Here is a 72,089-nt window from a genome sequence, read left to right as displayed (position 1 = left end):
GTGAATGTGGGAAATCTTTCAACTGGAACTCCCATCTTATTGGACATCAGAGAACTCATACTGGAGAGAAACCTTTTGAGTGTACTGAATGTGGCAAGTCTTTTAGCTGGAGTTCCCATCTTATTGCCCACATGCGGATGCATACTGGAGAGAAACCCTTTAAATGTGATGAATGTGAAAAGGCTTTCAGGGACTATTCAGCCCTTAGTAAACATGAAAGAACGCACTCTGGGGCAAAGCCGTATAAATGCACTGAGTGTGGCAAGTCCTTCAGCTGGAGTTCCCATCTTATTGCTCACCAGAGAACCCACACAGGAGAGAAGCCTTATAACTGTCAAGAATGCGGCAAAGCTTTCAGAGAGCGTTCTGCCCTTACAAAACATGAAATTATTCATTCTGGAATCAAGCCCTATGAATGTAATAAATGTGGGAAATCCTGCAGCCAGATGGCTCACCTTGTCAGGCACCAAAGGACTCACACCGGAGAAAAGCCCTACGAGTGCAGTAAATGTGGAAAGTCCTTCAGTCAGAGCTGTCACCTTGTTGCTCATCGGAGAATTCACACTGGTGAGAAACCCTATAAATGTAATCAATGTGAACGATCCTTTAATTGTAGCTCTCACCTAATTGCACACCGGAGAACCCATACTGGAGAGAAACCGTACCGGTGCAATGAGTGTGGGAAGGCATTTAATGAGAGTTCTTCCCTTATTGTACACTTGAGAAACCATACCGGAGAGAAACCCTACAAATGCAATCATTGTGAAAAAGCTTTCTGTAAGAATTCTTCCCTGATTATTCATCAGAGAATGCACAGTGGAGAGAAACGCTTTATATGCAATCAGTGTGGAAGAGCCTTTAGTGGCCATTCGGCCTTACTTCAACATCAGAAAAATCACAGTGAAGAAAAACTGTAACTGTCAAAGACTTTGGGGTGGGGGACCCTATAAATATAACCAAGAGGGAAATTTTTCACTAAGAATTTAGTTAAACTGTTTTTACTATACAACAGGACATCTCTTTTTAGAAGAAACTTTATGGGTGACATAAATGAAGACTAGAGAAAACCTTTCAGCAGTTATGTAGCTTGTATTCAATGGTAGGAAATTACAGGAAAAAAAGTTCTAAGCTGCTTATGTGGTCCACAAGGAATCCATATTTGAGGAACATGATTAGGTGAATGAAGTATTCTAGCAAAAGCTGTGATTTGTACATCAAAATGTAGAAGTTTGTGCATTATTAAGAGGAAAGTCTTGTGCCAAGAATAGTGTTTTAACTGGAAAGATAGTACCTGGGATACTCAATGGGAAGTTTTACATTAACATTTTGTGCATAATGATAGAGACAAATTTTGCTATTACAAGGGGATGATCTAGGTGCTCTTTAAGAGATAGAATATGGAATATCAAGTCTGCATTCATGAAAAAAACTAATGTAGTACTGAGTGGGATATTTACCGTTGATCAAGGTTAACCTCTTTAGAAAAGATTAGTACAGGAGATCACTGGTGATGGAAGATAGAAAGCCTGTTGCATAGAAATATGAGTCTGAGTTTTGAAACAGAAATCAATACTTAGTAATATACTATAATATACTGTCAGTGTCCATTGGTGCATATCAGTGAATTACTGGGCAGTTATAACTCTTTTAGGCAATCACTATAAATTATAATTGTGTGCACTAGCAATATACATAACTGAAGAAACAACAATAAGAACAGGATTGTATATAAACATCTACTATAACATCATCTACTATAGCATCCATGTCTGTTTAGGTAAAGACCTCTTAGAACCATGGAGAAATTAACACAGTTAATTTAATGGTTTTTGTTTTGTTTTGTTTTAGTTTAGTTTTAGTTTTTGTTTTACAAATACATAAGCACCATGTGCTAGGCCTCCTTTTAAATTTGTTTTTTAAAATATATTAACTTGTTCAATTCCCTTAACTCTATGAAGTAGGCATTGTTACTACCCCCAGGTTTACAAATAGATTAACAGAAGCAGAGGTGTTGAATAACTTTCCCAGGAGACACATCTAATAGGGAGTGCACTTTTAAGATTGTTTGGCTCCAGAGTTTGTGTTTTTAACCGCTGTGTTTTCTCACTTTTGTTCAGTGTTTTTATAATAATATTTGGTAATAAAAATCAAGAATATCCTAACTAATGGAAACCTGGTTACCTAGTTCCTATATCCCGAAGGATTTCTACTAATATGTAAACCACAATCTCTGGAATATGAATAGCTCTGAGAAGGACACAGAAACTACTATGTTTTCTGGGTCCTGGGTTTAAGGGTCACAGACAGCCGGGCAGTATGAACTTGAGCAAGGGTAAGGACTTTTCCATGGGGTTTCAGTTAAAGCGGAGGCAAGGGCGTTTGTCCTTTGACATGTTGGAAACTAGTGCCTATTGGCACACCAGTCCTCAAGGTACCTCTGAGTTCATTATTAACCTCTTATCTTCTCTACATGAAATGATTGCTTGATGGGATGGAGGATTCAGGAAGAGAGTTCTGCCTGAGTTCATCACCAACAGTAAGGAAGTTCCTTTTCAGGAACAAAGGAGCAAAAGGGATCCTTGGACTCAGGCAAGGATTGTTTCTAGATATGCAGATATTGAGAAGAAATTTGGGGCACATAAGATTCACTTAACCTTTTAGGGTCCTGGACTCCCCCATTGTAAGAATTGATGGCATACTTGTGTTAAGATAGTGCATTCACTGCTGACTCTTAGAGCTTCAGGCAACTTAGGATGTAACATTTAGTGCCCTCCTTTGCAGGGTCTAATAGTCACTTAATAAATGTTATGGCAAAAAGTAACTGATGATTTTTTTAATTGTGATTTTTGCAAAGACTTCTGGATATAGTACTAATATGGCCTCTGTAAAAGAGTGCCAAAAATGTATTTAGAATCATTCTGCCAAAATGATATGTATCTTGCATTTTAATATCCCAAACAAGCCCTATTTCTTAGATTTATAGGTTCCTGAGGAATTCCATATATCATATGCAATATTCCATAAATACTCTGGCATCTTATTTTATGGTCTTATTATCAAGCAATAGTATCTCTTAAAAAATGTTTCTAAAAGGGCCTTCCATGGAGTCAAAATAAAGTTCCAGGACTAAGAGCATAGAACAGGATGGAAGGCTTGCTTAGCTTTTATAGGGTACAAGGCCTATATATTCTAATCTCCAGCACCTCCTCCAGAATTCCCAGACTACTGTCCCACCCCTAGAAGGATTCCCTACCACGTCTATGCAGCCGTAGACGGCCCTGAATTGTCACGACTGCTGGTAGTGTGCTCTGCACTCCCAGGATCACTTTTATTATTCTGATTCCAGACTGTGTATGGCTCTGGTCATTGTCCTTGATTCCATCTACTGCTCTTCCCCACTCAGCTCTGCCTAGTCCACCTTCCGTTCAAGGACGTGGACTGATGCTTCAGAGTCCTACCTGACGCTCTCGGCTGTGCCTGTTGTGTCCTGTCCTGTCGTTCCTTTTCCATCTAGTTCTCCCCATCTAGACTGTTCTCTGCCCCTTCTCTCTAAAACACAGGGTTGACACAGGATACCCGTTGTTTCTAGCTTTAGTCCCATATTTTGGGTTCATTTACAAATCTCAATGTGTCCTCCTTCTGACTCTACATCTAAAAGTATCGCCATCATTTCTGACTCTTTAAAAATACTTTGATAAATTTTGTGTTCTAACCTTTAAAGTCCTGTGGCTACCGCTGACATTTTTTGCTCTTCACTGTTTCCCCTCCCCCACAGTCCCAGGAACCCTCTACTATCTGTTAAAGCATCCCTCCCTGCTGCTACTTTGTTTCCAACCCAATTCCCTGGTAAAGGAAATCTCAACTCAATCTCAATACAAGCTATAAGCCTAGATTGGGCAGATCTCCCACTAAACTACTCCGTTCCCATTTATATTATCCATATAACTTGTGGTTTCTCCGGGCCATGAGCTTCTGTCTCTCAGCCTCTCTGTTGATCCCTCATAGCTCCTCCCCCTTCTGGGCGATCCTTTTCTCCTCCCCCAAACTCTCAGCTCCTCCCCCTTCCTCCTGCCCAATCATTGGCCCAAGCCTTTATTTAAAAAGTTAAGATAGGGAGAAGGTTCACAAGGCAACTCCTCCTCATCTTCAGCCCCTCTGAGGAGTGGAATTAGCATCAAAAATACAAGCCCAGGGCTCTCCACAACACCTTCCAGTTTCAATTGACTTGTGTTAGCTACCGATTCCTTTGACAGAATATCCAAGGAAAAGGAAGAAAGGTTTATTTGTACTGATGGTGTTGTTCTGTGATCACTTGAGACTTGAGGTGTCATATGACATAAAAGCTGGGCATTTGACTTAATGTTTAGAGACAGGAAAAGTGGGCTGAGCCTAACAAAAAGAAAGGGACAGAGAGAATGAGATGGCAGGCTTGGGAACAGAAGGAGAAACAAATGGCCAGGAGGGCCGAGTTTTGTCCCAGGCTTGGGGACTTGACCACTTTTGGACACAGTTCCCTGGAGATGATTCCTTGACCGGTTTCGTTCTCCCAGCCTCACCTTTGCAGCATCCCCACTACACTGTTGGTCACCGTTTTCCCTCCATAGTCACTCTAGGTAGACTGAAATACTACAGCAGGAATGCTTCACACGGAAGGTGTGGTTCTCACTGTGGAGGGACAGGGAAGATGTGTTCCTCTCATCCACTCAGCTGAGCCAGAGCACCGACTAGGTGCAGGCATTGTGAGGCATAGGACATAGCTATCGTTAGACACCACACTTACCACTAAAAACTTGGTGAAGGAGATATTAGATGTAAAAGAGTTGAGTGGTGGGCTAGTGGGATGGCTCAGCAGGTGAGGGGCTTGGCCATCAAGCCTGATGACCTGAGTCAATATCTGGGACTGGTCTGGTGAAGGAGAGCATTGACTCACCCAAGATGTCCTCTATTCTTCAAATACATGCAGACAAATTTGTAAGTGAGTTCTCTGAAGAGGCATAAAATGAGCAGTTTATATTAAAGATATACTGCTGGGAGAGGAAAGAAGAAAGAGATTCCGCAGGATGGTTGGTCAGGCTAGAAAGAAGAGGTTGTCAGAGGTGAAGTAGAAGCTGGTATCTTAACCACACATGACACAAAAGACTGGCATCATACATCGGGGCAGAGACTTAGAAAGGGGAGTGCTTCATGTCTTTGAGTTGAAGAATCTTGTGAACACAATATTAACTTTGCCGTTGAGCCCTGAACAGACGTTTCCACAAAACAAAGGGGCTCTGAAACCTCAATATATGAAGATACGTCCCTCTTCATTAAATGCCTTCAAGCTGGTGAAAGACCAACGAGAGAGAGCAATGACTTATAGTTAGATCCCAAATAAGCTGCAAAGAACCACATCGATAAAATCACCTTTGCAAACAGACACATTATAATGACAATGTGTCACTAGCAGGGGACTCCAGGAGTCAGAAGGCAATGGAATTATGTTAAAAGTGCCAAAAGTAAATAGGCCCAATATCACAGGCCTGTAATCTCAGCCACCATTTGAAAAGTTGAGGCAGTAAGGACTAGATATGCTATTAATGAGTTCACAGGCAGTGGGGTTAGCCCAGGAAGTCTGTGTCAAAAAACACAAGAAGGAAAACATACAGAGATGATTCAGTTGGTAAAGTGCTGTACAAATAAGGACCTGAGTTCAGATCACCAGAACCCATGTGAAAAATTGGGTGCAATGGTGTATGACTCTAATCCCAGAATTTGGGATGGAAGCTCCCTGTGGTCTACTTACCAGGAAGTGCAGTCAGATTTGCAACTTTCAGGTTCAGTGAGAGACCCTGGATTATATAATAAGGTGGAGGCTGCAGTTGATACTGTAATTACTGTCCATCCTGATGCCCTGTTGTAATGTACTCAACAAATGTTTGTCTACTGAGAATAAAGTGGAGAGTGCTTGAGGGAAATCCCAGTTGGCTTCTACACTCACACACACACATGTGTACACAAACATACACATGCATATCACATGAACATGCACACTAAAAATGCAAAAAGGTCTCCAGATATCACTCAAAGGCCATACACTGGCTTGTATGAGGCCCTTGGGTTCAATTCCCAGTGTGAGTACTTCCAAAAGAACCACCCACATCCCCACACACCCCCACACCCACACACCCACACACACCCACACACACACCCACACACCCACACCCCTGTGCTGAAAGTAAATGTCATTATTCTTCTGCTAGTGATACATGAAGTTTAAGAATACTGGTTTAAAATATTCATTTAGTTTATCTTTGAATGTATTTTATACATGTGACGGAGAAAGCCAGAAGGTGCCATATCCCGTGGCACTTGGAATCTGGAAGCATGGGTGATTGTAAGCCACCATGTGGGGGCTGGGGACCAAACTCAAGTCCTGTGGAAGAACTCCAGTGACTCTCAAATGTCTTAGCCACCATTGCAGCCCCAACTGATTCTTCTTCACTCACTGGGAGTGTCCCTAAGAGCTCCCAGGTGTACTCATAAGCCTGGTCCACCAGAAGGTTGACACAGAAGCTCAAATGGAGAATTCTGCCTCAAAAAAAGTTCTCTTTTGAAATGAAGATGAAATGTCCATGTGAGTCAACATGGGTCTGCACCAAAATAGAGATGATTCTCTAGGAAGAAGGAATATCCAAGACAGAAACATGAAGTGTGGGAGACAGCAAAGAGCAAATATATACACTTTCACTCTGAGTGATGTGACACTTGGTGGGCCTGGTCATTCCATCTTCTCATTTGGGCCCCAGCTCCTAGATAATTCACCAAACCTCTTTGACCTTCCATCCAATTCACTTTCATCTCATTGCCGTGCTCAAAAACTGCTTTGCAGCAGAAGCCACCATCTAACATACCCTTATTTTTGGTCCTTTATTATTGGTTCTCTTTCTTCCCCAATACCATGAGAGGTTGTGAACTCTATGACAGTCAGAACATTGCTACCAGTGCTAGCCCTGTGCTCCATTGGCCTGTATAGCAGCTATCATGCTACGGGTGTTTGGTGGCATACTGTAGCATAAAGGTGGTTTGGTTTGCCTTTGTGGTTCTAGAGATCAAATCCCAGTTTGCACTGAGTTCTTGATTAGGCATTGTGAGGTCTGACCTCATTAGGTCAAGACTGATGAGTTTACCCCTTGTGCTCCTGATGCCTATGGAGAGGAGACAGTAAGGTTGGGTGTGAAGTGGAGCCACAAGGAGAGGAGGTTGCAATTTTGGATGCTCAAATGTTGGAAGGATTTCCATCTCAATGTTAAATAGTGAAAGTCTCTTCAGAGCAGAAACAAATAAGTCTGACCTTGAAGACGATTAAATGTAGAAGTGAACATACACAATGGTGGTGGTGTGGTGGGGGTGGGGAGTCCCCAGCTGCATGGTCTGCAGTCTATAAGAACTAGAGAACGTGGCTTCTGAAGACTTTTCTCTGGCAACCATCCTCACTTGTGACATCACACAGAGAACAACTGTATCAGGTACAGCAGGCAGTAGTCATTAGAAAGCATCTGAGCTATGAAAGACTGCATTGTTTGCTCACTGACCCTGTGAACTAGGTACTATTTTTTCCTGGCATTTATACATGAGGGAGCTGAAGCTGAGGAGATTTAAGTGAATTCATGAAACTCTAAAACATAGCGTTAGAGTACATTGGGGTGCCTACAGGTAAGGAGGTCATAGGCTTTGGTTAGGAGCCTATTACAATTGTTTTGCTAAATGGACATGTCAAATGTCAAAATCTCTTCTTCTATCCATATGTTTATATCTATATATTATCATGCTCTCAGCCTCTGTCAAAGAAGTTTATCACACAGGCAAGAGTTAATGTGAGACTGTTGGGCTGACTCAAGAGGCAGATAAAGTCTTTGGAAATTTTGTATTCTTTGTATACTTTGTTAAGTTTGTAAACTCTCAAGGCAGGAAAGTGCCCCCTAACCTCCACCCATCCTGAGGACCTCCAGCAGTCGGGCCCCTCTCCCAGATTTTCCTAACTGTCCTAATGGAGTTTCCAGCCTCTGTAACTGTTACAAAGGTCATCTCCAACCCATCAATAGGACCCTTCCCAGATTATGCTAATCTTAGGTGAAAATTCTGAGCAAGATCACACCAATCCCTGAGCTCCATAAGCTCAGGACTTGAAATTCCACCAATCCTCACTGTGGAAATCTTTGCCCTAGGATTTCTTACCCCTAAGAAATTCTATATAAAGCCTATGTCTGCTCAGTTCCTTACTGTTATCTCCTGAGAGTAGAGGCAGCCTACACAGGATTTGTCCCTCCACACCCTAGACCTCTCATTAAATCTCTTTTATGAGATTTTTGTAGCGAGAATCTCTTACAAACATCACGTGTCAATAAAAAACCCAATGTCCAATAAGCTGACGCAGGAAATAGGAGATGCAATGCTGTCAGAAAGAGAGGATTCTGGAAAATAGAGACAGAAGGGGGGGGGGGTGGCGCTAAGAGAGATGAGACGGGAGATGGGAAACAACCAAGGAGACAGATTTTTAACCAGTAGGTAGATGAACTCAAGGAGATGAGCAAAAGAGGCAGGCAGAAACTGAAAGAGAGTTAGTAACTAACTAAATAGTGAACATAGAATAGTCTAATGCTTAAATAAGTTAATCAGGCATGCGTGACAGGAGACTAGCCTGGCTGTCTTCTGAGAGGCTCTACCAACAGCTGACTGAGACAGATGTAGATACCCACAGCCAAGTATTGGACAGAGGTCAGGGACCCCTATGGAATAGTTAGGGGAAGGATTGAAGGAGCTGAAGGGACTGCAACCCCATAGAAAGACCAACAGTGCCAACCTCCCTGGACCTTTGGGAGCTCCCAGAGACTGAGCCACCAACCAAAGAAGGGCCAGGGTCCCCTAGCACACACACAGCCCCCTAGCACACATACAGCCCCCTAGCACACACACAGCCCCCTAGCACACACACAGCAGAGGACTGCCTTGGCTGCCTTCAGTGGTAGGGGATGTGCCCCGAGGTGAGGCTGTGCCTGGGAGCAACGCCTCAGAGTTGAAGGGTAGAGGGCATGAGGGAAAGAACTCTGCAAGGGAAACCTGGAGGGGGCATCGTTTGGGATGTAAGTAAATAAAATAATAAATTTTTTAAAAAGTTAAATAAAAATAAAAGACATGATAAAATATGTGCATCAAATTGTTAGTTTAAAAAGAAAAGGCTAGGCAGGGAATGAGTCAAAGATTATGGCCTGGGCATTTATTAATAAATATTTTGTCTTAGAGTTGTCATTCTGTGAGCAGGACTAGCAAAAGAAAAACGGAGTATTAAAATCCTTTTTACAATGGCATCTACCATTGGGCATAGAATTCAAGTTTAGTAAAGTCCTGAGGGAGAGGCAGTTAAATGTCAGGCAAAAACTTAGAAATCCAAACTTGCACAGAGCAAACAAGGTGCCAAGTGGCTGAGGAGGTAGCACCCAAATGAAAATGAACTCAGAAGAGCAGGAGTGTCTGCTACAGAGGGAGACGGGCGAGGGGAGAGGGCCCTTTTAAAATCAGCCTGCTGACTAGAAAAAAAGGGGTGCTTCTAAGAAGCCCCCAGTTGTGTAGAAAGAGAAACTATAGGCAAGTACTTCCCAAAGCAGTCAGGTGGGAGGCTAAGGGGCGAGAGCTGAGGGGCTCCTGGGGGCTAAAGGGGACAAGGAGGGGCTTGGGGGCAGGGGGAGGACTCTCAGTGACACAGGGAAAGCAAAAAGGCCTCTCCTGGTACGCGAAGTGACAGGGGCAGGTGAGTGACAGACTAAAGTCTAAGCTAAAGAGAGGCTGAGAAAAGGCAAGAAAAAATCCAAAGCAACGAAACTTCAGACCAGGTAAGAAATGTTTAAAGTTATCTTTTAATGTTAAAAAGAAAGGAGACCGAATGTAGAAAAATTATAAATCAGTTAAAAAAGAATTTAAATTAATAAAATTAAAGGGAATAAGATAAATGAGATGAAAAAATCAGTAACAGTTTTTGGTTGTCATATAATGCCATCTTAGAGGGCTCAAAGATAACAGGCGAATGGCCTAACTGAGACTGGCGCATTACCAGTAATGGTGCTAATTAAACTGATATTTATTATCCTAATCTTAACAACCATAAGAAAGATTAGAACAAGAAATGAAAAAATATGAGAAATGAGGACAGGCCATAGAACAAAAAATTGAAAACATTATAAAAATGAAAAAATTAAGATAATAGAAATACAAAAAACAACAAAAGATGTAGACAAGCATTAGAAGAAAATTTAGAAAATTTTATAAATAGAAATGAGAATGCTAAATAAAGATATGAATACAAACAATAGAAGAAAAATTAGAAAATTTTATAATTAAAAATGAAGAAAATACTAAGGTAGAGATATAAGAAAAGAAAAAATATATATGAAAAATAGATATGTGCCTTACAGACTTTAGAGAGAATTTTTAAAATATTAAAATTGAGAATGAAAAAGAAATAAGGTTAAAGCCACTATCATATAATGAAAATCAGGAAAGTCAGCCAAAGGCTGTTAGAAAACCAACTTTAGTTTATCCTGTTAATGTATGGCAAATGCCAGCAAATGCTGGATACCCACAAAAATATAAAGAATTTAAATGGCATCCCATAAAAAAAGAGTAGATTTTAAAAATGATAAGGATGCAACTTTAATTTTAAAAAAAAATCCCTAAAGGTTTTAAGAAAGCCAAAATGCTAAATGTTTTCATTGTGGCAAGCAAGGTCATTTGAAAACTGATTATGGACAAGGCATTCCTAAAACAATGCTTTTTTTAAAGAAAATCCAAAAAGAAGGCCCACCCTTTTGGGATACTCAAAGGCTGATACTAGAGTAGTGAATGTAGGTCCACAGGAGACAAACAAGGTAGCCTCTTGTCAAGAGACGCCCTGAAGAGGTCCCAGTGTCAGATTCAAATTGTCTATCTCAGGTGGAGAAAGTGGTCCTCAGAACAGTTAAACAGCACTGCTCTGGATATAAACATTAATGGCCCAGATATCAAAGCGAGAGCAGCTTCAATAGATAAAACAGAGAATTCAAGAGAGACCAAAGGCTTAATATATACAGGAACAGATATAAGAAAGAGATGTTTAATAAATAAAAAGACATAAGAAATCTCCCAGAGACAGATTTTTATTAGGTTGTTGTGGGAGAAAATATGCTTTTCTATCCACACGAAAACTGTGGGTTCCATCTAAATTAATAAAAATCAGATTTGACTAGGGAAGACTCCTGAAGATCCTTCCTGTACTAGATAGGAAAGAGGATAGAGGAAATGAGAAAGGGTGGGGTGTCTAACCTTTCTAGTTTGTTTCCTGTCTGATCCAAGACCATTACCATTTGTTATCAACCCCCTTAAATTATGACAAATATTCATCACCCATAGAACAACCCCAAACCATCCATTCCACCTCTCAGGAATAGGATGTAGTTCTCTTAAAACTGCTTCCTGATGATCTGGGCATCGTTTTTCATTTGGGGCCCGAAGAAAATTGGGAAAATGGTCATGTCTTAACAAAGCTAGGTGTAAGAGTTATTGTCCCATCCGCATGCTGAGAAAGTTCAGGGTTAAGTGAAGTTCTAACTGGACCAGTCTGAAGGCTGGACAGACTGGGGTCACCTCGAGAAGATAGGGATGAAAAGAAAACGGTGGATAAAGGAATGATATAGAGATAGTAGAAAAGGGGGGTACTGGATCTGCTCTTAAACCAAAGAATATTAACAAGCCAAAAAATTTTTACATTGGTATAGATCTTTTTATATTGATACAAAATTGAGATTATATTTGGTTACAATATACATATCAAGTCTGTTTACAGTATTGTAGCTATGCAATTCTTTAAAATATAATGTTAAATTTTAGTCCATTTGAAATCTGCTATTATAAGCTGTTTAGGATAAGTAAGAAATGTAAGTTAATTAATCAAACTCATAGTCACATTAGATACTAGTCTAGTTTATTACAGAAATACATTTTCGAATTTGAACAGAAATACATTTTCTAATTTTAACATAGGTTAAAAACAATTCAGATATATGATAGACAGACAGATAGATAGATAGATAGATAGATAGATAGATAGATAGATAGATAGATAGATAGTCTTCAGAAACTTCAGAGATCTATAGCATATGGCATTTTAAAATGTTATATTAATTAAAGTTTTTTTTTGACAAGGAGGCAGATCTGCCCCTGGGAGCACCCTCATTCTACCACAAGAAGATGATAAGCACCAAAGAACTTCCTTATGGAATTTCCTTCAAATGTGACAAGGTAGTCAAGCAAATGCCCTTGGCACAATTGCAGACAGAATACTTTCCAAACTGGACAAACAAAACATAGGGAAGTTGACTGCTAAGCTTTTTAAGTACAAGGTAGGCAAGTCCTTTATAATTCCTGCTTCACAAAAGCCTGTCATATTCTGGGCCAGAAGGCTAAGAATGGATGCTCCAACTTTATAGAGACGATTTGTGGGTGCCTCTCCAGGCAGCCAGAAACCTTTGTTATTTCAATAATTTGGGAAGCGCTGCACTTCCTGCATGCTAAAGTACTACTTATTCCTTTTCAGGCCTCTGATGGGGTTGAAGACTAGACAGTCTTACAGGCAAGTTTAAATGGTTTGGAGTTAGAAAAATGTTTTAAGGTCTATATAAGCTATGACAGAAAAGTATTTAAATACAGAACTCTAAGTCACCGAGATAGGATACATAATAGAGTGTTTTTCCAAAGCTGCCAAATACAAATGGGCTAGACATTGTAAATGTAATTCTTAAATGATGGCTTTCATAATTGCTAATATTGAATATAATTTATTGATGTAAGAGAAAGAGCATTTTATTGTACTAAAAGGAGGAAATGTAAAGAGAATCTCTTCTAAACATACTTGTTAATAAAAAAAAAAAAAGCCAATGGCCAATGAGCAAGGCAGGGAATAGGTGGACCGCTGGCATGAAGAGAGAGGATTCTGGGAAATAGTAAGAGAAAACAAGAGACATGGAGAGAGCTGAGAGAGACAAGATGGGCGACATACCGAGGAGACAGACATAAACCAGCAGGGAGATGAACTCAGAAGACAAGAAGGAAGAATCCTGGACTGAAGAAGAGATAACCAAATAGTAGGCACAGAATAGTTTAAATGGTTAAGTAAGTTAAGAGCCATCAGGGAATGAATCAAAGCTATGGCCTAGTTGTTATTAATAAATATTTAATCTCGGAGTCATCATTCCACGAGCAGAACTGGGAAGGAAAAGTGGATTTAGAAAATATATTTATAAGATTTGCTACCTAATCCCCAATCAGAAGAAGCCAAGAAGCAATGAAGAGAAGTGAAGAAGTGGGGCTGAGGCTCCTGCGCTCCTCAGCAGAGCTGGGGACACCCTCCCCTGGGAGCTGCAACACATCTGCTGAAGAGGCTTCCTTGCAGAGCTGTGTGGCTCCTGGGCTCCCATGTCTCAGGAAGCCCTTCGCTTAGGACACTGTCCCACCTCAGAGCTGTGTGATTCCTGTGCTACCAAGTCCCAAGATATCTTTCCATCCAAGCAAGAAGGCCAACAGAGAGACTCATAACTGGTCAAAGTGCTGGGAATCAGAGTTGGTGTAGTGGTCAGTCCTAAATGGAACATCTATAGCACTTCCTGTAAGACTCAGGAAACATAGAAAACCAGCCCAGGAGAAGGAAGTCTGTTCCAGTCAACAAAGATGAAAAGATGTTGGAGATCTGAAGACCACTTTGACATCAGACATGGAGATGCAGAGTTTGGACCTTGTTCAGCTGGTTTTGTAAGAGTCTGTCAGAAGACCCCCACACACACACTCAATAAGGTCACAGAGACCAGAATCGCTGCAATCTGCAAGAGGTTTATTGTTCCAATGCATGTTGGGGTCCCCCAGCACACAGGCAAGAGCTTACAAAGCATACCCTTTTTTTTTATTCGATATAATTTTTTATTTACATTTCAAATGATTTCCCCTTTTCTAGCCCCCCACTCCCCGAAAGTCCCGTAAGTCCCCTTCTCTTCCCCTGTCCTCCCACCCACCCCTTCCCACTTCCCCGTTCTGGTTTTGCCGAATACTGTTTCACTGAGTCTTTCCAGAACCAGGGGCCACTCCTCCTTTCTTCTTGTACCTCATTTGATGTATGGATTATGTTTTGGGTATTCCAGTTTTCTAGGTTAATATCCACTTATTAGTGAGTGCATACCATGATTCACCTTTTGAGTCTGGGTTACCTCACTTAGTATGATGTTCTCTAGCTCCATCCATTTGCCTAAGAATTTCATGAATTCATTGTTTCTAATGGCTGAATAGTACTCCATTGTGTAGATATACCACATTTTTTGCATCCACTCTTCTGTTGAGGGATACCTGGGTTCTTTCCAGCATCTGGAAATTATAAATAGGGCTGCTATGAACATAGTAGAGCATGTATCCTTATTACATGGTGGGGAATCCTCTGGGTATATGCCCAGGAGTGGTATAGCAGGATCTTCTGAAAGTGAGGTGCCCAGTTTTTGGAGGAAGCACCAGACTGATTTCCAGAGTGGTTGTACCAATTTGCAACCCCACCAGCAGTGGAGGAGTGTTCCTCTTTCTCCACACCCTCTCCAACACCTGCTGTCTCCTGAATTTTTAATCTTAGCCATTCTGACTGGTGTAAGATGAAATCTCAGGGTTGTTTTGATTTGCATTTCCCTAATGACTAATGAAGTTGAGCATTTTTTAAGATGCTTCTCCGCCATCCGAAGTTCTTCAGGTGAGAATTCTTTGTTTAACTCTGTACCCCATTTTTTTAATATTTTTTATTCGATATAATTTATTTACATTTCAAATGATTTCCCCTTTTCTAGCCCCTCCCCGACTCCCCGAAAGTCCCGTAAGCCCCCTTCTCTTCCCCTGTCCTCCCACCCACCCCTTCCCACTTCCCCGTTCTGGTTTTGCCGAATACTGTTTCACTGAGTCTTTCCAGAACCAGGGGCCACTCCTCCATTCTTCTTGTACCTCATTTGATGTGTGGATTATGTTTTGGGTATTTCAGTTTTCTAGGTTAATATCCACTTATTAGTGAGTGCATACCATGATTCACCTTTTGAGTCTGGGTTACCTCACTTAGTATGATGTTCTCTAGCTCCATCCATTTGCCTAAGAATTTCATGAATTCATTGTTTCTAATGGCTGAATAGTACTCCATTGTGTAGATATACCACATTTTTTGCATCCACTCTTCTGTTGAGGGATACCTGGGTTCTTTCCAGCATCTGGCAATTATAAATAGGGCTGCTATGAACATAGTAGAGCATGTATCCTTATTACATGGTGGGGAGTCTTCTGGGTATATGCCCAGGAGTGGTATAGCAGGATCTTCTGGAAGTGAGGTGCCCAGTTTTCGGAGGAACCACCAGACTGCTTTCCAGAGTGGTTGTACCAATTTGCAACCCCACCAGCAGTGGAGGAGTGTTCCTCTTTCTCCACACCCTCTCCAACACCTGCTGTCTCCTGAATTTTTAATCTTAGCCATTCTGACTGGTGTAAGATGAAATCTTAGGGTTGTTTTGATTTGCATTTCTCTAATGACTAATGAAGTTGAGCATTTTTTAAGATGCTTCTCCGCCATCCGAAGTTCTTCAGGTGAGAATTCTTTGTTTAACTCTGTACCCCATTTTTAATAGGGTTGTTTGGTTTTCTGGAGTCTAACTTCTTGAGTTCTTTATATATATTGAATATTAGCCCTCTATCTGATGTAGGATTGGTAAAGATCTTTTCCCAATTTGTTGGTAAGCATACCCTTTTTAATGAACATTTTGGTGGGGAGTTCAGTGGTCACCTGAGTTGGACGACTGTGATTGGTTACCCTGAGCAACATTTAAAATTATTGGTCAACTCAAATGGGGTTGTCTCTGTCATTTGGCCCTGTCCTGCCCACCTTGTGGTATTTGTGGTATTTCCTGGCATTGTCTCTCTCTTTTTTTTTTTTTTTTTTTTTTTTTTTTTTTTTTTTTTTTTTTTTTTTTTTTGTCAAGTCTCTTCCCTCTCTGTCCTCACCCTAGGCTGGGTGGTTCTGTTTAGGCCATTTCCTTATCTATCCTTCCCTAGACAGTCCTGGGCAGAATGCAAAGTGTCAGTCAGGCTGTGAACCCCCATCCTTGGTCATGGGGAGCTGGCCTGCTGTTTCTGACGGGGGTTCTCACAGTATCCTGTCTTTTTTTTTTTGAGGGTTACAGTTAAGTGATTGTGATGAATCTCAGAAGAGACCCTGAACTTTGGACTTTTAACACTGTTGAGACTGGTATAAAATATGGGGACTTTGGAAGTGGGACTAAATGTATTTTGCTTTATGGTATGTTTAGGTGTGGCCCCCTTAGACTCATGTGTTGTTTGAACAAGACTATGGGGGCCAGGGAGTAGATTGTGATGATTTGTGTATGCTTGGCCTAGGAAGTGGCACTATTAGGAGGTGTGGCCCTATTGGAGTAGGTGTGTCACTATGGGTGTGGGCCTAAGCCCCTCATCTTAGCTGCCTGGAAGTCAGTCTTCTGCTAGCAGCCTTCAGATCAAGATGTAGAACTCTCAGCTCTGTCTGCATTTTGCCTGCCTAGATGCTGCCCTGTTCCCACTTTGATGATAATAGACTGACCCTCTGAACCTGTAAGCCAACCCAATTAAATATTGTCCTTATAAGACTTGCCTTGGTCATGGTGTCTGTTCACAGCAGTAAAACCCTAAGACATAAGCTATCAGTGTGAGGGTGTAGGGAAGAAAGGGAAGAGGGAAGGGTTATAATTACATTTTTGTCTAAAATGTGTTAAGCTTAAAGAAGAGGGTTGGCAGACGAATTATGATAAAGGTATTTTTATATTTATGTATGTTTTATATGTAACAGATTTCTGTAAGTATAAGAAATTATGAAAGAATAAAAGGTTTAGAATCTAGACTTTAAAAAAATAAAAAATAAAATAAAACTGATCCTGGACTACCATACAACTCTGCTGCTTTATGTAGCCTTCTAGGTTTTATTGTTGTGATTCGTTTGTTTTGAGGCAATCTTTCATGTAGCCCAGGCTGGCCTTGAACTCTAACTTGCTATATAGCTAAGAATGACCTCAAACTGCTCTGCCCCCTAAACGTTGGGATTACAGGTGTGTGATGCCACCGCTGCCTTCTGTCACTTTCTCCTCACACACCACACTGAATCAAGATTCCTGCCTGCCTTCTCCCTAATCTGCATTTTCCCCGAGGGCGGGAACCTGCTCTCACCCTCTGCTGCCTCACAGTAGGACCCCTGGTTTTCTTCCTTCACCTTGCTGGCCTACATTCTGTGAAGGAATTCCAGGGCAGTTAGGGCAAGCTGACCTCACACTGGGGCTTTACCACAGAACCCAAACATTCTACTGCTTCAGCCACTGGACTGTTAGGTAAGTATTTCTTTCTTGTGTAGGGGAAAGAACTGATAATGTTAGAGTGATGCACAAGGTTTGGAGTTCTTCTATGTTTTTATTGGGATGCCTACTTCATGTCTGCTTGCCTTATGCAGATGAGCTTTATACTGTTGAGAATACAACAGACTCATCGGAGCTTCAGCAATAGCCTTTGTTATTTCAGGGAGGACTAAAGTCTTTTTTCAGGAAAATAAAAAGAAGTTAATTACATTTCACTGCTACAAGTTTTCTTTTCAAGGGAGTAGACAGTTAGAAACTTCTAAAACTTCTATGGGACAAGCCAGAGGCTTCCTTTCAATAATTCGACCAACAGAAGCAATACCAAGTAAGTAAGTCTTTGCATAACTTATTGAAGTGAGGATCAGAGCCAGTTGTGAGGTGGTGGCGGGGTGTGTGTAGTATAGTGTTTATATGTGGTGTATTTTGTGTATGTGGTGTATGTATATATGTACATATGTGTTTGTATGGTGGGGTGTGTGTGTATGTATATGCCTTGAGTATTTGTTAGTAGTGAAGTCCATAGAGGAATTAGACAGGCATTTGATAGGAAATTAAATATTCTGTGCTTCAGTGCACTGTGTGCCTCTCATTAAAGGCTACTGGTTTTTCCCACTTCCTTTCTCTTTAATTAATGTGCATAGCCACCTTGGGCCTATCCTGATTCTATGAATGACTTCAGTTGTAATTCTCTGTCTTGGAGGTTGGTCAAGCTCAAGGTCAAGATACAGATGCTTCAAAAATATACTGTGTGTATATAATATATATATACACAATTATTAATTATATATAACTATATATAATATATATAAAATTATTTGTACTTTCTGAGCTTAATACTCAAGATTAAGATTCTCTATGCAGCTTGGGCTGACCTGATTCACAACCCTCTCCTGTCAGCCTCCAGAGTGCTAGAGCTACAGACGTGCCCTTTGTCCCCTGTGTTTTTAAGTTAACGAGGAGAAACCGTGGTGATGGGAATTGTGCTCACTGGCAGAACAGAAGTGTAAAGTCCTAAGTCCCATCCTTAGCTCAGGGGCAGGGTGACAAACAACATTTATCTTTCCAAATCTAAGTTTTTATTTTTTGAAAATTTCCTATGTGTGTACAATGTATCCTGCTCATACTCGTGCCCCTCTCTGTGGCTCTCCCTCAGCACTCAGCACAGGACTCTTGCATCTTTCTTTTATGCTTTTAATCATTTTTAACCTTCTAAATCTAATTAGTGCCCACTGGTGTGGAATCACCCGTGAAGGCCAGGGAACACAATGCTAAAGAAAAGCTTTACACCCCTAACAAACATCAACTTCCAATAAAATCCTCAGCTGGAATGGGACCTGGGAAGCCCTTCTTCCTCGTGTTGGATGTATGCATGACTGTGTGTAGAGAATCGCAATTGCTGTGAGTTTATGTGGAACATCCATGCCCTGTCAAGCGGGTCACACTCAGCCCATGCCTTCCATCTTCAGACTTTCTTCTGCTCTTCTTCCTACGTGGTCCCTAAACCTTGAGGTGTGTATATGGGCAAAGGGTTGACAACAGGCATATATACCATCTATACCCAAGCACCCGTAGGCATTTATTCTTGCACTCTGAACAGTAATGCATTAACCACTGTGTACTGTAGGCATAGATTTTTTTTGCAACCTGCTTTCAATAATGGTTCAGCCTCTCCTCTGGCCCACTGCCCAGCAGAGGTGGTGGAAGAGAAAAGTTATTAGGATATGGGGGAAGTGGAACTGTTCAGCAATGGTTCTTTGGGGGCGAGCTCGATCTTCTTTGGCAGCATTTCAGTCCTATAGCAAACACCAAATACGAGTCAGCTGCTGCAGACCAGTGTTCTAGGCAGGCAGACACCAGGCATGAAGCAGACACCAGGCATGAAGCAACAACTGTAGTTTAAGCCTGAAAAAACCACCAGACTCACCAACCGGCCTAAGGCAAGGCCACTGAGGCTGCAAGCTGCTGTAGGAACCTCACAAGCAGTTCTTGGGCAAGTTTCTCTCAATAACAGTGTTATCACAAGTTGAGCTCAACAACACTGTGTAAGGCAAACCAACACATGCCTGTCGTTAGTGAAGAATAAGGAGGTGGAGCAAATCAAAGCAAGGCGTTGCTTATCTCCCACTCTCTCTGGGGTCATGTTCATACTCCTTCCTCCAGCGTCTTCTCGTGTGCTTGATATAGCCAAACATCCTTTCACCCTTGTCTGCATCAGGAAAACAATCTTTCATATGTTTGCTTTAGCAAGATATCCTTTCACCAGTGTGTCCCAGCAAAACACCATTAGACATAACTAACTTTCCAAAGAACTAGAAGTTTCCACTTCAGTATACTGTGATGATAAGCTTATTTGATCCAAGTTGAGAGCAGCACAAATATATTGATATAAATGTAAGTGCGGGACTGGAGAGATGGCTCAGTGATTACAGGTGATGGCTGCTTTTCAGAGGACACAGGTTTGATTCCCAGGCTCACGTGATAGCTCATAACTCTCTGTAATAGCAGTTCCAGGGGACCTCTTCTGGACTCACTGGGCACAGGGCTTGCATGTAATATACCTACATCTTGCTACTGTTGCGCTACTGTTGCGCTACTGTTGCTTAGAAGATCAGAACTGTAGCATGCGAGGCCCAGTGCTAGATTATTGGTAAGGTCTTTCCTTCCACATCAGTGTACATAGCACCTTCTAGGGCTTCGAAAGCTAGCCAGGGAGAGTTTCTTGTTGAGTTCAAAGTTAATAAAACATTTGGCCAGACTTTGTGGTTCACACTTTAAGACCCCAGCACTCAGGAGACACAGGCAGGTTGATCTCTTTTCAGTTCCAGGCTTATTTAGTAGCACACTGTCTAAAACACACACACACACACACTACAACCAAAAAGATAAGAACTGTTTTCTCTTAATACAGTGGAACTGAGCCTGATGATCCCCTATTCTGGGAGTTTCTCAGCTCCTGAGTCTGCAAAACTAATGTGTTATATTTTTTGAAATCCCAGACAAAAAAATAAAGCACCAGATACAAAGGGAAGACCATGATTTAGTAAACTAACTTAAATTACTGCTATATACTGGGATGGATTTACTAACATTTATCATCTTTGCTATCTGAATACTCTGTTGACTCCTTTGTCTATTACCAAATTATCTCCCTATTCTCCCAACTCTGTCTTAAACCAGTGTCTTCTCTTGAGTCCCCTCTAATGGCCTCCTAGCTAGACCAACTGTGAAGCCATCAGAATTCCATACAAATAAAGGTGATTCATAGTTCAAGGGAGATCCAAGGCTGAAAAAATGTGAGGCTCTGGAGAGCCCCAGTTAGTGTGATCACTAGTCTGGATGCTACTTGGCAAAAACTAGATAAAGCCACTCCCTTTGAATCCCTGGATTTGTGATGGTGCCCCCCTGCTGCTCACTAGAGATTAGCAGAGAGGCTGTAAGCCACAGAGCACAGGCTGAGTTAGAGTTCCACCTCCCTTTGGGCAATGCAGAATATGAAACTAGTCCTCGCTGTCTTGGTGCTGACTTTCTGGGAGCTTCTTTTCACTTGGATTTTCTGCTTAGAGCTTTCCCAAGAAAGCTCTGCTGCAGAGCCCTTTTTAAACAAAAATCAGCTTTCTACATTGCTCTTCTCCCAACCTTAGAAGTTCCTAAATGCTAAACATTTGCTAAATGCCTGTCAAGAGTAGATTCCTCACTCAGCATCCTTGTTTTATATAGCTAAATTTATATTTTTTTTATTTTTGAGACTTTCCTACATGAGTGCATCATTTCCATCCCTCCCTTCTCCAGTTCCTGCCACATTCCACTACCACTACCTAGAAAATGTACTTCTTTTAATTATTAATGTTCACACACACACACACACACACACACACACACCTTACTGAATCCATTCCATGATGCTCGTATGCACATCTGTCTAAGGTTAACCACTTGGGATCGGCTAGCCATTGAGGGGCTGGTTCCTGGAGAAATCAGACTGTGCTCATCTCCACAGTCATTGATTGCCTGCAGCTTTTCATCTCTGGGTTGATGGGTTGGGTTTTGTGAAATTTCTCCATTCTAGGTTGTTCTGTCAACTGGCATTGTCATTATGCGAGGATTGTTTAGGTGACCATATTGTTAAGACGTCTTGGATACGTCCTGCCTGTCCTGTCTAGAAGACACTGTATCTCAGCAACATCCTGGTTCTTTGGTTCATACTATTCTTATGCCCCATCTTCTGAGATTTTATCTGAGTCTTGTGTGTACTTGTGTTATAGATGCGCCATTTCTTACTGGTTTCCCCATAGTCACTTAGCCTTTGTATTTTGACCAGTCATGGATCTCAGTAATAGCCTTCATCTGCTGCAAAATATAAGCTTTTATAGATGAGGGGTGAGAGTTGAGATTGGACTCAGCTATCTTGTTTTACAATGTGCCTGGGATTTAGTTGAATCAGGTATTTCAGGAATGCTGATATGGAAATAAAACAATGAAAAAAAACATAATGTTCATCTCAAAGGGAATAAAAGATAGTTTATTCTAGAGCCAAATATGAATATCCATATCCTGAGAACACAGACTCAGGTTTCCTCAAATTCCATGTTCCAATGTGGTAACAGTCTCGTGAACTTTTTGTAAATACCAAATGAAATTTAGAAGGCAGCAAGAGGGTAAAACTGACTACTATGCACGGAAATGACTGGTGACCCAGGACAAGAACAAGTATAACACGCCCACGTACAGGATGACAGTCCGTGTGACTATGGAGATATCATCTGCCAGATTGCATATGCCCGTATAGAAGGGGATATGATTGTCTGTGCGGCATATGCATATGAACTTCCAAAATACGGTGTGAAAGTTGGCCTGACAAATTATGCTGCAGCCTATTGCCCTGGCCTGCTTCTGGCCCACAGGTTTTTCAATAGGTTTGTCATGGGCAAAATCTATGAAGGCTAAGTGGAGGTGAATGGTGGTGAATACAGCGTGGAAAGCACTGACAGTCAGCCCGGGCCTTCACTTGACATTTGGATGCAGGTCTTGTGCAAACAACAACTGGCAACAAAGTTTTTGGGGCCCTGAAGGGAACTGTAGATGGAGGCCAGTCTATCCCTTATAGTACCAAATGATTCCCTAGTTATGACTCTGAAAGCAAGGAATTCAATGCAGAGGAACATCAGAAGCACATCTTGGGTCAGAAAGGGGCAGACTACGTGCGCTACCTAATGGAGGAAGATGAAGATGCATATAAGAAACACTTCTCTCAGTACATCAAGAACAACATAACTCCAGACATGATGGAGGAGATGTATAAGAAAGCCCATGTTGCTATCTGAGAGAATCCAGTCTATGAGAAGAAGCCCAAGAGAGAAGTGAAGAAGAGGTGGAATCATCCCAAAATGTCCCTTGCCCAGAAGAAAGACTGGGTTGCTCAAAAGAAGGCAAGCTTCCTCAGAGCTCAGGAATGGGCTGCTGAAAGCTAAAGCAATTTTCTATGAATATTTTGTCATAAACACAATAAACATATTGATTAAGCAAAAAGCAAAGGAAAAGAAAGAAGACAGACAAGAAAGAAAGAAAGAAAGAAAGAAAGAAAGAAAGAAAGAAAGAAAGAAAGAAAGAAAGAAAGAAAAAGAAAGAAAGAAAGAGAAGAAAGAGAAGAAAGAAGGAAAGAAAGAAAGAGGAAAGAAGGAAGGAAAGAAAGAGAAGAAAGAAGGAAGGAAAGAAAGAGAGGAAAGAAGGAAAGAAAGAGAGGAAAGAAGGAAGGAAAGAAAGAAGGAAAGAAAGGAGAGAAAGGAAAGAATGAAGGAAGGAAAGAAAGAAAGAAACAAAGGAAAGAAAGACAAAGAAAGAAACAAAGAAACAAAAGAAAGGAAAAAGAAAAAGAAAAGAAAGAAAGAAAGAAAGAAAGAAAGAAAGAAAGAAAGAAAGAAAGAAAGAAAGAAAGAAAGAAAGAAAGAAAGAAAGAAAGAAAGAAAGAGAAAGTTATCCATCAGCCTTTGTCATCTCAGCTTCTTTCCAGGAATTCTTATTCTGACTGATGAAGGAAGAAATTTCTATGTTCACAAATGCTAAGTGGGAGAGGGTGCTTAGTGGAGTATGCCAGGAGGAGCAGGGAGAAGGAATGAGGACATGCAGACAAAAGCTTTTACTTTTATCTTCACAAGCAAAACTAAGGCATGATAAGAAGCCTGACAGTCAAGTAGTTTGAATAATTTCAGTTGGCTCAAGGGCTGTCCTGAGTTTATCCAGTGCTGTGCCCTGGAGTGATACGGGCAACTCAACAGTCATCTGCAGTCTAAAGATGGTTGCTCACTGGGTTGGGTTGGTTTGTCTGCACATAAAGATGAGCTCTCTCATCTTTAAAAATTAACTGGTCCTGGTCTGGTAGTGTATGCAGGATCAGGAAGGCCCTCAAATGCCAAAGAATAAAAGTACATAAAATAGATCGTCAATCCCAAACACACTGCTAGTCTTAAAGCATATCCATGATTGGGTTGCTAGTTCATACGACTACCAGAGCATGACGCTTGGGTTAGAATCAGGATATGAGAAGACCTGTGTTCTCATCTTTTGCCATGAGCCTGTTTTTCAGTTAGTGCTAGTGGTCTGCCGAGGCATGGGCCTCAGCTCTCAGCTGTAGGTTTTATGGTTAAAGGAAGGAAGTAGTTCTCCACCAGAACTGCTCGGAGTCATGAACACTCGGCGCTCTTGACTGTTGTTTGTACGGGAAGATGTGTTACTCATAGAGGAATGTGTTGAAGCATCACAGTGGTTGAATATTTCACTCATAAGGTGGAAAGTGAGCAGGAGTTTAAGAACTGTACTTATGCGTTTGTCCCTAAGGATTCATACATGCTGAACCACGTGCTCTACCACTAAGCTATGTCCTCGACTTTATTGTTACTATTTTTAAGATAGTGCCAGTGTGTTAGGAAACAGGTGACAGAGACATGGCTCCTCACTCTCTCTCATGAACTGTGGAGTTAGTTCCCCTGGAGTTTTAGGGACTCTGACTCAGTTCACAATAATATTTGGACCTTGATGCTACGAACATTTCAGGGACAACTGTTATTTTAAAAAGTGGAGATCTAAATAAAAGTTTTTTAACATAGGCTTAGGAGAAAGAGATGAGCTCAGAAAAAAAGTAAGACATTCCCAAGTGTGGTACAGATACCTCAAGGGAGAGTTGTTGCTCACTGATTCTTACAACAGTCAGATGTAGGGTTTTGGTAGCATTGGAAATTACTATCTTATCGCTAGGGAATTTCTGAGGGAGACCTCACAGTTTACAAATGAGAAGGCTACAGAGTTACAGAGGTATTATAAACCAAGTTTTCCAGACCTTCATGAGGAGGAAGAGCCCTTCTGAAGGTCATATACATTCAGACTGTAAATCCAGGTCATTGCTATTTTAACTTGAAATGTGTATATATGAAAGAATTTTGATGCTGTCTTGGTGGCCTTTACAACAAGTGCTAATTGTACTGGATTTCTTACTTCTCTCTCTGTTGGCCATAGACTTATTCAGAAGCCAGAGTGAGGGCTTCCTTTCCCTTTCATGTCCCATAATTTGTCTTCCTATCATGGCTCAATAGGGTCCCACTTACTCAATTGCCCAAACTGGTCTTGAACTTACAACCCTTTTGCCTTAACCTCCTAAACTGTACTAGCAAGGCTGACAGTATTGTCAAAATCTTGTTTGTAAGCTGGTATGACTGTAATTTCTACAGAAGGTGATTCTTAGAAATATAAAAACAGGACTCGTGAAAAGGTTCTGCAGGGATGAGATGCTCCCTGCCAACCCTTACACCCCAAGTTTGACGCCCTAGACCCACACGTAGAAGAGAATAAGGGACTCCATCAAACTGACCTCTGATTTCCACATGAATTCCACAGAACACACAGAAATATACGTACATGCACAAAGGGAATAAGTACATGAAATAAAAATATGTTTTTAAGGTACAGAAACCGTGTCAATAAGTTTTTAAGGAGGAAGAAGTAAGGACATATATTCAGGAAAGAGGTGCTGAGACAAAGTGCCCTTCAGGGTAAGAGTCCCTAACCGAGCCTCTTAGTTAGCACTCTTCTACTGCTGGGAGAGACACCAGGACCACGGCAACTGATAAAGGCACATAAGTGGGGGTTTGCTTACAATTGCAGGGTTATCATCACAGTATGGAATGTGACTATAGGTAGGTATGGAGCAAAGAGCTCACATCTAATCTGCAAATTACAGTCAGAGAGAAAGGGAGACTACGCCTGGTGTGGGCTTTGGAACCACAAAGTCCACTCTTTTGAGAACATGACATACTTTCTCCAATAAGGCCATACCTTCAAAACGTGTTCTAAAAAGTCCACCGGTCAGGGAACCAAGCATTCGCACATATGAGTCTGTGGGGGTCCATCTCATTCAAACCCCCACAGTGAGTGACTAACGCCACATGGAGTGTGGCACACCTCTGAAAACAGAGCCTCCCACACCTTCCAGATAAAGTGTGGTTCTCCCTCCTAGGCATACTGCTGCCGTGCGATTAGGCTGCCTCAAATTCTGTGTACAGCACAGGGAAGCAGGAGGAACTGAAAGCTCGCAGCCAATGTTCCCAGCCAGTTATAACAATGGCAGTGTTCTCAGTGGGATGTCACTGAAGACCTTTTTCTAACAAATGCTTTGACTTTTTGAATCAAGAATGTTGGAGCACAAATGGTGTTTACTTCTTATTAAATTTATCTTAGGGTTTTTTGTTTTTGTTTTGTTTTTGGTTTTTGTTTCTTTGTTTTGGGGGGTTTGTTTTTTGTTTTTGTTTTGTTTTGTTTTGTTTTGTTTTGTTTTGTTTTGTTGAGACAAGGTCTCACTATGTAGTCTTGTCAGGTCTGGGAACTCACTCTGTAGACTAGGCTGGTCTTAAACTTCCTCCTTCGTATTGGGATTAAAGGTGTGTGCCTCCACACCCGGTTGGGATTTATTTGCCTTTCTACCCAACTACTCAGGCCTCCTTTACCCAGGTCTCTTAGGCCTCATGCCCAGACTAATAGCCAATTTTCAGTTCTTATTGTAACTAAACTATCAGTAGCCCATGTTCTTTCCTCCCTGCAGTGTTGCACTGCATTATGGAAAGCATAGTTGAAGGCATATGGAAAGTTTGGCAGGACCACAGTGGACCCCATACATCCCACATGCTGAATACGTGTAGTTAGCCCTTTCTTTACAATCCTATTGCTGTCGTAGGCTTGGTTGACTGTTTCATCTGAGGTCTGAATATCAGAGAAATCAGGACTATTGCTCAATTCTATTGAGAAAACTGTCTTTTTTCTGCACCAGTATAGCAACAGGAAATGAGAAAAATACCATGTGTGTCACAAAAGGCAGTCTCCTCAAGCGGTCAGGACTTACAGGAGCTGTCCAATATACATAATTTACCAATTGCTTTTGTTGAATCTGGACAAAAAATAATTCTTTTTTATTTTTAAGTTTCATCAACAGAGAATGCACTTAATCCTTCAGAGACCACTCGCATTTTCACAACATATTCTACAATCTCCAGATCCATCTCTTGGAATGAAGGTATCTGGGATTGCACCATGAATTTCCCTGTGGTTTCCTTTTATTACAGCATCTTACAACTTGGACCATTATGCTAGTTGACAGGTGACAAGAGTTACTATCAGGGGATAGTATAGCTATGGGCAAGGAGTCAGTTTATATACAATTTACAGGTTGCTATGGATCAGCAAATCTACAGATGTTGTTATCGTGACCACCATTACATCCATAGCATAAGAATGGGGGAGTTGGATAAGAGGTGACCAAATGAAGGAAGTCTGGGGTTTACGGAAGTAAAATTGAAAAAATATTAAAATTGACCATTATTAATGAATTAAAATGTGTTAATGTCGCTGTGTCTATGGTGTCATGAATGGATAGACATCAGAGGACAGCTTTCATGATTTGGTTCTCTCCTTCACTCTGTAGGTCCTGGGAATTAAACTCAGGTTGTTGGGCTGGTGGCAACTGCCTTTACCTGATATGCCATTGCTCCAGCCTCACAATCTATCCTGTTTATACAGGCTGTGCAGTCTCGTGTTAGTGTTTTCTTTTGAGACAGGATCTCACTATGTAGCCCAAGCTATCTCTGAACTCACAGAGATCCCAAGTCTCTGACTACTTAGAGCTGAAATCTAAAGTGTGTGCTTGAATGCCTGGCAGGATTCTTTCCTCTTCAAAATTGATGTTTATTCAAAGAAGGAGGGAGAAAAGAAAGAGGGAGGAAGAAGAGAAAGAAAGTAGGGCACAAGCAAAGAAAGGGAGGGAGAGAGAGAGAGAGAGAGAGAGAGAAGAAAGAAAGGAAGGAAGGAAGGAAGGAAGGAAGGAAGGAAGGAAGGAAGGAAGGAGGAAGATGCTCATTCCTTGACGGCCTTCCCTCCCTTCTCTAGCTGTTTCTCAGGTTTACAAGATTGAATCCTGGCCAGGTTCACTTAAGAGGACAGACCCTCCAATTAAATGAGCAATATTGAGGGACATTTCCTCAGTGGAGGTGTGATACAAAGTATCAGCATCTTGAAGAGTCCTTTTGTCCTCCTTCACCATGTATGTTACTTTCCTGCTGCTGTGATACAATACCACAACCAAAATCAACCTACAAGGAGGAGTTTATTTTGAATACGGGCTTTAAAGGGAGAGTCTATAAGGGCAGGGGGAGCGTGATATGGCAGGAAGCTGAGAGAGGAGAGTGGGAAGAGAGATTACATCTTCAACTCCAAGTGTGACAGATATTTACGCTTAGAATTTGTTAAAAATTAATTTTTATTTTAAAATGTATGCAATATATTTTGATCAAATTTTCCCTCCCCAACTTCTCCTAGATCCTCCTAACCTCCCTCCTTCACATTTTTAATAATAACAATTATTATTATTATGATGATGATGATGATGAAAATTCTCAAACCCCCAAAAACTGAAAATCAAAGGTAACAACAAAACCAGATAAGACAAAAAAAATGCTCAAACAAAACAAAAAGCAACAACAGACCAACTCTTTGGAGTCTATCTCGTGTTACCCAGCTTCTCCTGGATATGGGCTGCTTTGGAGTGTGGTTGTTGACACAGTGTCATCCTATTGGAGAGAACTGACTTTCCTTCTCCCAGCAGGTATCAATTGAAAATAACTTTGTGGAAAGGGGTGAGACTGTGTGTTCACCTACTTCCTCTTCTCATTTCCTACATTTTGTCCAATTTGAACTTGGGCAGGTCTTGTGCAACCTTTCACAGTTTCTATGAGTTCATGGGTGTATCAATTCTATTGTGTCTGGAAGAGGTTTGTTTCCATGGACTCATTCACCACCTCTGGCTCCTACAGTCTTACTGCCTCCTCTTCTGCTTCTTCCTCAGTATCACCCAGCTACAACAACTACCATACTACTATTAATAGCGACCTACCTGCAAGATATGTTGGTGCAATAATGGCACAAATGTTATGGGAGTAACCAACTATTTTTTTTAAATTGGATTTAAGCCCCACCCCATGGCATGGAGCCCACAGCTGACACTGGTAACATGGCCAAGGACCTGAGACTCAATAGGTCATGGTCCCTAGGGGGAAAAACCTACTATTATTCTGCTAAAATGACAGCAATATACTAACATACTACTATGTCCATAGATCACAGCATCATTCAACCCTCATCAAGAAGCATCTTGTAATAGATAAGAACTAACATGGAGACCCACAACTGGACAATGCACAGAGAGGGGCAGACTTTGGAGCTCTCATCCCTAAGTGGAATGTCTCTGACCTTTGTAAAACTAGGGATATCATTTGTAGGAGTATCGCCAATTTAGTGTTTGGTTCATCTTTTGTAACAAGCTTCTTTCTATGTTTTCACAGCAATTCCATACAGGCCTGGTCTTGTTCATGTAATTTCAGTTTCAAGTATAGCCTTTGTCATTGCCCTGTTATGTGGGCTCATGATCTCCTACGTGATATAGTAAGTATACAAGAGATAACCTCACCCATTCTTTTTTGGGGGGTCTGGAAAAATGATTTTAAGATTGGAATATGATCATTATATACATTTTGATATATTTTCATACATATGTGTACATGTTTTATATATTTTCATATATATGTTTATATATATAATTCATAAGAAAATTCTTAGAAAGAAGAAAAATATTATTATAAGGAATAGAAGACTTGGTGGAATTGTTGTCAGGTCACAGATGAGGAGGCCTAGGCCACTGGAGAAAACTTAGGATTGCCAAAGTTAGTGTACTGCTTTCTAACAGCAACTTCTTCATAGTAGGTAGTGATGCTTCAAGTCTTAGGATGTGGTATACAGTTCCACAACCAGCCTGCACCTTCCTCCTACTCTCTCCCAAGAGAGAGTTCATAACCCTGAGGTTCATAACCCTGAGGTTCATAACCCTGAGGTTCATAACCCTGAGGTTCATAACCCAGCAGGAGCTGAAGTGTGGCTCTGCTGTCACCGCTCCCTGCTTCCTCTTACCGACCTCTCACTCTGAGTCTCATATAACAGCTTTCTTGCCTTGAACATACTGCAAACAAAAATGTCTCCCGCTGGGCGGTGGCGGCCGATGCCTGTAATCCCAGCATTTGGGAGGCAGAGGAAGGCAGATTTCTGAGTTCGAGGCCAGCCTGGTCTACAGAGTGAGTTCCAGGACAGCCAGGGCTACAAAGAAACCCTGTCTTGAGAAAATAAAAAAGTGTCTCCCTTCCTTTGTCTTTCCTCTCTTTTTTTTTGTTTTGTTTTGTTTTTATTGGCTATTTTCATTTCTTTACATTTCAAATGTTATCCCCTTTCCCAATTCTCTCCCCTCCCCAGAAATCCCCTATCCCATCCCCCAGCTAATAACCACATATAAGTGAATACATACTATGCTTATCTTTTTTTAATTAACATTCATCTTTTTATTGGATATTTTATTTACATTTCAAATGTTATCCCCTTTCCTGCTTTCCCCCTCTGAAAACCCCCTATCCCATTCCCCTTCCCCCTGCTCACCAACTCACCCACTCCCACTTCCCTGTTCGGGTATTCCCCTATACTGGGGAAATGAGCCTTCTCAGGATCATACGCCTCTCCTCCCTTTGATGTCCAACAAGGCCATCCTCTGCTACATATACGGCTGTAGCCATGGGTCCCTCCATGTGTACCCCTTGGTTGGTGGTTTAGCCCCTGAGAGCTCTGGCTGGTTGATAATGTTGTTCTTCCTGTGGGGTTGCAAACCCCTTCAGCTACTTCAGTCCTTTTTCTAACTACTCCATTCAGGGCCCTGTGATCAGTTCAATGGTTGGCTGTGAGCATCCACTTCTGTATTTGTCAGGCTCTGGCAGAGCCTCTCAGGAGACAACTATATCAGGCTCCTGTCATAATCCACAATAGTGTCTGCATCTGGTGACTGTATATGGGATGGATCCCCAGGTGGAGCAGTCTCTGGATGGCCTTTCCTTCAGTCTCTACACCACACTTTGTCTCTGTATTTGCTCCCATAAGTATTATTAGCCCTTCTAAGAAGGACTAAAGGGCCCACACTTTGGTCTTCCTTCTTCTTGAGTTCCATGTGGTCTGAACCTCACCCACTCTCTATAAGGCAGCAGGTATACAAGGAAATTATTTTTTGTTGAAAGATGATAATGGTAATGATGATGATGACATTTTTTGTAATTACTAAATAATTATGGCCATTTTCAGACCAAGGTTTGCCAAAATATGGATTGTTGGTCATGCCAGAGGAGGATGGGGAGGGGGAAGAGGAGAACAAAGAAGGAAAAGAGGAGGAGGAAGAGGAGGGAAGGAAGAGAAGGAAACCAGACTAGACTAAAACGGACTGGAAAGGAAGTGCCAGAACCACCCCAGTCTATGGATGGCTCTGATTCAGTCTAAGATTCTATTACATCCTTCAAAAACAGCAAAACAAAGTACAAACTTCTTTTAAAGTTGATGGAAACCTCAGTATGGCAATTGAAGACATTTTAAAGACTTAACTAATGGGAAGGACTTGGTTATTTGTTTTGTTTTGTTTTGTTTTTTGAGACAAGGTCTCACAGTTTTAGCCTAGAACTTACCATTATTCTGTCTGTGCCTTGAGCTAGGAATATATTTATACATCAACATGCTGAGTATAGAGTGTTGGATATTTGGACTTATTGTGGACTGTGTGAATTTGTATTAATGCTTGAAAATATTGAATTAAAATAGTTATCTCTATTCACAATATTTTAAATAAAAATTCACAATATTTTAATTTAGTGTTATAAAGTATCAATACCCAAATAAATATTTTTTATTTGGAATAAAAAAGATTTTTGAATCTTCTTAAAATTTGCTTCTTGAACCAGTGCCTCACTCTTCCTGAATCTACATCTTTAAATTTAATGGAAAACAATTTTTTGCCTTCTCACAGCATGTGTCTAGGACAGTGGTTCTCAACCGAAGGGTCACAAATGGCCCTTTCACAAGGGCTGTAGATCATATATCCTGGATATCAGATATTTACATTATGATTCATAAAAGTAGCAATATTATAGTTATGAAGTAGCAATGGAAATAATTTTAGGATTGGGGGGTCACCTCAACATAAAGAGCTGTATTAAAGGATCTTGGCATTAGAAAGGTTGAGAACCACTGGTCTAGGATGTTCATTCCTCCTGCTTTTCCTCCATCACTGCTCTTTAGAATATAATTAAGATAATCTTCAGAGTATTCTTTATCACCCAAGTCACATAGAACTAGGCACATAAGAATGCCAGGAGAAAGTAAAACACTGTCATCCATTTCTACATCACATGGAACAATCTAGTTCACAGATCCACTGTTAGAACTGGACTGGCAAAAGGGAGACACAATCTTGAGCGCAAACCTTAAAGGAATGTTTAAAAATTCACAATAATTTAATTTAATGTTATAAAGTATCAATACCCAAAGAGCCAGAGCTTACAAAATAATAGCATGTTAACAAATAATAGTATAGTTTACAAAATAATAGTGAGTGGGCATGTTGCTGTGTGTAACCAGAGGCCAACGTCTACTTCTGGTACCATTCTCAGGTGCCATCCACCTTGTTTTTTTGAGGTAGAATCTCTCCCTGGGATTTAAAACTCACCAGCTAGGATATATGGGTGGCAATGAACCGCAGGAATCTGCCTGTCTCTGACTCCTGACTCTTTATGTGGATCCTGGGGATTGAACTCAAGTCCTCAGGCTTGAATGATAGGCTTTTTTCTGACAAACCTATCTCCTCAGTCCCAGCTAAGTACAGAGTCCATGCTGGGTAAAACCAGGCTATTAGAGGCTCTGTAAATGGAACAATCTGTAACATCCTATATTTACTTAAAATCTTGACATTTTGTTCATCGTAGCTTTCTTGGCATTGCTTTTTATTTTATATTACATTGCATTGATAGTGGGTTTTGGTGTATCATGAATTTTGTATTATACATATATATATATATATATATATATATATATATATATATATATATTTCATCCACACCCAGCAGTGCTTTAGTTATGAGGTTTGAAACTATAAGAGTATTTTTGACATGAATCAGCTGAGTCAGATCAGAAATTTCAAGTTTCACATAAATGTATATTTCTTTCTCTGTTCTCCACCTACCAAAATGTATAAGCAATTCCTCTTGAGTCAAAATATTTCATGATCTTGGCTGGAATGATGAATTGGGGGTTAAGAGCATTCCATGCTCTTGCAGAGAACTGGAGTTCATTTCCCAACATTCAGGTCAGGTAGCTCACAACTACTTAAAGTCCAGATCCAGGGAATCTGATGTTTCCCTCCTGTTTTTTTTTTTTCTTTTTGTAGGCCCCTACCCATCCCCACCCATATAAATATAAATACAACTTAAAAGTCTTCAGTGTGAAGACAGGATGGTTGACTGTAAAAAAAACTGCCTTTACAATCCTCTCTATCTTTCTCCAGTCGACTGGCAAAGGCTGAGGAAAAACAGCAGCTTGCAATGTTGTATGAAAACATTGAGATTCCACTTGTAGATGAGAAAGAGGTTTCTGAAGATGGTGGTTATGATGAGTCTTCTCAGTCGCATCCAGAGAATGAGGAGCTGGGAAAATTCATTGGCTCAGGTGCTGTTTCCTATCACATCCAAGGCTGTCAATGGTGATTTGATTTTATCCAAAGAAAATTTAAGTGGGATCAAATAGACTGAGTTAAGAGAAAAGGATGTACATACAGAAACGAGCCATTACTGCCAAATCCAGGGGCCAATGAGGAGCTGTCTTGTTGCTTGATTCTCAATGTGGGCAGCTCCAAGAATCTAAGGCAGAGTTCAGGAAACAAATCTTGCTTTGAATGAAACTTTACCTTGAATATTATGTTTATTGGTGCATTATTCCTGCATCTACAGACTCTCCCATTTGCTTCAGGCTGGTGCAGAAGTGGCTTCCAGGTCTACACAGTAGAGATCATTTCTCCCAAATGGAAGGACGCTATGTGCGACACAAGCAAATGAGAGATGCCGATGTTTACTTGTGAAGAGAGGAACCAAAGCTTGATTTTTTAAAACAAACAAAAAAAACCTTTCAGGCTCTTTGCAATATGTTCTAAAAGAACATGTAATATTCAGTGTCTGGTCCAAACACGATGACATCTCTGCTTTTAAAGAATCCTAGATACACCCCAACCTGAAAGAGTCAGACACTAAGAGCTAAGACACTGCTAAGAGCAGAAGTAATTGTTGCCTGCTGAGGCTGAGCCTTTATAACCTGGAAAAATATATCTTCCAATGACATTTCAATTACATTGGATTACTATTGGGTAATTGAAAGACTTGAATACAATTTTAGCTGAGTGTGATGGCTCAAATCACAGCACTTGAGTAGTGGTGACAGGTAGATGGTAAATTCAGGGTTAGCCTGGAATGTATAGCAAGATCTTGTTCCAAACTCAAACAGAAAATATATATATAATTTAAAAAAAATCACCATCCTTATAAGTAACATTTAGTATTCTCTAAAAATACCTTTATTTTTTCTGATTTCCCTTCACCCCTTTGTCTTCAATTCAAACCTCATTTCCAACCTTCCTTTACTCTGATCTTACTAATATAATTTCTATATTTTAGTTATTAAAACAAAAAGAATGGAAAACATTAGGAAGAAAATGAAGGGAGAGCAATATGTATTGAAGAGTACATCAGAGAACTCCAGTTATCCTGAAAAAGTGGAGAGTTATGAAAAAATGGAGGAAGATGAAAACTCAGAAAAGCTGTGAAAACAAAAGGGGAGCCATGTGCTAGACGATGTAGAGACAAAACTACAGAGATAACAGACAACCGAGAACACAAACAGGACACAAAGAGAACCTTGTCCAAGAATGTTCTACAGAAAGAAACATGAGAATCATATAGCAGAAAATAAATTCATATGATACCAAAACCCTTGCTTCCTAGCTGTATAATCCATGAGTAATTATAACTTACGTGGAACATAGAAAACAGCCCAAGTTGGTTAACAACAAAAGAGTGATTGTTAGGATTTTGTTCTCTGGCTCCAGACCACAAAGATTGCTTATTCCTTTTTGGGGGGTGTGCTCTTCCTGTGATAGAAAAATATTTTCATTAAACAAAACTTTCTAAGTGATGTTTCTATCAGATCTGGTCATCTAATCTCCATTTTTTATATATTAAGACATTGAGAACATCGTAATAAATATAGGACTAAATTAAGAGGTGGCCGTTTCTGTTGGTTCTCAGATCTAATGAGGGAACGTGACCTGCCAGGGCAGAGCTCTACATGCAGTTCACATATACAGTAAGCTGTGAATAGTGAATAGCTGTGGGACGATGGAAGACACAAGCTGTTAGTCTTTTGACCTTTCAATGTCATCATGGACAAAGTTTATATTAGATAATCAAGTAAGAAAAAAATCCTAGTGTTTAAGTGCCTTGATGGTTCCATGTTGGTTCCCATTCATTGCCATCCTCAGTACGATTGCTTTGGAAAACATTCTGGCCATTCCTAGAAATATAAACATGAAATTACTACATGACCCAGCATATCTACTCCTAGATATACATGTCCATGCAAAAACTTGCACATGTTTATAACAGTGTAATATGGCCAGGAATGAGAGACAATGCCCGGAGTCCCAGAACTTGGGAGATAGTCACAATAAAACTACAAGTGTGAGGTCAGTTTGCGCTACACAACGAACTGTTGTCTCATTAACTTACAGACAGATGAACAAACTGTGACTTATCTGTACAATGGAATTTATCAGCAATTTAATGGATGAAGTACTGATATATATGCCACATATGTGTGGTCATAATGAAACTATCCTACTGCATGTAAGACACCAGACACCTACCTGTGACTTGTTTACATGAAACACTCATAAAAGACAAAGCCTGCAGAAAAAAGTGGATTAGGGGTTCTGGTGAGCTGCACATGACGGAGGGAGAGGCTGTCCAGGTGTAAGTTTCACCCAGTCAGTGTGGAAAATTGAAGAGGTTCAGAAGAACAGCCATGGTTTCTCACAGGTCCCCAGTTCAGTAGGCAGTCCCTTTACTGTGAGGATTGTTTCCTTAGCTATATACAAATGTAGTCATTGAAGGGCAGCTATTTTGATGTCACATTGTCTGGGATCCTAACTACGTCAGTAGAGGACTATATCCAGCTGACAGCTGTTCCAATAGAACAAGCTGTATACTCAATTCTTCCTGTGTTGTATTTCAAGACTGTATTTTTTATACTCGTGGACTCCATCCATTCCATCTTTGTAGGCAAATTTTGTTGGGTAGCCCCACCCTGAATCAGAACCCAATTCTCTGATTCTGTAAATTATACAATGGACCCAGTTCTGGAGTTTATCAGTCACACATCTTCTTCTGGGCTAACCTCTCCCACTAAATTCATCAAGCACTTAAGTGACATTTCCTTTCAGGTTGTTGGCATGGAACAGATGTGGAGGAGCACCATTGATGTTTGGTTGGTTGGTTGGTTGGTTGGTTTGGTTTGGTGGAATATTTCTGCACAGAATGTCACTGTTTGGACCTTTCAAGGGCTGTTCTTTCTGGAAGGACTATTATTGTATGACTCATAGACCAGTCCTTTTTTTATGCACCAACTTGGTTTATTGGGGTCACTTACAGGAATATGGATGAGGGGTTACTTTCAGGACCAGAAATTACTCAAAAGACAATGGTGTCGCCAAGGTTCACCCCAGTGTGGGTGACAGCTCACAAACCTAGGAACTTGGAGCTCCCTGCACAGGCTGTAGGCAGCTCAACAGGTTGAATAGTGTCCCTTCTAGGTACCTCAATTTGTGTAGACCAGTCTTAAGAGAAATTTTGTACTTGACTGAGACCAGCATCATCAGTTGAAACTACACCTTGATGTAACATCTGACAAACAATTACAGTTTGCTACATATCTGCATCAGCACCAAAAGCAGCACATTTGGAAAGAGTATCCCAGACGCAATATGAATAATTCTCATTACTGAATAGCTGAGTTTCATATTCCAGGTATTTAAAAAGCCATCTTCTAGCAGAGAGGCTGGGAAGGACTTCCTCCTCAGCACAGAACTTTTCTGGCAACCAGTTATTGGCACACAGGAGAATTCTGACTACACATCTGAGAGTGTGCTGGCCTTTTCTCAGAGTCAACTAGGGACAGTATGAAAATTTTCAGCTGCCAACAAGTCATTGTCCTCATCAAGGAAGGATTTTGCAAGTATAATATATGTAAGAAATTTGTCAGTACAAGCTGTGGCCTCAGGTCATTCAAAAGTTCATACTTCGGAAAAGCCATATGAATGCATCAAATCTTCTAGGTAAAAACCTAGCCTCATTACCCACAACAACTCTCCGCCCCAGCAGCCTGGGCAACCATGCACTGGTGGGCAATGGCTGGCATGTTTTTATCCTGTGGAGACTCTGACTCAGAACTCCATAATCTCTCCACCCAGCTCACTAGGTTCCCACTGGCGGGTCACTACCAGGCCAACTCTGCTTCAAATCCATGGCCTTTGTGATGCACATCAGGAAAACCCACACTTTGCCACCATACCTTTCTCTTCTGAACCCAGATAAGCCCTTGTGTGAAGGAAAACACTACAAAAAACTTAGTTCAGAAGCAACAGTAATTCAATTGCTGGGAGCAACAACTAAAATCCTAATCTCATAAGCCTTATTAAATCTAAATCCTCCAGTGGTGATTCCTCACAGATCCACCATTAAAACCGGGAGACACTCATAGCTACATCGTGTCCTCACACTATCCCTGTCCGAAAGGACTAACTCTCTCCTGCTGTTTCTCTTCCTCTGTCCAACCTGGAAGTCCCTCCTACTCGCCCAGTGATTGGCTACTTTATTCATTAAGAGATTGGTTCACAAGATCACCTGAGTATCGCCTTGTCTGAAGCCCCTCCCAGGAGAGTGGAATTAGCATCAAAATACAAACAGCATCAGGCTCATCCACTACAGTGATGAATATGGAAAATTGTTCAGTAGGGAGAGAATAAAGAAATTATTTTTAGAGAGAGAATTCACATTGGTAAGAGGACTTATGAATGTAGTGACTGTGAGAAATCCTTTATATAAAATTGTCCCTTTATTTTTTACTATTTTTCCATATACTACACTCTGATCACAGTTTCCCCTTCCCCCTTTTTACATGTGCCCATCCCCCACTTCCCTTCTCCTCCAGCTCCACTCCTCTGTTTCCCTTCAGAAAAAAAAAAAAGACAAAAACAAAAACAAAAAACAAAAACCAGGCATTCCCAAAGTTATTAACCAGACATGGCATAACAAGTTACAGTAAGGTTAGACTCATACCCTCAAATAAGGCAGGGCAAGGCAACCCAGCACGAGGAAAAGGGTCCCAAGAGTAGTCAAGAGTCAGAGACACTCCTAATTTCTCTGAAACACCACACCACATACCTGCAAAAACAGAAACTGTTTTGGCTTTGGGTGTGACATCGTGTATAGAGAAGAAAAATGAAGTTTCTACCCATTTAAATATGCATAGATTCAAGAGATGCAGAGATACCATGATGGATACAGCAATCACTTGTTGCAAAATCATGAGGATAGCTCAGATCCTAGTATTCATATAACAGCTAGGCATCCCTCTCATGAAGAAATCTCAGCTCCAAGAGAAGCACACACAAGAGGCTGTATAAAGCTTTCTGCCTTTCAGCTTAGCCAAGAAAACATGGACTGTAGGTTCAGGAAGAGATCTTGACTCAAAGGATAGGTGAAGAATGACAAGGAAAGCCAGCAGATACCTCTCTGGCCTCCACAGATATGCAAAGGTTCCTGTATACACACAGTCATGCATGCACACATACAAATAGAAACACACACACTTGCTTACCCTCTATGCCTCTAATAACAATGATAAAAATAATTAACTAATGTGTTGATATGGTGTTGGAGAGATTGGTAAATGATTAAAACTATTTACTGCTCTTCCAAAGGATATGAGATCCAGCAACCTTGTGACAGCTAAAAACCATATGTAACTATAGCTCAAGGCAATCCAAGGCCCTTTTATGATTTCTATAGGAACCAGGTGATCATGTGGCACACATATATACACATAAAGGAAAACACTAAATACATATGAAATAAAAAGTAAAGTTTAAAAATATTTTTAATTAGTAAAAATGGTCTCAGTTTTCTGGTCAATGCAGGGGGGTAATGTTTCTCTCTAAACTATCTATACATGGAGGAGAGAATCATGTTGGAAATGGAGAATATTCAGGGAGCCTGGCTCCTCACTAGCGCTGCTCATACTGTGACCATCACCGTGATGTCACTATCATCACATTCACCACATTCACTAAAGAATAAGGCCTTGAGCAACTCACCTGGGGAAACTTGTACAGCCCCAGAAGTCTGGCCATGGAGACAGACAGGGATGAGCGCGTGTTCCCAACCAAGGCAGCCTGAGGAGAGCCATGCTGGCATGTGTAGTTGGGGATGGGCTCCTCCTGCCCTGTGAGAAAGCCCATTGTCTCATAGAGGGCTCCATGCACTGAGTCCCCAGAGTTTCGAATGGAGAAGCCAAGTGTCAAATTGGGCAACAAGTGAGCACTCCTATTAATCTCCTCAATGGCAAAGACGAAACTCTGGGCCACCCGGTAGCCCCACATGGAGACACTGAGGGAAAGAGAAGCCCACATTTATCACTCATTATGGTTCACAACGGAACAAGAATGAACACTGTGACTAAAGTGATCTGAGTAAAAACGTACATCTCCGCAAACACTTGTACAGCGATGTCACAGGAGAACATTCCAGAGGAGTCAAAGGGGAGCCAGAGGGAATGTAGAGACAGTGATCAGAGGGAGAGTTTCAGAAGGCAGGAGGGACATTTGAGGATTCATTGCATGAGCTGTGTCAGTGGCACACTTGTTTAATCCCACCACTCAGGAAGAAGAAGGAGGTAGATCTCTGAATCAGAGCATGATCTACAGAGCTAGTCCAAGGAAGCTAGACTTACACAGAGAGACCCTGTCTCAAGGAAAGGAAAATCAATCTATTGAATAGCATGATTGGTTATAATTATGGTAACTAACATCTATTTCAGAATTGCTGGCATTAAGGGCCAGAAGATATGGGGATGAGCAGTAAATGCTGTCTTCAGGACAGACTACACGCATGGGAGCCTCTCAACAGCCAATCATTCACTGGACATTTCTTTGCTTGGCTTTACTTTTCCTTAAGTATTGACAACTGATGTCTTTAAAGTTAAAGACTGTCATTTTCTTCAGTCCTGTAAATAACATGTGACCCCACCAAGCTCCAATGGATACTCCTAACTCACAGCTACACAAGATGGCCCCAGTTAAAAATCAGTGGGTACAAAACAAAAAGTCAGGAATGTGGGAAAGGGACCTCTAGTGTGGAGGAGGTAATGACAGGTATGGAAGGAAAATAAGAGGGGCTGGGGAATGAAAATAAATTAAATGTACCATATAAACATATGAAATCATCAGAGAGTAAATCTTATAAAATATTAAAACATATACATATAACTGACACCAAAATTACTTAACAGGTCACATGTATATATTTATTTACATATTTATTCACATGTATCTATGCAATAATAATAATGATTAAATGGGCCATGAATTTAAAAGTGAGAGTGCATATGGAAGGTTCATAAGGAGAGAAAGAGATAGATAGATAGATAGATAGATAGATAGATACATAGAGAGAGATGGATGGATGGATAGATGGATAGATGGATAGATAGATAGATATATGGATGGATGGATGGATGGATGGATAGATACATACATACATACATACATACATACATACATACATACATAGATGGATGGATGGATGGATGGATAGATAGATAGATACATAGATACATAGATGGATGGATGGATGGATGGATGGATGGATAGATAGATAGATAGATAGATAGATAGATAGATAGATGGATGGATGGATGGATAGGTAGGTAGATAGATAGATAGACAGACAGACAGACAGACAGACAGACAGACAGACAGACAGACAGACAGACAGATAGATAGATAGATAGATAGATAGATAGATAGATAGATAGATAGATAGATAGATAGATAGATCAGTGGGTGGGTGGGTAGATAGATAGATGGATGGATGGATGGATAGATAGATAGATAGATAGATAGATAGATAGATAGATAGATAGATAGATAGATAGATGGATGGATGGATGGATGGATGGATGGATGGATGGATGGATAGATAGATAGATAGATAGATAGATAGATAGATAGATAGATAGATAGATAGATAGATAGACAGACAGATAGATACATTTTAATTAAATTCTTTAAATTGTTACTGTTGAGAATAGATGTTTTTCCTTTTAGTTTCCATATCACTCAATCTAACCTCACACTCACTCTATGGCAGGGATTGGCCATGTAATTCTTTTATATGTATATGTGCAATGTATGAATATATAAGCCAAATATTGCCTTCTAATATAGTCTTCAACAATGCTCACCGTGTGTGTGTGTGTGTGTGTGTGTGTGCGTGCGCGCGCGCGTGTGTGTGTGTGTGTGTGTGCGTGTGTGTGTTTTTATGTGTTTGTGTGTTTATGTGTCTATGTGTTTATGTGTCTGTGTGTTTATGTGTCTGTGTGGTGTTTATGGGTTTATTTCCCTCTGAGCGTGTAAAGGCTGATGTAATATCAGGATATCTTTCTCAATTGCTTCTTCATCCTTTAAAAACATTATTCTGTGCACATATGTTTTTAAAGACACACACATGCTACAACACATGAAGGTCAGGAAAGAAGGTTGAGTCAGCTCTCTTCCTCCACTTCTATGTCGGTTCCAGGAAGAGATCATTCGGGTCATGCATCAGGCTTGCACTGTATCAAAGTAAGATACAGTGATACAGTCACACACACACATACACACACACAGAGAGAGAGAGAGAGAGAGAGAGAGAGAGAGAGAGAGAGAGAGAGAGAGAGTCATTTAAAGTGACATTAAATGTGAAATTGCAGAAATGGAAATTTCTGGCATTTGTGGTTGGATACAGAATGATAGCAGTGTTTTGTTTTGTTTTTTTAAGAAACTCATCCCAACTGCTTTTGACTCAAGTCTCCTTTGATTGATTGAGCACATCAATATTGCCTGAAACTAACACTTCTGCTTTAGCTTAATGAGTCCTAGGAATAAAGTCATGTACCTAATACTAAGCCATTGTTGCAATTTTTACCAAAAAAAGGCAAATATAAACATTTTTAAAAAATAGTAACGACAAAGGCTATGCAGACAACTACTCTATGCAACAGTCCATTGGAAAGGCTTGGACAAAATGAACACAGAATGGTTGTGGCTAAGGCTCAGGTCAAGGAATTAGACTCTCATTAACTAAGTATGGTAGTACACCCTATAACCCCAGGACTCACGAGGTGGAGGCAGGATCATCAGAAATTCAACCTCATCCTTGACTTCCTAGTGAACCAGAGACAACATGAGACACTTAGAAAAGATAACAAAAGGAATAAAACACAAAGGAACCATGGGAGGGTGATGACTTATGAGATATCTATTAATTACACAATTTCTCATTTAACAAAAATGTCTACTTATAAACCCTACTTTAAGAACCAAGGCTATAAAAGGATCAGGAATCCAATCCTGACCTGTGGAGCACATGCATTCCAGCCAATCCATGAGCACCCTATTTCAGTCTGGCCCAAATAAAAAAGAAAGAGGAAGAGAGGAGGAGCAGTAGAGCAACTGCATTTATACAGAGAAAGGACATGGCCATGTAGCTGGGCCTGAGAATCAGCCTTTATCCAAGGCTTCGCATACCTTGTAAAACTGCTTCTGGCTTTCAGAGACCCTTACTCTACATGCAATACCTACTTAAAGCCTGCAGCCCAGTTGGTGGGGCAATGAAATCAGAGGGTGTACCATCAGAGAAGCGAAAGATGGAGAAGCTGCCCCCCACAATTACATCTCCAGGACGGTCAAAATGAGGGCTCTACCTTGGCAACAGCCAGGCTCTTGGTCCAGAAAGGGCAGAGCCAGAGGGACAGCCAAAGAGAGCAAAATGGAAAGCACACAGCCACATGCCTGCTAGAGGCCAGACAGTCAATGACAGGACAGATCCATATGGGGCACTGGCTAGCATTGAAGGCTTTTATCTTGGAGGTTGCCCTTGATCAGGGGCCTGAAGCTAGGACCACACTGGAAACTCTCGGCTTGCAGGCTCTGGGGAGAATATTGATCTTGCGTTGGTACAGGTGAGTGGCCACGAAATCTCAGAACCATTAAAAGTTGTATCCCCTACTCCTAAGGTCTCCTAGCCCCTCTTTAATCCAAGGTCACAGCTCTGGGCATCATCTGCCAATTACAGGAAGAATGACAATGGGCCTGAGTGTCTCCTGGGGGAACTTACAAGTCCAAGGGCAGCTGTGGCCAGGGGGCTCAGGGCACTGTTTTGGAGAAAAGCCACAGGTGAATACAAGAAGAAAATATTTCAGTAACAGAAGTGAAATATGCTTAGCACGTATTTCATACAATATACCCACTGTGCTGCCCCGCCCCTGCCCCCTAGTCCCCCACACACACACCCACCCCCGCTGTGTTTTTGTACTAGGTAAATCCACCAATCCATGTTTCATGGTCTTTGCAGTTCTTTAAGGACATTTCTGAAACATTTAATCATGAATATTTTGGACCTACACAAAGTAATTTCAGAAAACAATAAATGTCCCTGTCACTGTGGAGCCATAACCAATCCTCCCTGGTTACTGAGCTTTTTTTCTGTTATTGAAAACAAATCCCAAGGCTGACAAGATGGTTCAGCTGGAAAAGTCACTTGATATACAAACAGATGACCTGTATTTGATCACAATACTCATATACAGGTAGAAAAAGAGAACCAACTCTATAAAATTGTCCTCTAATTCCCCATGTAAGCCATGCCATGCTCACGCATGTGAGAGCACACGTGTGTGCACATGAACACATACACACACACACTTCATATATACATTTTACATGATTTTTATGTAAAGAAAAATTGCAAATACTCTTATTCAAATGATACATACATAATTTTCTAACATAATCATAATCACATTCTTCAAGTTTAAAATAGGGTCAAAAATATGGCTCAGCACCTTAGCAAGTAAAGACACCAGCTGCTAACCCTGATGACCCCAACAAAATCCACAAGTCGCACTGAATGGAGGGGAGAACTCACGTCTGAAACTTACCCTCCAACCTCCACATATATGCTGCTGTACTTGCATATCCAAAAAATGGATGCAAACACAGAACATGCACAAACACACCAATCTATTAACCATTAAACATAAAAGAAAAAGTATAAAATACATTAGTAATAACTGGTTTACTGATATTTAGGCCTATAGTTATTTAACATTCATTATCAATAGTTTGACCTTTTCTTATTTTATATATCAGACAATTATGAAAGGTCACACTCAGTAATTGATAGATAATTCTTGTTACTACTAGCCTTACTGAGATATAAATCACATAGTGTACAATTCATCCATTTACATTATGCAGTTTTCCAGGTGTGGGAGCAAATCTAAAGTACGAACACTCAGGAGGTTAAAGCAAGACAACTGCTACACGTTTGAAGCCAGCCTGGATGTCATGGAAATTCCCAAATAAATAAAAAGCGATAACAATTTACTGGTCATATATATTTGGGTTGTCTTATAACTATCAGTAAGTTTTGTTTTATTTTTAATTAACTGTGGTTGGCATCCTGAGCACAGGAGTTAGGAGCAAGGCCAGAGCTGTCGGATCCCAGGAGCTAGAATTACAGGTGGATGTGAGCTACCTGGCAAGGGTCCTAACAACCAAACTGGGGTCCTCTGAAAGAGTAGCAAGTACTCTGAAACTCTGAACCATCTCTCCAGTCCCACAAAGTCAACTTTTAGAACTTCATCAGCCCAGAGGGAAATACTGCACCCTTACCAATCTCCCCTCAACAAAACTCAAGAAACAACTAGTCTAATGAGTATCATTATGGGTTTGCTTCTTCAGAATATTTCATTAAATGGAATATTAAAATATATTATTTTGATTGACTTCCTTAACTCACTATAAAATTCTGAATGCTTAACTATATATTAAACAGTATACTAATTATTATGTTTATTTCTTATTTACAAAAAAGTCCTAATCATTGAGTAAGCCATACCAAACATTTGTCAACAGATAAACAGTTAGATTCTTTCAACTTTTAGTATGTAAATAATGCTTCTCTGAAGATTCACAGTCTTTACAGGCATAATTTATATTTCTTGGGTATAGATCTAAGAGTGAGATTCATTAATCACATGGTAAGTCTGTGAAGTAACTGTCAGTGAAAGGTTGAACTCCCAGTACTGCTCCTCTCAAAACAAGAAAGACAGATCAATGATCTGCCTGTCAGTTGTGCGCATGCTCATCAACCCTCGACATCATCATCACCACCACCACCACCACCACCATCATCATCATCATCACCACCACCACCACCACCTCATGACATTTTCTCCATCTTTGCACTGATACTTTGTGTATATAGGTGTGACTGATGTTCTGTGATTATCAGGCAGAGGTCAAAGAACAAATTAGTGATGTCACTTCACTACATCCACCATGTGGGTCCTGGGTATCACACTCAAGTTGCTATGCTTACTGGCAACGATTTATGCTCATTGTGCTGCCTTCTGAGTTCCCCTTTCCAAGTTTCTTAACTGTGATGACTTTCAGCAATACATATGGACTGAACAGTCAGTAACCATCTATATCTCCACACTAAAGATAGCAGTCACTTGTGTTTTATCCTAAGTATCTCACTTGAATCTTGATCATACATTTTGATACACAAAGAAACAATGAATCAAAACCAAGCACTGCTCCTGGTGACACCTGAGGACTAGCACCTTCTGTAGAGCATCTAACTCTGCCTATTCTGCTGTACATGATGGCCTTGCCTTAGCCAGGCAGGGGTGTTCCTCTCAGGTTTCAGTAAGATGATGTAGCACTTGGGGATGAAGATGCCACCCAGCAGCCCAGCAGTGGAGGCCAGGATGGAGAAGATCTCTACAGCCACAGTGGACTTTCCCCGGGCACTGTGGTACAGGGGCAGGAAGGCTGTCCAGACACTGCAGAAGAGCAGCATGCTGAAGGTGAGGAACTTGGTCTCATTGAAGACATCTGGAAGGCCTCTGGCCAGAAAAGCCACAGAGAAGGTACCCCCTGCCAGGAAACCCAAGTAGCCCAGCACACAGAAGAAGGTGGCACCAGAACCCTCCTGGCACTGGATGACAATGTGCTGGGGCTCTGAGACCATATCCCTGTCTGGGAATGGTGGGGAGGTGGCCAACCACACCCCACAAAGAACAGCCTGTATTGTGGAAGCAATGAGGACCACTGAGGTCGAAGCACCAGGGTTCAGGCAGACCTGGATCCTGCTCCGTGGCCTGGTGACTCTGAAGGCCAGGACCACTGTTAGAGTCTTGGCCAGAACAGAGGAGACAGCCACTGTGAATACCACAGCAAAGGTGGTCTGACGCAGGAGGCAGGTGATAACGGTGGGTCTCCCAAGGAAGAGCAAGGCACACAGTGCACACAGGGAAAGAGAGATCAGGAGGAAGTAACTGAGAGTCCTGTTGTTGGCCCTGACCACAGGTGTGTCCCGGTGCCTCAGGAACACGCCAAGAACCAGGACAGCCAGACCAGCCAGCAAGAGTGCCGCCAAAGCCAATATGAAGCCCAGTGGCTCCTCAAAGGCCAGGAAGATCTCTGTCCTGGGCAGGCAGTGGTCTCTGCTGTGGCTCGAGTACTGCTCCTTGGGGCACAGAAGGCATCTCTTCATGTCTGTGGGAGACATAACACCATTTCTGTTACACTATATGAAGTACACTATAGTTGAAGGAAGGTATCTCAAACATTTCCTGCTCTTGCAGACTCTCCATCAATTAATATATTTATGAATTATTCTTGGTGAACAGGGCTAGAATAGGTAATATTAGTTGAAGAGGCATAAAAACATGTATACTCTATATCTGTTTTATGTGAGTGTTTTGTTTCTGTCTTAAAACAATGTCTCCTTAACCCAGACTCAAAAGGTGAATCATGGTATGCACTCACTATTAAGTGGATATTAACCTAGAAAACTGGAATACCCAAAACATAATCCACACATCAAATGAGGTACAAGAAGAAAGGAGGAGTGGCCCCTGGTTCTGGAAAGACTCAGTGAAACAGTACTCAGCAAAACCAGAACGGGGAAGTGGGAAGGGGTGGGTGGGAGGACAGGGGAAGAGAAGGGGGCTTACGGGACTTTCGGGGATTGGGGGGGCTAGAAAAGGGGAAGTCATTTGAAATGTAAATAAATTATATCGAATAAAAAAAAACTAACTATAAAAAAAAAAAAAAAAAAAAAAAAAACAATGTCTCCTATAATTCAGACTGGCTTTGAAGTAGCTGAGTAGCAGATTACCCAGAATTCCCCAGCCTCCTTCCTCATCCTCTTAAATGCTGTGATTATAACACTGCCCAACCATACCTAGTGTACATGAGTTTATGTATGGGCATGTTTGTGTGTACATACATGTATGTGTGTTGGATGCACATGCGTGTGGAGATCATGGATTATTGTCAGATATTGTTTCTCAATCATTTCCCAAAGCTTATATTTCTTCTCAATCTCATTTGTCCATTTTGGCACGCGCGCGCACGCGCGCGCGTGTGTGTGTGTGTGTGTGTGTGTGTGTGTGTGTAGTTTCAGACATGGCATAGTGTGCAATTGAAGGTCATAACCACGTTCAGAAATTTGGTCCTCTCCTTACCCCGTGTGGGTCTCAGGAGCTAAACTCAGGTTGTCGAAGCTGACAGCAAGTGCTTGAAGCCATTTTACAAGGCTCAGCATGGTACCAGCAGAAGTCAGAAGATGGCATCAGAGCCCTTGAAACTGGAGTTGCAAATGGTTGTGAGCTACTGTGTGAGTGCTCCTAACTGCTACGCCACCTTTTTAGACCCTCTCCACCTTAGTTGTTGAGACAGGATCTCTCTCACTGAACCTAGAGATCACAGAGTTGGCTGCACTCACCAGTCATGATCCTCTTCTATTATGTGAGCTTTTTAATGCTTCATTTTTTTCTCCAATTGTGTCAGTAAATGGACATATTAATAAATGTTTTAGATTGAATTCTGCCCCCAAAATATATTTGTTGATTCTTGTCCCTCAGCATCTCAAAATGGGATTCCTCAGTATTTCTGAGTGAGTAAACTGGAGATGATGTAAACAAGGTTAAATGGAGTAACCAGGGTAGACTCTAGCTCCAACAGGACTAACAGTCTAATAAGAAGGGGGAGTTGGAGCAGGGTGTGGCTGCACATGATTTAATCTCAGCACGTAAAAAGCAGAGGAGGGAAACTTTCAGTTCATGGTCAGCCTGGTCGAAACGGTGAGATACACGCCAGCCAAGGCTGCCTAGTAAAGCCTTGTCTCAGAACTAAACAGCAAACCAAGACGGGGACGGACGGACAGACAGACAGACAGACAGACAGACACGCGCGTGCGCACACGCACATGCACGCGAAGAGGATGGACAGACAGACAGACACACACACACACACACGCACGCACGCACACACACACACACACACACACACACGCACACGCACGCACACACACAAGATAAAACAAGCCCTGATGCCCTGATGGCAACTTGGCTTTGCATTTCCTGATTTCAGCATGTAAAGGAGTAAGTTCTCTAGACAAACAGCCCAGAACGTGGTGGTCTGTTTTCGTTCAACTTCTGGGATGAACTTGACTAATACAGAGAAAGAAGGAAGTTGCAGAACATCCACCATGCAATCCCTCTTATAAGAGGTTTAAAAGGCAGGTGAAAGCAGTCCACATAGAAGTTAGGGTGTTTTTATGAGATAAGTAGAAGCTTCTAAAAATAGCTTACGCCATGTTTCTTTTTCATTTTTTTCCATTTTTCTGTTTAGCCTTAGCTATTCTGAGATTTACTCTGTAGACCAGGCTACTTTTAAACTCACTTATAAAGATCAGCTAGCCTCTGACTCCCAGTGCAGGGATTCAAGGCATGTACTGCTACCACCCTGTGATATCATGTTTCTTGGTCAGGGACCAAAGGGTATATGCAGTGTTTGCTGGTGTGTGATTCATTAGGCTGCACAATTATGGTGCATGCACTTGTCTGTCTCAATAAAGCACTTACCTAAAAACAATTATGAGAGCAGTATTCTCAGTGGTATTCCTACCAAAAGTCCACAGGAAAGTAGAGACTGTGACATCTCAGTAGATGGATGTGGTGCGTGTCATCTCAGTAGATGAGAGTTGTCATGATGGCTCATATATTTGAATGTTTATTTCCTAGTCAGTAGACTGTAGGAGATGGATTAGGAAGTACAGCCTTCTTAGAGGAAGTGTGTTTCTGACTGTGGTCTTTTGAGAATTCAAAAATTCCACACAATGCCCACTTTCCACATCACTACCTACCTGCTGCCTCTGGATTAGAAAGTTAAGTTCTCATCTACTGCTTAGTGTCATTTCTGCCTGGTTGCCAAGTTTCCGGTCATGGTCATGGACTCTGAAACTCTAAGTAAGCCCCCAATTTAATCCTTTTCTTTTAGAAGCTGCCTTTGTCATGGTGTCTCTTCACAGCAGTAAAAAATAAGTAGCTAAAACAATGGAGAAATTCAGGAGGCTCACAGTGCTCTGTGGGTCCCTCAGATTTCAGGTCCATAAGCCCTTACCTCTTTGGTCTGCAAACTGTCCCTCGGGGCATGGGCTGCAAACAAAACAGCAGTGGGGGGCTCCCGGGCGGGGCACTTGGCTGAACCCTGGAAGGCAGCTTTCACTGCAGACGGAGGTGGGCACCTGGTAACAGGAGCAGAGTGTCACTGTGACTCTCCAGGGACACAGGTGCTTGGCCTCACCCTGAGGAGGCAGACCAGAACAGTTTCTTCTCAGCCCACTAGACGAGAGGCCTTTCAGGAAACATTTCTGTCCCAAGTGACGCCAGACTGTGGAGGTAGCATTGTGTGTAACAGAGCTAAATACAGTTTCTTTGACTATATGCTTCAAAAACTTAGCTGAACAGTGTGATGTGCTGTCTCTCCATTCTCTCTATGGCTCCTACACCAATAATTGAAGGTAAGGGGTCAGAGTGATAGCTCAGCTGTCAGGAGTAAATGCTGCTGCTCCAGAGAAGCAGGGGTCAATTCCCAGCAGCCACACAACACCTCACACTGGAACTCAAGTTCCAAAGGATCCAATTCCCTCTTCTGACTTCTACAGACACAAGGTGCACACATAAGACACAAATATGAATGCAAACCAAGTACCCACACATGCAAAATAAAACAACTGTAATACTGTCAGACATTACAGAAGTACTATCATGCCCTTCTGTCAAGTCAGTCTGCTTGTCCCAGTTACTCAGAAAACTACCGTTTCTTTCTTTATTCTTTTTTCTTTCTTTTGGATACAGCCAATAGCCTTGGCATGCTTCCTTTGATACTCTTAACATTTTCTTTCTCTGATGCTCCCTGCAGTCTTGTGGCTGCTTGCTGGCCTCCATGCACAACTCAGAAGACATGGCGGCCCTCTCTGCAAACTTGTTGAGATTTATAGTTTGACTGCCCGGTTGTTTTTGATTAAACTCTAATACTAAAGCTTCAGAAAATTTGTAGGTACCCACTCCTCCCTTCTCTCTCTCTCACTCTCTCTCTCTCTCTCTCTCTCTCTCTCTCTCTCTCTCTCACACACACACACACACACACACACACATGCATGCACACACACATGCACACACGCAGTACACTGAGTGGTCCTCTCATATATGGGGGACCAACAAAAGCTGATTTAGCTTTTCTCAGCACGCCTCCATCTCCTTGCAAGGATTATCAAGATGGGAGTATAGAATCCTGAGATCTCTGACACGACAGAAGGGAGCAAAAATACTCCTCAAATCAAGTCCATTAAAAAGTACTTCAAAACAATCCTCTGAACCAAGTCTTTTATGCTAGACAAATCCAAGAATGGGAACCTCATTATCGTGTGGAAACATTGGGAAACTGAAGATGCCGCCAGATCTAAGTTAGAAAAAGTTACAGAGAACAGAGCTCTCTGTCTACTGGCATATCACAAGAAGCTGAGGCATTTCTATACACCACACTGCACACGTAGACATGCCTATCTCAAAAAAAAAGATCATTTTCTTAGTAAACATTGGCGCTTAAACATCAAATGTCTCCCAAAGTTTTGTGTTTTGGTCCGAAGGTTGCCAGATGGTGGGTTTTGAAGAACCATTGGATCTTGATACGTCTTACCAAATCAGTGGGTTGATTCCTCTGTGAATTCATAATTTGATGAACTATTGTAGAAAGTGGAAATAGGATATACGTCCAAGCTGGAGGAAATGAGTCTTGGGGGCCATGCCCTGGTAAGATGTAATATGTTTATTATTTATCTATAGATGCACCTCCCACTCACTGGGCCTCATGAGTTGGGAAACCTCTTCCACCACACATGCCTGTTGCCAAGACATATTGCCTCACATACACACACACACACACACACACACACACACAAAGCAATGGATCCATCTGGCCTTGGACCTCACACACCATGAGTCAATAAAAACCTTTCCTCACCTTATACTGTTTCTCAGGTATTTGCCATGGATGGGGAAATTTATCACAGCAAGTAACCTGAGAGTATGTGCTGGGTCTACTTCCTAGGTGGCCCATGGAAAAGTTTTGGTTTATTGGGTCACTATCTTCCTCTTCACAGAGCGGGCCCTGAACACAGACAATGGCAATACTCTCAAATCACCATCAGGTGCAGATTCTAATTTGGTAGTATAGTATGTTCTTCCCCCCCCCCCATTTTACACAAGGGTTATGATGTTGATATGTATATGTGTGCTTTTACATCCATGTGGGATCTTGTGCATGTATGTAGTACATGTGGAGGCCCTAGGTTAGTGTTGGGAATCATCCTCCATTGCTTTTCCACTATGCACATTGAGGCTCAAAGTAAAACCCAGAGATAACTAGCACGGCTGGCTTACTAGTTAACTTGCTCTGAGCATCTCATCCACTCTACCTTCCAGGAATGAAATTACAGGCGGGCCACCTGTCCAAGTGTTCTGGAGACCCAAAGTCTAGACCTTGTGCTGCATAGCAAACACTTTAATCCACTGAGACATCTCTCCACCCCAGCTCTGATGCATACATTTTTACTGGCGAGTGAGTATTATTCAGATAAAGGTCTCTTATAAGGTAAAAATCATAGTCAGTTATAATTCTCTGCCCCGATCCAGAGCCACATTTACTTCATGCACAGTAGAAATGAGTCAACTTGGACATGGAAGTTCCCCCAGCTTTAACGCACCAGGACAGCAGTCATCTCTGCACGCAGGGAACTCACTTGGAGATCCTGCTTCAATTGGACCATCATTTTGTTCCCTGAGGAGGCTTGAGGGTCTACCAAGCCTACATGGACTAAGTGAAATATGCCATTGGGGCTCCTCTGCCCTTGAAAAATGTCAAATTTTGTCACCAAATCTCCATTGGCATCAAACATAATCTTATTTCCATCAGGAGTCTTGAAGTGAACCTTTCTGAGGACATGAAGCAGCTGGGGAAGGAAAGGAAACATTGAACACTGTTCAGGAATTGTTCAGGGTCTTGTCCAAATGGCCTCTGTGTTGCTACAGAGCCACTTCAACCAAAAGTTGGCCCCATTAGGAATAGGGAACACAAAGACCTGTGATGTTTTCAGAATTCACAACAATGTTCTAGCTTTCCTGAAGTGATAATTGATAATCATTCTATAATTAATCCAGACAATTTTAAACCTAATACACTCTATATGTATCTGCGTGTTGCTGAGTTACTGTTTATATGTGTGTGTGTGTGTGTGTGTGTGTTTCACACAGATTGGAATCTTAGAGAACAACTCTCGGGAATATTCTCTCTTGCTGCCATGAGGGGCACAGCAATCATGCTTGGGATCAAGTGCCTCTACCCGCTGAGTCATCGTGCCAACCTTAAAATTCAATCCAAAACCTCCCAAGGTTATGCTGGCTCAGGGGACTCATTTGGCTGTGCACTATTGTCCTCACACTTTCTATCATACTCTTTAGACTCCAAACCCTAGCAAGGCTTTCACAGACTGACCCCAGCCACCCAAGCCTCCTAGTCACACCAACCAGTCTGCCACAGTCCTTTGGCCTTACCTACAGTGCTCTGCTTGTGTGTCTCCATTCTAGGTACTGACACAGGCTGTCCCTGCCATCCGCAGCTTCTCACGTGCGAGTGCCCATGCTCTGTGTGGGACTCGGTAATTCCCTGACCATTGGCCTCTCATTCACTCATCTTCATAGATTGCACACACAGGAATCACCACACTCATATATGCTCACTGTGTGACCACGTCTGGCCCTGTAGTCCAGATTGGGCATGAACCCAATATTCTTGCCTGAGATACGTGTGCTAGGATGACAGGCATGGGACACTAAGCCAGGCCTCGTGTAATTTCTAATCAGTTACTTTCAGCCAAAATGTCAACAACTATCACTATTCACCAGGTTGAAAACTATATACATCTTCATGAGGCACAGGGTAGAGACTCAGGCCACCTGAATGAGGGTAATTAAAACAGAGCCCTCCTAGGCCACCAGCCTTAATGTGTCTACCCTGAGTATACTGCAGAAGATAACAGATAGACAGATAGATGCATGCATGCATACATACATACATACATACACACACACACATACATGCATTTCATGGAGAGATGGGCTGGGACCAATATGAACAAACAGAATTACATAAATATATGAAATTATCAAATAATGCTAATAAATAGAAAATGAGGTAAGGACGTGGGAGTCAGCTCAGTGATGAATGCACTGGCCACACAACATTGTGGGTGGGACTATAAATACCCAAAACCACCTAAATGACAGGGGGATGTGGCGGTCGCTCTGTAACTACAATCTCAGAGGGTAGAGGCAGGAGGAGCCCAGAGCAGACACACTAGCAGGACTAGCCATATCAACAAGGTCTGGGTTTCAGTGAGAGACCATGCCCCAAAGAATAAGGTAGAAGAGTGATTGAAGGGCAGTTTCTCACATCATCCTCAGACCTTCCCACATGTCTGTAGACATGTGTACACATACCACACCATATAAGCCAGCATGCCTACATACATGCACCACATACCCAGTTAATGAAAAATATATAAACAATATTTTATATATATTTGAAATTCTGATTTGCAGCATGCCATAGTAAAAATTATCTACTGTTAAGGAAAGCTCCAAAATGAGGTGTTAAAAATCTATTTGATGTTGCCTGAAATATTAATTTTGAGGCATCCTGATTTGCTAAGTCAAGCAATCCCACAGTGACTGGACACATCTGAGGTCTCACACACACAGTATGGACCTCTTGTCCAATATTAAGATGCCTCTCAGTTACAAGGATAACAAATTCTTGCTGAAGGAAACAGCCTGCTGCACCTCTGATAGCTTTGTCAGAGCCACTGTCCTGCTCTCTGGCCGTCCCTGAACCATCCACTCCACACGTCTCTCTCACCTGCCAGGGGTGAAAGTCCTGGGGGTCTGTGTGTTTCCCATCCTGGCGCTCACAGGCTATCATACTGTGCAGGGCATGGGCGATGCTGTAGACAGCAGAGTAAGCAGCATCAATTTTGCTCACTTCTGGGAAAGGATGTGGCTTGTTTTTCAGACTCTCCTTTCCAGAGCAGACCTGGACACCCTCTGTCACTGTGCTGTTCTGGTAGGGCCATGTACAATCAAAGGTGAACTCCCAGAACTTTTTTATAAACATGTCTTCTGGGGTCTGGCTGGGGTGCAAGTGATCAAGGAACTCGGGGAAGCCAATAGCCCTGCTGCTCTGATACAGAAGGCCAAATGTGCCCTGCAACACCCGGGAGACGCCTGGGATGGTCAGGGCGAGTGCCATGTGCAGAGTGTCCTTGCTGACCCACACCTGGCCTGAGACAGGGACAGCCAGTAAGCCGTACAGGATTAGCTGGAAATTAGCGTTACTTAGAAAAACAATAACAACTCTGGCTGTACATTTCTGCATCTTCTGGACTGCCTCTTCAATCTTCCCCAAGGACTGATGGGAAGGGACGTGGAAGCAGAATTCAATGCAAACCCCAGCTGGGCTCAGCTGCTGAGTGGCCAGAGAGCTGGCCTGCTGCCCAAAGTCATCATCGTGGGCCAGAATGACCACCCAGGACCACTGAAAGTGGATGATCAGCTGGGTGACTGCACGGGAGGATGTGAGGTCACTAGTCAGGGTCCGAATGAAGGATGGAAACTGGGTCTTGTCGCTCAGGCTGGGCAGCGAAGACGAGTAACTGACCTGTCAAGGGAGAGGCAGGCAACAGGAGAGGGGTGAGATCCAGGACTCAGGAGCAGGATAACGGTGTGGATCAAATGCCAGAGGATGGGGCTGGAGAGAAAGCTCAGCAGTTCAAGACCTTGTTCTTCTTTTCTTTTGGCGGGGGGAGGGGTTGGTTTTGGTTTTGGTTTTGGTTTTTTCAAGTCAGGGTTTCTCTGTAGCCCTGGATGTCCTGGAACTCACTCTGTAGACCAGGCTGGCCTCAAACTCAGAAATCCACCTGCCTCTGCCTCCCAAGTGCTGGGATCACAGGCGTGCACCGCCACCGCCTGGCTGGCCTTGTTCTTCGTGTAGAAGACCCAAGTTCAATTCCTAACACACACATCAGGTAGCTCACAACTACCTGTAACTCCAGCTCCAGGAAATCTGACACCTGCTCCTGGCTTCCTCCCTCACTTGTTTCATAGACGCGAAGACATATATACATGCACATAAATGTATATAATCTAAAACATGAAGATTTTCATGAAAGCACTTGAACACTATGCTTTGGGCACTGTGCGGGCTCTGCCCAGCCTCTGTGGCCCTTCCTCACTGGTCATCCCAGCCTCTGTGGCCCTTCCTCACTGGTCATCCCAGCCTCTGTGGCCCTTCCTCACTGGTCATCCCAGCCTCTGTGGCCCTTCCTCACTGGTCATCCCAGCCTCTGTGGCCCTTCCTCACTGGTCATCCCAGCCTCTGTGGCCCTTCCTCACTGGTCATCCCAGCCTCTGTGGCCCTTACCCACTGGTCATCCCAGCCTCTGTGGCCCTTCCTCCCTGGTCATCCCAGCCTCTGTGGCCCTTACCCACTGGTCATCCCAGCCTCTGTGGCCCTTCCTCACTGGTCATCCCAGCCTCTGTGGCCCTTCCTCACTGGTCATCCCAGACTGCCCTGTGGTTTCTTCAGGGAATCCCAGAGCCCTAACTCTACTCACCCTTCCCTCAGCATCCATCTGCCCTGCCCCTCATATTTTCTTCTCACATCTAAGCTTGGCTTTATTTGACTCTCTGCTTTGCACACACCTGTTATGTTTTCCTTTAGAAACTGCGTGTGCCTGCCTGTCTTCCTGTGATGCTGCATGTGTACAGGTCAGAAGACACATGGCGGAGGCTGGTTTTCTTCCACCAGGCGGGCTCTAAAGACTCAAACTGAGCCATCCAGCTTGGAAGTAAGCACCTTTACCCAGTCAGTCATCTTGCTGGCCCTGCTATAAACTATTACCTTATGAGCTTTTATCAGATCTCCATTATGTGATTTTTCCATGTTTGAGAGAAATATGCGTCTGATTTATCAACCTGTCCAGGAAAAGATGGTAGTATGTTCTCAAAACAGAAAGTTCTCGGACATATGACAAGTGCGTTCTGTATGTCGGGTTTTGTTTTGTTTGTTTTGTTTTGAGAGGCAGAGAATGTGGGTGTTCATCCTCAGGGTATGAGTGCAAAAGCCTTCTCCTGCCACTACGAGATGTATAAAGGTGATGCTGAACTAATATAAAGGCCCTAGCATACGGTTACTTCATGTGGAAAGATAAGGCTGACTAGATCTCATGCATCCTGTGTCTTGCCAGGCTATACAACAGCATAGAAGATATTCAGTTATGTTTGGACTGCATATAAACAATGACCATTTCTATGCATAAGTTTGTCCCATGAAATACACATTACTAATTAAAAACAAACTATATTTTAATAGAAATATTGGGACACACTCAGAGTAAAACCAATTCATTGTTTCTCTGAAACTCAATTTTTTTTATTATCCATGGATAATATGCGTGTGTGTATAACTGTGCACCATATGTGTGTCTATTGCCCTTGGAGGACAGAATAGGGAGTCATATTCCTGGAAGTGGGGTTACACATGAATATGAGCCACCGGTGATGTGGGTGTTGTGAATTGAACTTATGTCCTCTGCAAGAATAGCCAACGCTCTTCACCCTGAGCCATCTCTCCAGTCCCTGTAACTCAAATTTAACTGAAACTTATCTTGGAGCCATACAAGTTGGAAAGCAAGAAGTTCTTTTAAAATGTTCAATAAATACATCATGTTTCTGTTCTGGGCATGGTAGTGCAGAACACTCAGGAATCTGAGGAAAGAGAATCAAGAGTTCAAGGGCAGCTTGGCTACACAGAGAACACACACACATACACACACACCTGCAAAAAACAGAAACAAAGTATGTCATCATGTACAAAGGAGAATAATGAAGTTCTACTCAGTTAAATATGCATAAATTTGAGGGTATATAAAGATATCATGATGGCTAAAAGCACTTGCTGCAAAATTACAAGGCTAGGAGCTCAGATCCTAGCACTCGTATGACTAGTTGGGCATCCCTTTCATGGTAATAACGTCATCTCTAAGAGGGATACACACAGGAGGTTGGGTGGAGCTTAGCCAAGAAAGCATGAATCTTATATTCAGGGAGATATCTTGACTCAAGGGATATGTGGGGAGTGATGAAGGAAGCCAACAACACATGGGCGCATACACATATGTGAACACACACAAACACACAAATACACACAGTCACTCATATTTTCAGACATATATATATATATATATATATATATATATTAACTATGCCAGAATTTCAAAAGATAGAAATAATAAACATGCCTTGGATTCAGGCATGATAAAATACACCTGCAACGCAGCACCTGCGGCAGGAGAATATTGCTGCAATTCCAAGGCCAGCCTGATCTACATAGTGAGTTCTAAACTAGATGAGCCTTCAAGGTAAGATGGTCTCAAAAAAAGTTACATAGTTTACAGACACCTCAGAAATGCATTAGTGAGAAGCTACCCTCAAGTGTTTATAGATATGACCTTCTATACAATCATGAGAACTACATGGTCTCAGTTTCAAAGGAAAGGGGAAAGCCACTACAGGAAGAAGGAAGACTTTGAATGTGAGATATTCAAAGAGACTAGAATTTGTTCAAAATTATAGACCTTAGTCAAAAAACAAATGGATTTAAATCAGAACCTCCATACAAACGCTTACATGAACATGAGAGAGAGGGGAGGGAGGGAATGAGGGAGGGAGGGAGGGAGGGAGGGAGAGACAGACAGACAGACAGACAGACAGATATTGGGGGTGTCTCAACTAGACCAGGTTGGCCCCCATCTTACTATATAGCTGAGGAGAGCAGTGTACATAGATCCTGTGTCTCCACTTGCAGACTGCTGCACTACAGGAGCACCAGAGATCAGACTCTTATATGAGGTAGGCTAGTGCCATGCAAGCTGAGTCACACGCAGCCCTTGCAATGACTATTGTGGTTTGAATCTGAGATGTTGCCAGAAGGTTAATATGTTGGGAACTGGTTTCCAGCAGATGGGCTTCTGGAAAGTGATTGTATCTGGAGGGCTATGACCACTCAAAGTGTTAATGGATTCATAGGGGTGGTATTTTTCTCCCAGCCATGGGAAGTGGCTGGGAGATCTGTGAAGGGATCAGATCTCTGAAGCTCTGTCCGGGGGAGATGTAGTGAGTCTCCCATCCCTTATGTATGTCAGTTTCATGACCCCTGGGACAAAGGACTATAATTGTGCCCTCGAGGCAGGCACATGAGTTGCTTGGACCCTCCCCTGAGGACCGGCAGCAGCAGCACAGAGGCTCTGACTGCCCTAACAGAGGGACCCATCCCCTGCCCCTCAGAGTGAAACGCCCAAACCCAGGACTTGAAATCCCACCAATTATGAGCTCACTCCCAGCTCTGGACTTGAAAACCCAGCAATCCCCACCCTGGAAAGCTCCACCCTGGAAGGCTCTGTCACCAAGAAACACTATATAAGCCATGCCTTCCGCTCAGTTCTCTTGGGCTTCTCACCTGAGCAAAGGCAGCCGCCCTCCTAGGTCCTTCCCTCCCGGTGAATCTGTGTGTAGTTTGCCATGCACTGTGACTCTGTGGTATTCCTTGGCTCTTGACTGCCAGGACACCATTCCCCTCAGAGCTGTATCATCACTTAACAATAATGGCTAGTAAGGAGTAAAATGTTGGCACATACTGCACGGATAAAGGTTAAAAGCAGGCTCAATGAAAGGAGCCAGCCCAGGTATCTACACATAGTGTGAGTCTGCTCATATGAAATGACCAGGAAAGGCAGATCCACAGAGACAGAAAGTAGATTAGAGGTTGCTCAAGGTAGGAATAGTGGGATGGGGTAGACAACTGGGTTAAAGGAGATGTCTCTTTGCAGGAAGATGAAGATGTTTTCAAGTCACCTGTAAAAATCATTCTAAGATAAAAAGCCACTGAATTGTTAAGCTTAAATGGATAAAATTATCCTCAAGCCACCTGTTAAAACGATGAACTGAAGAGATGATCATGAGATACAGGCACCCTTGTGGGAAAGGCAGTGATGGCTAGGTTTTAGAGAACATCAGTGAGGAAGAAGGAAGTTGGTAGCATGATTCAATTGCCTAGACCCAAATATCAGCTCCAGTTCCTATGTCAAAACCAGCTTACTGATAAGTTTTGTTCCCTATGTAAGGTACAAAGACAGCTCAGGTCACCTGAATGGGGGTAATTAAAACAAATTCTCAAATTCTTTTGGAATAACAAAAAAACCCAGGATAAAGAAAACTATTCTCAACATTAAAGAATTTCTGGGGGAATAGCCATCTCTGACCTCAAGCAGTACTATAGAGCAATAGTGATAAAAACTACATAGTATTGGTACAGTGACAGGAAGATAGACCAACAGAATAGGATTGAAGACCCAGAAATGAACTCACACACCTATGGTCACTTTATCTTTGACAAGGGAGCTAAAACCATCCAGTGGAAAAAAGATAGAATTATTCAACAAATGGTGCTGGTTCAACTGGAGGTCAGCATGTAGAAGAATGCTATTGGAGCACTGTAAGAGTCATCAAAGTGGCAATCTACTTGCCCTTCCTGACCCAGCCCATGGCTGCCATAAGATGCTGTCTTGGAGGATCAGACCCTGTGCTGAGCCCGCCACACCCCAATCACACCCAGAGACAGCTTGACACCTAGGAGTGCTGACACAGCCAGGCTTACAGGCTCACAGGAGGAACAGGCTCCAGTCAGAGACTGCAAGGCCAGCTAATACCAGAGATAACCAGATGGGGAGAGGCAAGGACAAGAACATAAGCAACAGAAACCAGTCCTACATGGTGTCATCAGAACCCAGTTCCCCCACCACAGCAAGCCCTGGATGCACCAACACACCTGAAAAGTGAGATTCTGATCTAAAATCCCATCTCATGATGATGATAGAGGACTTTAAGAAGGACATAAATAACTCCCTTAAAGAAATACAGGAGAACAGAGATAAACAAGTAGAAGCCCTTACAGGGAAACACAGAAACCCTTTAAAGAAATACAGAAAAACGCAACCAAACAGGTGACAGAATTGAACAAAACTATCCATGATCTTAAAATGAAAATAAAAACAATAAAGACATCACAAAGGGAGACAACCCTGAAGATAGAAAACCTAAGAAATAGATCAGGAGTGAGAGATTCAAGTATCACCAACAGAATACAAGAGATAGAGAATCACAGGTGCAGACGATAACATATAAAACATTGACACAACAGTCAAGGAAATGCAAAAAACAAAAAGCTCCTAACCCAAAACATCCAGGAAATCCAGGACACATAAGAATAATAGGTATAGAAGAAAGGGAAGATCCCAGCTCAAAGGGCCAGCAAACATCTTCAACAAAATTATAGAAGAAAACTTCCCTAACCTAAAGAAAGAGATGCCCTATTGGCTATGTCTTTTGCCTTACAGAAGCTTTCTAGTTTCATGAGGTCCCATTTATCAATTTTTGATCTTAGAGAGTGCACCTTTGGAGTTAAGCTTAGAAAATTTCCCCCTGAGCCAATGAGTTCAAGACTCTTTCCCACTTTTTTTCTATTAGATTCAATGTATCTGGTTTTATGTTGAGGTCCTTGATCCACTTGGACTTAAGCTTTGTGCAAGGTGACAAATATAGGTCTATTTTCATTTTTCTACATATCAACACCAGCACCATTTGTTGATGGTTTCTTTTTTTCCATTGTATATGATGGCTCCTTTGTCAAAGAACAAGTGTCCACAAATGTGTAGTTTTATTTCTGTGTCTTCAATTTTGTTCCATTGGTCAATGTGTCTGTCTCTGTACCAATACCTTGCAGTTTTTATCACTATTGCCCTGCAGTAAAGCTTGAGGTCAGGGATGATGATTTCCCGGCCATTCCTTTATTGATCAGTATTGTTTTTGCTATTCTGAGTTTTTTGCCTTTCCAGATGAATAAGAGAATTGCTCTTTCCATGTCTTTGAAGAATTGTGTTGGGATTTTGATGGGGATTGCATTGAATCTGTAGATTGCCTTTGGTAGGATGGCCATTTTTACTATGTAAATTCTGCCAATCCATGAGGATGGGAGATCTCTCCATTTTCTGAGATCTTCTTTGATTTCTTTCCCCAGAGACTTGAAGTTATTTTTATACAGATTTTCACTTGTTTGGTTAGAGTTACCCCAAGATATTTTGTATTTTTGTGGCTATTGTGAAGGGAGTTTTTTCCCTAATTTCTTTCTCAGTCTGTTTATCATTTGTATAAAAGAAGGATACTGATTTATTTGAGTTAATTTTGTATCCAGCCACTTTGTTGAAGTTGTTTATCAACTAGAGAAGTTTTCTGGTAGAGTCTTTGGAGTCACTTATATATATTATCATATCATCTACAAATAGTGATACCTTTATTTCTTCTTTGCCAATTTGTATCCTCTTGATCTCTTTTTGCTGTCTTATTGTTCTAGCTAGCACTTTGAGTACTATACTAAATAGATATGGGGAGAGTGGGCATCCTTGTCTTGTCACCAATTTCAATGGGATTCCTTCAAGTATGTCTTCATTTAATTTGATATTGGCTGTTGGTTTGCTGTATATTTCTTTTATTGTTTAGGTATGGGCCTTGAGTTCCTGATCTTTCCAATATTTTTAACATGAAGGGGTGTTATATTTTGTCAAATGTTTTTTTCTGCATCTAAAAAGATGATCATGTGATTTTTTTCTCTGTTTATAATAGTGGATTACATTAATGAATTTTCGTATATTGAACCAACCTTGCATCCCTGGGATGATGCCTACTTGATTGTGTTGAATGATGGTTTTGATGTGTTCTTGGATTCACTTTACAAGAGTATTTTTGCATTGATATTCATCAGCAAGATTGGTCTGAAGTTCTCTTTTTTGGTTGGGTGCTTCTGTGGTTTGGGTATCAGAGCAATCATAGCTCCACAGAAGGAATTAGGCAGTGCTCCTTTTGTTTCTGTTTTATGGAACAGTTCGAGGAATATTGGTATCAGGTCTTCTTTGAAGGTCTAATAGAATTCTATACTAAATCCATCTGGCCCTGGGCCTTTGTTGGTTGGGAGGTTTTTAATGACCTCTTCTATTTCCTTATGTGATTTGGCCCTTTTAGATAGTTTGCCTGTTCTTGATTTAACTTTGGACGTGGTATCTGTCTACAAAAGCATCCATTTCATCTAGACTTTACACTTTTGTTGAGTATAGGCTTTTGTAGTAGGATCTGATTTTTTTTTTTAATTTCTTCTCTTTCTGTTGTTATGTCTCCCTTTAAATTGGCAACCTACAGATTGGGGAAAAAACTTCACTAATCCCACATTCAATAGAGGGCTAATATCCAAAATATATAAATAACTCAAGAAGCTAACCACCCAAAAAAACAAACAACCCAATCAAAAAATGGGATATAAAACTAAATGGAGAATTCACAGAAGAGGAATCTCGAATGGCTGAGAAACACCTAAAGAAATGTTCAAAGTCCTTAGTGATCAGAGAAATGCAAATCAAAATGTCCCTGAGATTCCACCTTACACCAATCAGAATGGCTAAGACCAAAACCTCAGGCAACAGCACATGTTGTCAAAAATGTGGAGGAAAAAAAAGAAAAGAGATGCCCATAAACATACAAGAAGACTACAGAACACCAAATAGATTGAACCAGAAAAGAAATTCCTCCTGTCACATAATAATCGAAACATCAGCCTGCTCCCAGAGCTGATCCTGTGCCACAGAGCTCCATACCCAAATACTGTCACACCCGTCACAATAGTCACAAACAATATAAAGTATCTTGGTGTGACTCTAACCAAGCAAGTGAAAGATTTATAAGACAAGAGCTTCAAGTCTCTGAAGAAAGAAATCGAAGAAGATCTAAGAAGATGGAAAGATCTCCCATAATCATAGATAGGAATAATATAGTAAAACTGGGCATCTTGCCAAAAGCAATATACAGATTCAATGAAATCCCCATCAAAATTCAAACTCAATTTTTCATAGAGTTAGAAAGAGCAATTCTCAAATTCTTTTGTAATAACAAAAAAAACCCAGGATAGAAAAAACTATTCTCAACATTAAAGAACTTCTCGGGGAATAACCATCCCTGACTTCAAGCAGTACTATAGAGCAATAGTGATAAAAAAAAAAACCTGCATGGTACTGGTACAGTGACAGGAAGATAGATCAATGGAATAGGATTGAAGACCCAGAAATGAACTCACACACCTATGGTCACTTTATCTTTGACAAAGGAGCTAAAACCATCCAGTGAAAAAAGATAGAATTATTCAACAAATGGTGCTGCTTCAACTGGCTTTCAGCATGTAGAAGAATGCAACTGGTCCATTCTTATCTCCCTGTACAAAGCTCAAGTCCAAGTGAATCAAGGACCTCCACATAAAACCAGATACACTGAATCTAATAGCAGAGAAAATGGAAAAAAGTCTCGAACACATGAGCACAGGGGAAATTTTCCTGAACAGAACACCAATGACTTATGCTCTAAGATCAAGAATTGACAAATGGGACCTCATAAAATTGCAAAGCTTCTGTAAGGCAAAGGACACTATCAGAAGGACAAAATGGCAACCAACAGATTGAGAAAAGATCTTTACCAATCCTACAACCAATAGAGGGCTAATATCCAATATATACAAAGAATACAAGAAGTTAGATTCTAAAGAACCAAATAACTATATTAAAATCGGGAACAGAGATAAACAGAGAGTCCTCAACTGAGGAAACCTGAATGGCTGGGGAGCACCTAAAGAAATGGTCAACATCCTTAGTCATCAGGGAAATGCAAATGAAAACAACTCTGAGATTCCACCTCACACCAGTCAGAATGGCTATGATCAAAAACCCAGGTGACAGCAGATGCTGGTGAGACAGAGGAACACTCCTCCATTGCTGGTGGGATTGCAAGCTGGTAAAACCACTCTGGAAGTCAGTCTGGATGTTCCTGAGAAAATTAGACATAATTCTACCTAAGAACCTTGCTATACCACTCCTGGCCATATACCCAGAAGATGCTCCAGTATGTAATAAGGATACATGCTCCACTATGTTCTTAGCAGTCATATTTATAATAGGCAGAAGCTGGAAACAACCCAAATGTCCCTCAACAGAGGAATGGATACAGAAAATGTGGTACATTTACATAATGGAATACTACTCAGCTATTTAAAACAATGACTTCATGAAACTCGCAGGCAAAATGACTAGAAACTTGAAAATACTATCCTGAGTGAGGTAACTCAATCACAAAAGAAAACACACGGTATATACTCACTGATAAATGAATATTAGCCCAAAAGTTCAGAATACCCAAGATTCAATTCATAGACCATATGAAGCCTAAGAAGAAGGAACATCAAAATGTGGATATTTCAGTGCTTCTTAGAAGGGGGAACAAAATACTCACAGGAGGAAATATGGAGACAAAGTGTGGAGCAGAGACTGAAGGAAAGACCACTCAGTGACTGCCCCACCTGGGGATCCATCCCATATACAGTCACCAAACCCGGTTGCTATTGTGAATGCCAGGAAGTGCTTGCTAATGGAAGCCTGATATCGCTGTCTCCTGAGAGGCACAGCTAGAGCCTGACAAAGACAGAGGTTGATGTTTACAGCCAACCACTGAACTGATCATGGGGTCCCCAGTGAAGGAGTTAAAAAAGGGACTAAAAGAGCTGAAGGGGTTTGCAGCCCCATGGATGGAGCAACAGTGTCAACATGTAGCCGCCAGCAGCTACATGTAAACTGGGTTACCTGTTGAGAGAATTTTGGGGTCATAGGGAAGAGCGGCGAAAAGAAAGTACGGCTAAGTCAATGTTCACTGATCGAAGCCGTAAACTTTAATGGCGCCGGACCTTTTAACAGTTCGGGCAAACCCTTCCCCCCAGACTCCAGGCTGAGTTCCGGTGGAAGTTGTCTAGCTTCTCTTGGAGGTCTTCGTCTTGACTGCTCCGGCAGCTGGGTGGGTCACCTGTTTAATTCAGGAATTCCTATACCAGGAAGAACAATGAACTTAACCTTTACTACGTGCACTCCACCCTAGGTGGAGCAGGATCCTGGCTAACTGGGAGAAGTTAACCTTGACCAAAGTCAAACTCTGACCAAGTGCAAGACTGCCCCAATATGGCTCTGTACATCAACAGGCCAGACCTTCCCAGGAACTAGACCACCAACCATAGAATATACACGGAGGAACCATGGATCTGGCCACATACATGGCAGAGGATGCCCTTGTTGGACATCAGTGGGAGGAGAGGCCCTTGGTCCTGAGGGTGTTCGATGCCCCAGTGTAGGGGAATGCCAGGGAGGGAAGATGGGAGTGGGTGTGTGGGAAAGCACCCTCATAGAGGCAGGGGGAGGAGGGATGGGATAGGGGGTTTCCAAAGCGGAGACCTGGAAAGGGGGAAATATTTGAAATGTAAATAAAGAAAATATCCAATAAAAAATGTACAGATTAAGATAATCAAAACACCAAATACACAGAGCAAAGACAGAATATTAAAAGCAATAAGGTAAAAATGTCAAGTAACATATAAAGGCAGACCTATCAGAATCACACCAGATTTCTCAACAGAGACTCTAAAAGCCAGAAAATCTTGGGTAGATGTCATACAGACCCTAAAAGAACAAAAAATGCCAGCCCGAGTTACTATACCCAACAAAACTCTCAGTTACCATAGATGGCAAAACCAAGATATTCCATGACAAAACCAAATTTAAACAATATCTTTCCACAAATTCAGCCCTACATAGGCTAATAGAAGGAAAACTCAACCCTAGGAGGGAAACTACACTCAAAAAAAAAAAAGCAAGAAATTAATAGTCTCAGAACAAACCCCAAAAAAGAGAACCACACAAACATAATTCTACCACAACAAAAATAACAGGAAGCAACAATTATTGGTCCTTAATATTTCTCAACATCAATGGACTCATTCCCCAATAAAAAGACCTAGACTAACAGACTGGATATATAAATAGGACCCAGCATCTAGATACATATATTAAACACAAGTTAATGATAAAGACAGACACTACCTCAGAGTAAAAGACTGAAAAAAAATTTTCCTAGCAAATTGTCCAGGAAACAAACTGGAGTAGCCATTCTAATATCCAATAAAATAGATTTTCAACCAAAAGTTATCAAAGAAGATAGGGAAGGATACTGTATACTCATCAAAGGAAAAATCCAAGATAAACTCTCAATTCCAAACATCTATAACCCAAATGCAAGGACACCTACATTTGCAAAAGAAACATTACTAAAGCTCAAAGCACACATTGATCCTTACACAATAATAGTAGGAAACTTCAACACCACATTTACACCAATGGACAGATCATGGAAACAGAAACTAAACAGAGACACAGTGAAACTAACAGAAGTTATGAACAAAATTGATTTTAACAGATATCTACAGAACATTTCACCCTAGAACAAAAGAATATACCTTCTCAGCATCTCATGGTACCTTCTCCAACTCACAGACCATATATGAAAGTCGAAGAAGAAAAAAGACTGGATGCTTCAGTCCTACTTAGAAGGGGGAACAAATTAATCATGGAAGGTAGAGAGAGAAAGGGACCTGGGAGGGACAGGGGGAAGGGGGGTATGATCGGGTGTGGGAGGAAACAGGGAGAAATATAGAGGGTCAGGGAATTGAACAAAAATATATAGCAGTGGGGGGTGGAAACTGGGAATAGCTACTAGAAAGTCCCAGATGCCAGGAAAGCAAGAGGTTCCCAGGACCCAACAGGGATGACACAGCTGAAATACCCAAGGAAGTGGAAAGAGAACCTGTAGAGACCATTTCCAGAGGTTAGGCATGGCCCCCACTTGAGAGATGGGGACACCCACCCATCTCAAAAATATTAGCCCAAAATTGTTTCTGTCTAAAGGAAATGCAGGGACAATGAGAAAGGGCACCCAGAGACCACTCCACCCATGGAGCATCCCACCTGCAGAAACCAAACCCAGACACTAGTGCTGATGCCAAGACGTGTTTGCTGGCATGAGCCTGATATAGCTGTCCCCGAGAGGCTCTGCCAGTGCCTGACCAATACAGATACAGATGCTTGTAGCCAACCATCAGATTGAGCATGGGGACCCTACTGGAAGGGCTAGGGGAAGGATTAAAGGAGCAGAAGGGGACTGCAATCCCATAGGAAGAACAATATCAACTAACCAGACCAACCCCCTCCCCAGAGCTCCCAGGAACTAAACCACCAAACAAGAGTACACATGGAGGGACCCATGGCTCCAGCTGCATATGTAGCAGAGAACTGCCTTAGCTGGCATCAGTGGGAGGGGAGGCCCTTGGTCCTGTGGAGGCTCAATACCCTATTGTAGGGGAATGCTAGGACAGTGAGGTGGAAGTGGGGTGGGGGCGCCCTCACAGAGGCAAGGGGTAGGAGGGATGGGATAGTGGGTTTGCCGAGGGAAAACTAGGAAGGAGGACAACATTTGAAATGTAAATAAATAAAATAACCAATAAAGATAAATAATTTTTTTAATTTTAAAAAGAAAAAAATGCTGCCACAGAAGTTCTCAAGACGGCAAGAACAAGAGTGAAAAAAAAGCTACCAATCCATGAGCAGGAAAACCCAGCAGTCCCTGAGCCCCCCAAGTTCAGGAACTGAAATCCCTCCAATCCTCAATCTGAAAGCTCTGCCCCCTAAGAAAGTCTGTAACACCCATTCTTTGTTTAACTCCCTGCTATGTACACCTGGGAGCAGAGGCACTCCTCGGTCATCCCTCCTCTCCCTGGACCCTCTAACAGATCTCTTGTATGAGCTACGCTTCCTGGTGGACTCTCTCATTGGAGGAAGACGAGAAATGAAGAGAAGAAGGGAAGAATTAAAGCAGCAGGGTGGAGTTGAGCTCCTCAGTTCCTCAGCTTAGCCCGGTACCCTCCCCTGGGAGCTGCAACTCCTCTGCTGAGGAGCCTTCCTCTCAGAGCTGGGTGGGCTCTGGGGTCTCCTGGAGGTTCTTGGGCTCCTATGTCACAGGATGCCCTTCCCTTGGGACACTGTCCCAACTCAGAGGTTGTTCCTCGGCCCCTGTGTCTCAGAATCCCCTGCACTGGGACACCTTCTCCCTTCAGAGCTATGTGGTTCCTGGGCTTCTGAGTCCCCAGACTCCCTGCCATCCTAGCAGAAACAATTACACTGCCGAGTTCACAAACCTGAGTTTAATTCCTAGAACCAACATAAGTATAAGAAAAAAACTGACTCCCAAATGTTGTCTTCTGACATCCATAAAAGCACAATGGCACTGGTATGGAGTACACACACATACACATACACACAAACACATACACACACATATACATACACACACACATACACACACATACACAGACACACAGACACACACACATTCTCTCTCTCATGATGATCATGATGATGATGATGACGATGACGATGATGATAAAGTGTTGGAGAGACAGGTAAGTGGTTAACACTACTTGCTCCTCTTTCAGAAAACCTGGGTTCAAATCATAGCACCCTTGTGACAGCTAAAAGTCATGTGTACCTTCAGTTCTAGGAAATGCAATGCCCTCTTCTGATTTCCCTGGGCACCAGGTACCCATGTTCTGTGTGTATATATACACATTATACATATACATATGCATATGCATATACATATACAGACAAAATACACAATTAAAAATAAACAGACCTATTAAAGTATTTTTAAAATAATAAAAAAGGCATCTCCTCAGTTTTCTGGTCAATGCAGGGGAATAATGCTTCTCTCTAAACTATCTATACATGGAGGAGAGAACCATGTTGGACATGGAGAATATTCAGGGAACCTGGCTCCTCAATAGAGGAGCTCATTACTGTGACCATCACCTAAATTTCACTACCATCATTAAGGCATTACACTACATTCATGAAGGAATAAGGCTTTGAGCAACTCACCTGGGGAAACTTGTACAGCCCCAGAAGTCTGGCCATGGAGACAGACAGGGATGAGCGTGTGTCCCCAACCAAGGCAGCCTGAGGAGAGCCATGCTGGCATGTGTAGTTGGGGATGGGCTCCTCCTGCCCTGTGAGAAAGCCCATTGTCTCATAGAGGGCTCCATGCACTGAGTCCCCAGAGTTTCGAATGGAGAAGCCAAGTGTCAAATTGGGCAACAAGTGAGCACTCCTATTAATCTCCTCAATGGCAAAGACGAAACTCTGGGCCACCCGGTAGCCCCACATGGAGACACTGAGGGAAAGAGAAGCCCACATTTATCACTCATTATGGTTCACAACGGAACAAGAATGAACACTGTGACTAAAGTGATCTGAGTAGAAACGTACATCTCCGCAAACACTTGTACAGCGATGTCACAGGAGAACATTCCAGAGGAGTCAAAGGGAGCCAGAGGGAATGTAGAGACAGTAATCAGAGGGAGAGTTTCAGAAGACAGGAGGGACATTTGAAGACCTATCACATGAGCTGGGTTTGGTGGTCCACTTGTTTAATTCCACCACTCAGGAGGAAGGAGGAGGTGGATCTCTGTGAGGCAGAGACCAAAGCACAGTCTACACAGCTGGTCTCAGGAAGCTAGGCCTACACAATTATCTCATAATTAACTAATGAATTGGAGGCAACATAAGACTCTTAAATAAATAACAAGCAAAGGGAACACAGTCCAGAGGAACCACAGGGGCTGATGGCTGATAAACACATCTATTAATTACACATGTATTCATTCAACAAATATGCCTACCTGACCCTATTTTAACACCTGACCTGTGGAGCATATACATTTCAGCCAATATATGAACACTCTAGATTTCAGGATGTTACAAATAAGAAAGAAAGAGGGAGGGAGGTGATATAAAAGGAGGGCAGCAGAACCACTATGTTTGTACAGAGAAAGGACGTGGCCATGTAGCTGGGTCTGAGAATCAGCCCTCATCCAAGGCTTCACACAACCTTGTAAAGCTGCTTCTGGCTTTCAGAGACCCCTACCCCGCATCAGGCACTTACCCTGAAGTCTGCAGCCCAGCTGGTGGGGCAGTGGAATTAGACAGGATACCATCAGAGAAGCGAAAGATGGAGAAGCTGCCCCCCACAATTACATCTCCAGGACGGTCAAAATGAGGGCTCTGCCTTGGCAACAGCCAGGCTCTCGGTCCAGAAATGGCAGAGCCAGAGGGACAGCCAAAGAGAACAGGAAGGAGAGCACACAGCCACATGCCTGCTAGGGGATCAGACAGCCAATGATACGACAGCCCCATAGGAGGCGGTGGCCAGCACTGAAGGAGGTTTTTATCTGGGACATTGCCTTTCATCAAGGGCCTGAGGCTAAGACCATACTGGGAAGTCTAGGTTTGTAGGCTGTGTGGAAAATATTGATCGTGAGGTGATGGAGATGAGTGACCACTAAATCCCAGAGTCATTAAAAGTTGTATCCCCTTCTCCTGAGATCTCCTAGCCTCTCTTTATCCTAGGTCACACCTGCTGACTATAGGAAGGGTAACAATGGGCCTGTCTCCTGGGGAACTTGCAAGCCCGAGAGCAGCTGTGGCCAGGGTGCTCAGGGCACAGTCTTGGAGAAAAGCGGAAGATGGGTACAAGAAGCAAATTGCCTATGACCCCCTTGAGCCTCATTGGCAGCATCTAGAAATGAGAGTGTCCCCAAAGCTTCAGAACACCCTGGCTGAACTAGTCCTCCTGTCCCAAACAACCAAGCAGAGAGTCTTGGGCAGGGTGGAGCATCTTCAGCCCTGGAGGGGTGGTGTGTCTCTGTGGTCAGGGAGGTTGGGTACCAGTCACAGGGGAAGCTTAGATGCGAGCAGCTCCTCTGCATGAACCAAGTTCAACAGCACTCTGTGCTAGAAGGAACACGTTGAACATTCTCTGTCATCAAGGGCCTTTAAGTTAAAACCATGGGTGAGGTAGTAGCATGTGACCCTTCCTGGGAAGACTGGAACATATATCTTCTTTCCCCACACAGACCACAGATGGACAGATTAAAGACATTCAAGTACATTTTAGAAACGGTGCATTTACTGACTCTATTTACTGTTGGTGTTCTTAGTTATGCAAGATGATTGAAAAAAAAGAGAGACATTGGAGAATGAAATAAGGCTATGCATGCACCAGGGAGTGATGGCTTCGGTGGACCAAACCTCAGAGCAGTCTTGTCAAAGAGTTTTTATTGATTGTTACACAAAAGGCCTTTTAGCGAGTCATTTTCTGCATACTAAATCCTCTCATTGGCCAGCCCCACAACGCCCAGAGGAAGCACCACTCCCAGGTGCTCTAACACGCCCAGAATCATAGGGTCAAAGGTGAGGAGGATGCACCATCTGT

The 72,089-nt window shown here is 42.0% G+C and overlaps 3 protein-coding genes and 1 pseudogene across 5 annotated transcripts in view; 3 read left to right on the top strand and 1 right to left on the bottom strand.

Annotated features, from left to right (window-relative positions):
• Znf606 (zinc finger protein 606) overlaps window positions 1-2,866 on the top strand; it is an 18,453-nt gene extending 15,587 nt beyond the window's left edge. For both annotated transcript variants that reach the window (XM_052170958.1, XM_052170965.1), the window contains one exon: window positions 1-2,866. This exon is cut by the window's left edge and continues 1,065 nt beyond it. In XM_052170958.1, the coding sequence (XP_052026918.1) occupies window positions 1-917 (917 nt within the window). In that variant the 3' untranslated portion in view covers window positions 918-2,866.
• Window positions 2,867-17,490: 14,624 nt separating this feature from the next.
• On the top strand, window positions 17,491-34,719 carry C1H19orf18 (chromosome 1 C19orf18 homolog). Its single transcript, XM_052165970.1, has 6 exons — window positions 17,491-17,597; window positions 17,702-17,790; window positions 20,678-20,719; window positions 29,339-29,438; window positions 33,412-33,572; window positions 34,571-34,719. The coding sequence occupies exons 1-6, from the start codon at window positions 17,491-17,493 to the stop codon at window positions 34,717-34,719; spliced, it is 648 nt and encodes a 215-aa protein (XP_052021930.1).
• Window positions 22,084-22,933, top strand: LOC127685065 (60S ribosomal protein L5-like; annotated as a pseudogene).
• An 11,067-nt stretch (window positions 34,720-45,786) lies between the features above and the next one.
• Window positions 45,787-70,969, bottom strand: LOC127675006 (vomeronasal type-2 receptor 26-like). 2 transcript variants are annotated; one of them, XM_052170896.1, is made up of 6 exons: window positions 70,761-70,969; window positions 69,698-69,989; window positions 54,604-55,401; window positions 52,403-52,639; window positions 49,750-49,873; window positions 45,787-46,836 (listed from the first exon to the last, which is right to left on the bottom strand). In XM_052170896.1, the coding sequence occupies exons 1-6, from the start codon at window positions 70,967-70,969 to the stop codon at window positions 45,914-45,916; spliced, it is 2,583 nt and encodes an 860-aa protein (XP_052026856.1). In that variant the 3' UTR covers window positions 45,787-45,913. The 2 variants fall into 2 exon arrangements, with proteins under 2 accessions (XP_052026856.1, XP_052026866.1); XM_052170906.1 differs by having other exon boundaries at window positions 52,430-52,639.
• Window positions 70,970-72,089: the final 1,120 nt, after the last annotated feature.

This window comes from Apodemus sylvaticus, chromosome 1 (assembly GCF_947179515.1).
Source record: "Apodemus sylvaticus chromosome 1, mApoSyl1.1, whole genome shotgun sequence".
NCBI lineage: Eukaryota > Metazoa > Chordata > Mammalia > Rodentia > Muridae > Apodemus > Apodemus sylvaticus.
This window is presented reverse-complemented; position numbering and strand designations above follow the sequence as displayed.

What these genes read in the sequence shown, in the direction of transcription:
- C1H19orf18 (XM_052165970.1), top strand. Translation starts at nt 17,491, where the DNA reads ATGCACAAGGTTTGGAGTTCTTCTATGTTTTTATTGGGATGCCTACTT. An exon ending in GAGAATACAACAGACTCATC is followed by an intron (nt 17,598 to 17,701) that starts GGAGCTTCAGCA and finishes GTTTTCTTTTCA; the next exon opens with AGGGAGTAGACAGTTAGAAA. An exon ending in GGGAAAATTCATTGGCTCAG is followed by an intron (nt 33,573 to 34,570) that starts GTGCTGTTTCCT and finishes TCTATATTTTAG; the next exon opens with TTATTAAAACAAAAAGAATG.
- LOC127675006 (XM_052170896.1), bottom strand. Translation starts at nt 70,969, where the DNA reads ATGTGGCTGTGTGCTCTCCTTCCTGTTCTCTTTGGCTGTCCCTCTGGC. An exon ending in AGGACTTTCACCCCTGGCAG is followed by an intron (nt 52,640 to 54,603) that starts GTGAGAGAGACG and finishes TTCCTTCCCCAG; the next exon opens with CTGCTTCATGTCCTCAGAAA. An exon ending in ACAGTTTGCAGACCAAAGAG is followed by an intron (nt 46,837 to 49,749) that starts GTAAGGGCTTAT and finishes TGTCTCCCACAG; the next exon opens with ACATGAAGAGATGCCTTCTG.